The sequence below is a fragment of the Nannobrachium achirus genome (assembly GCF_963921795.1).
Source record: "Nannobrachium achirus genome assembly, chromosome: 14".
In the NCBI taxonomy this organism is placed as follows: Eukaryota; Metazoa; Chordata; class Actinopteri; order Myctophiformes; family Myctophidae; genus Nannobrachium; species Nannobrachium achirus.
This window is the reverse complement of record NC_137821.1, coordinates 1,520,904-1,592,992: the sequence shown is the minus strand read 5'-3', so window position 1 is coordinate 1,592,992 and position 72,089 is coordinate 1,520,904. Positions and strand designations below refer to the sequence as shown.

General features: G+C 43.2%; 3 protein-coding genes across 4 annotated transcripts in view; all 3 read left to right on the top strand.

The window, feature by feature from the left end:
• The window catches only part of LOC308298652 (kinesin-like protein KIF1C), a 79,097-nt gene extending 43,129 nt beyond the window's left edge, over positions 1–35,968 (top strand). The window contains 17 exon segments of the mRNA XM_080742295.1: positions 1–13; positions 1,494–1,522; positions 1,525–1,568; positions 1,914–1,993; positions 2,788–2,882; positions 6,045–6,128; positions 10,002–10,182; positions 11,228–11,300; positions 11,792–11,890; positions 15,081–15,242; positions 18,319–18,514; positions 19,559–19,683; positions 21,513–21,602; positions 24,252–24,510; positions 25,113–25,436; positions 28,246–28,434; positions 30,387–35,968. The exon segment at positions 1–13 is cut by the window's left edge and continues 33 nt beyond it. Of these exon segments, the coding sequence (XP_080598421.1) occupies positions 1–13; positions 1,494–1,522; positions 1,525–1,568; positions 1,914–1,993; positions 2,788–2,882; positions 6,045–6,128; positions 10,002–10,182; positions 11,228–11,300; positions 11,792–11,890; positions 15,081–15,242; positions 18,319–18,514; positions 19,559–19,683; positions 21,513–21,602; positions 24,252–24,510; positions 25,113–25,436; positions 28,246–28,434; positions 30,387–30,703 (2,360 nt within the window). The 3' untranslated portion in view covers positions 30,704–35,968.
• A 4,154-nt stretch (positions 35,969–40,122) lies between these two features.
• LOC308298556 (uncharacterized protein) lies at positions 40,123–54,595 on the top strand. Of its 2 annotated transcripts, XM_080742192.1 has the most exons (6): positions 40,123–40,239; positions 42,587–42,630; positions 42,860–43,067; positions 48,703–48,868; positions 50,285–50,397; positions 51,417–54,595. In XM_080742192.1, the coding sequence occupies exons 2-6, from the start codon at positions 42,616–42,618 to the stop codon at positions 52,019–52,021; spliced, it is 1,107 nt and encodes a 368-aa protein (XP_080598318.1). In that variant the 5' UTR covers positions 40,123–40,239; positions 42,587–42,615; the 3' UTR covers positions 52,022–54,595. The 2 variants fall into 2 exon arrangements, with proteins under 2 accessions (XP_080598318.1, XP_080598319.1); XM_080742193.1 differs by lacking the exons at positions 50,285–50,397; positions 51,417–54,595 and having other exon boundaries at positions 48,703–50,075.
• A 1,601-nt stretch (positions 54,596–56,196) lies between these two features.
• On the top strand, positions 56,197–70,238 carry gltpd2a (glycolipid transfer protein domain containing 2a; the record flags this gene model as incomplete). Its single annotated transcript, XM_080742294.1, has 7 exons — positions 56,197–56,389; positions 60,039–60,100; positions 60,280–60,399; positions 61,020–61,114; positions 68,310–68,457; positions 68,949–69,145; positions 70,010–70,238. Exons 1-7 carry the CDS (start codon positions 56,299–56,301, stop codon positions 70,236–70,238), a joined length of 942 nt encoding a protein of 313 aa, XP_080598420.1. The 5' UTR covers positions 56,197–56,298.
• Between the last annotated feature and the right edge of the window lie 1,851 nt (positions 70,239–72,089).

Here is a 72,089-nt window from a genome sequence, read left to right as displayed (position 1 = left end):
CCATAACGATACCGTGGAGAGGTGAGAGAGAGGGCTGTATTTTGTCTGTCTGTCTGTCTATGAGCACACATGCACATCCCCAGCCCTAGGTGGGCAGCTGCTGAGAGACAACTGGTTTACTGAAAATGTTAACCTCCACCGGCTGTCAGTCACACGTCACACTTTTGCCCTTCTCATATCTGTTCTCATCACCGTTGCCCCGATCCATGCCAAATTTTGCACACACACACTCCTTGGCTGCCAAACCACTACCTCCACCCCCCCATGTCTCACATGGCCCTCTTCTAGCGCCACCATGAGGTCCATTCTTGCAAAACACATTTTTGGACATCTGTGACAGACATACTTCACACAATACCTGTGTTACACATTTGCTCCACCTTCATACCAACACATTCTTACAACTTTTGCCCATTACAGCTAAACCCCACCTTCTCTGCCCCTACCTAAGCATACATTTGCTCTCTCTCTCTCTCTCTTCTCTCTCTCTCTGTCTCTTCTCTCTGTCTCTCTCTCTCTCTCTCTCTCTCTCTCTCTCTCTCTCTCTGTCTCTCTCTCTCTCTCTCTCTCTCTCACTCCTCTCTCTCTGTCTCTCTCTCTCTCTCTCTCTCTCTCTCTCTCTCTCTGTCTATGTCTATGTCTCTCTCTCTCTCTCTCTCTCTCTCTCTCTCTCTCTCTCTGTCTATTGTCTCTCTCTCTCTCTCTCTCTCTCTCTCTCTCTCTCTCTCTCTCTCTCGTCTATGTCTCTCTCTATGTCTCTCTCTATCGTCTATGTCTCTCTCTGTCTAGGTCTCTCTCTCTCTCTCTCTCTCTCTCTCTCTCTCTCTCTCTCTCTCTCTCTGTCTATGTCTCTCTCTATGTCTCTCTCTCTGTCTATGTCCTCTCTCTATGTCCTCCTCTCTATGTCTATGTCTCTCTCTGTCCTATGTCTCTCTCTATGTCTCTCTCTCTCTCTCTCTCTCTCTCTCTCTCTCTCTCTCTGTCTATGTCTTCTCTATGTCTCTCTCTCTGTCTATGTCTCTCTCTCTCTCTCTCTATGTCTATGTCTCTCTCTTCATGTCTCTCTCTATGTCCTCTCTCCTCTCTCTCTCTCTCTCTCTCTCTCTCTCTCTCTCTCGTCTATGTCTCTCTCTATGTCTCTCTCTCTGTCTCTGTCTCTCTCTGTCTATGTCTCTCTCTATGTCTCTCTCTCTGTCTATGTCTCTCTCTATGTCTCTCTCTATGTCTATGTCTCTCTCTGTCTATGTCTCTCTCTATGTCTCTCTCTCTCTCCTCTCTCTCTCTCTCTCTCTCTCTCTCTCTGTCTATGTCTCTCTCTATGTCTCTCTCTCTGTCTATGTCTCTCTCTGTCTATGTCTCTCTCTATGTCTCTCTCTCTGTCTATGTCTCTCTCTGTCTATGTCTCTCTCTATGTCCTCTCTCTCTGTCTATGTCTCTCTCTATGTCTCTCTCTCTCTCTCTCTCTCTCTCTCTCTCTCCTCTCTCTCTCTCAGAGAGAATCTCTTGGCAGAAATGGGCGTGTCCATAAAGAAGACGGAGGAAACTCTGGGAGTTTCTCCCCCAAAGGAGTAAGACCTGTCAATCACTCTGACTGTCTGTGAGCTTGTAGATCTGCTATTTTTTCAATAGTTGAAGCATAGTATAATGTTAAAAGTAATAATGTGTTAATACTGTAGAAGACGTATGTTTCTCTGTCCATAATAACAGGGACTGTCATCAAATTATTGTCTCAGTAAATGAGACAAAAACTAAAAAGTCTCCATGAATTTCATGTAGACTTTTTAGGGTTGTTATTCATAGAAAATAAGACGTTTCTGGGTGAACTACTCCTTTAAGTAATTGATTGATTGATTGATTATTGATTGATTGATTGATTGATTGATTTGATTGACATACTGATTGTTCTCTTCCAGACTCCTCACCTGGTCAACTTGAATGAAGATCCTCTGATGTCAGAATGTCTGCTGTACTACATCAAAGAGGGGGTCACCAGGTGTGTGTGTGTGTGTGTGTGTGTGTGTGTGTGTGTGTGTGTGTGTGTGTGTGTGTGTGTGTGTGTGTGTGTGTGTGTGTGTGTGTGTGTGTGGGGGGGGGTGTGGGTGGGGGGGTGTGGGTGTGTGTCAGGGGTCTTCAACGTTTTCAGGCCAAGGAGATGAAGAAATTGTGTTGCAGATTTTCATCGACTTGTTTGACAGCGCCATGTTTCCATAAACAAAGCGAATTATCAGAAATGCGTATTAAGACAAAGCGATTTTTTCCTGTTTCCATTTGCGGGTGTCATTCAAATTAGCGACGGTTGCATGAGTTGATCGGGCTGATTTTTTTCAGACCGAACTGAGACGTGAGCACTGCACGTCTGACTGCTGTGACTCCATCGCTGCACAGTGCACACTCATCCTGCAAGTTTCAGCGTCCTCTGGAAGGTGGCCGATCTGCAAGCTCACAGCGCGGCGTGGAGACGAGCTGCTGTGAGCTTGTAGATCGGCCACTTTTGGCACGCAACACTGTGTGATGAGGAAGAGTTACTCTCGGATGGCTTGACTCCAGGAGGTGAAAACGGGAGGAATTTACACACAGTCCGTGTCACTCCGGTTTGTTTTGTGGGCTAAAAGTCTTGGACTAAAAGCAGGGGTTGAAGGGGTTGAAGACCCCTGCTTTAAATCTATAGTTGTGTGAAAGTTTGTACTATTTATTATTGTCTCAGTAAAATGGTCCCTAATAGAACTCTCTCTCCCTCCCTCTCTCTCTCTCTCTCTCTCTCCCTCTGTGTCTCTGTCTCTCTCTCAGGGTGGGTCAACAGGACGTTGACATCAAGCTGTCTGGTCAGTTCATCAAGGAGATCCACTGTGTGTTTGTGAGTGAAACCAACGAGCTGGGAGAAGGTAACACACTGTGTGTGTGTGTGTGTGCGTGCGCGTGTGTGTGTCAGAGCATGTGAGTGGAGTGGAGCGGGAACTAAAGCCGCTCCGCTCTCCAGAGGGCTCTTGTCCCGCTCGCTCCTCACTCTGGTCGGCCACCGGGCCGCTCCGCTCCGTCGCTCACCTTGATTTGCTCATTTGTCGCTCTGTGCTCCACTCAGGGTCGTCAGCAGCCAAAATAAAAAAAGTATTTTGCTACCATGTCTGAAACACTTTCTCCTTTGCTTTGCCACGACAAGTGTTCCCAACACAAATGCCTGCTGTAACATCAGCCTTTGATGGAGAGCTGCCTTCAATGTTACAAAAGACACCATCTAATCTAAGGCATTGTATTTTTTAATAAGACAGGAATTATTAAATCCAGTTGGTTGTTGATTAATCACCACATTCGAGAGGGAGGCGACTCGTGGTGTGTGTTTTCCATCAGTCTCACTTGCATTTCAAATCAGATCCTTTGACTGGCTGGTGATAGGCCTATAACTTAACTGGCACAAGGTAGGATATTTATTATAAACATAGCCTACTTGTGTGGATGATGGATACATTTGACTTGAGTGAAATCTTGATAAAGGTTTGCTCTCCTCTCTGCGGTGCTTTCTGTAATCTCCCTCCTGTGACACGGCTGCACTGCCACGGACTGCACTGGGAAACATGCGGCGCGCGGCCCCAACAGGGTCGTCTAGGAGTGGAGGAGGTCGGCGCTCCAAAGCCGCTCAGACCCATTTGAAAAGTCGCTCGTTCAAAAACGGCCCGCTCCGCTCATATGCTCTGATGTGTGTGTGTGTGTGTGTGTGTGTGTGTGTGTGTGTGTGTGTGTGTGTGTGTGTGTGTGTGTGTGTGTGTGTGTGTGTGTGTGTGTGTGTGTGTGTGTGTGTGTGTGTGTGTGTGTGTGTGTGTGTGCGCTCTAACATGTCTCTCTCTCTCGTCTATCAAAGCTTGCCAGGAAAGCAGACAGGTATCATTATGTGTTACCATAGCAATGCTATGCAGGGATACTCAAACTTCTGAACCGGTGGGCCACATTACAAAAATGTCAAGGGGCCGCGGGCCAGTTGATAAAATGACATTATTTGATAACTTCTCTCTTATTTGCTTTATTTCCACATAAGACAAGTGCAATGTGCATTATTTATGGCTTGTAATTCCGTTTATATTCTGTCAATGTCACAATTTGTAATCAAAGTAATTTCAAAGTAATTTCTCTCTTTTATAATAAGTATGTGCAATTAGCATATTCCACACAAACACTAAAACAAACTAACATTTGTCTGGGTTGTTGTCTATCTGTCTGCCTGCTATCAAGTGGGATAACATTAAATATAGCTGAGCACATCTCTCTTTCAATTGCTTCACAATGTTATTTATTGCTATTGCTAAGGAAAATAAAATCAAACAATACTTAAATTAGATTCCCAGACTGTTTAGCTACTAGGGTTGTTCGATATGGCCAAAAAATAAAATCTCGATTATTTTCTCTGAAATCCCGATTTTCGATTTCGATTTCGATTTTTTGTTAAAAGAATAATACATTGTTTCAACTATTTTGTTTTCATTTAAAAAATGCAAGGAAATGATTTTTTTTTTTCATTATTGTTTCATTTTTTGATTTTTTTTATATAGCCAAATAGCAAAATGCAATAAAACAATAAGGGTATTAATAATAATAACTTTAGTTGTGCAACAATCACATACAACTTAGCGTCCTTAGTGTTTCATTATCAATAGTGAGTGACAAAACAGCCAAAACAAGCCAGCTCTTGGAGGCTGGTGAGGCATTTTGGTAGGCATTTCGCCTACCAAAATGTAATTCCTGGCTACGCCCCTGCCCTGCACCACTCATGCACGGAGATGTTGACTGATTGTAAACGGAGGCGAAGCGCTTCGCTTCCCGACGCAAAATTAACACAGTGACATGGACAGTAGGAGTAGACTACAGTCAGTAGGTGGGTAACACAGAATTAATAAGCTTCTTTCAAACTACAACAAGTAAGTAAGTTTACCAGCTCAGCAGCGTTTTGTTCTGTTTGCTGCTTGAACCATCGCGAGTGAGCGCAGTGCAGTGAACTCAGTCTGACGTGCGCTAAACGCGCATCAAAGAAATTACACATCAGATAGAAAGTAGTATTAATTTGGTGTCGGACCTTGTCGTCCTGCTTTAGGAGGACGGGGCTGTGTACTTTTTGCGCGTGCAAGGCTCCAATGAGTAAGAATTTCCCTAATTAAAGTGAAAATCGATTTTACGATTTCCATTTTTTTAAATCTTCCAAAGGAAAAAAACCGGGTTACGATTAAAAATCGATTAATCGAACAACCCTATTAGCTACCAAATGGCTGATGATGCAGTTGTTAAGTAGAGCTACAGTAGGCCTACATCTCTCTTTGATTTAATTTGCAGGCATACAATGTCGTTTTGGGTATGCTAATTTTTCAGGCAGAGCCAATGGTAAAAAAAAGGGAAAAAAATAATCTGCGAAAATCTGCGTTTTCAATGGCTGCTTTCAAGATGTTTTGTCCGTTATCTCTGGAACGGAAGGTCCAATCTGCTCAGTTTAAAGCCACTCAAAATTGCGTTCTGGCCCGCGGGCCGGAGTTTGAGTATCACTGCTATACTGTACCTCACATTCACTTATTGTACACAACTCTTTTTTTTTTATCCCACGATTTTTGTAACCCATTTTGTCACCCAGTGCCAACATCCTAAAGCTGTAATCCTGGGCTCTGCTCTCCCTCTGCCAACCTGGGGAGTGAGCAGGCCGCTTTTTATCACTTGACAGGGGGGAGTTTCCCCAGTTCCTTTCCCCTCCATCAGGCCTCCATCAGGCGCCCCGGCTGGCCAGGGGGAGGCAGTATAGAGACCAGGATTACTATATGTTTTTGTGAGGGTGAGGGGGAGAACATGCAAACTCCATGCATGCAACATTTGCACCAACTGAATGTTTTTTTACAGAGACTACAGTACTTGTTATAGACGTGTGGTTTCTTCTCTTCAACCAACATGTATTTTGTGTGTGTGTGTGTGTGTGTGTGTGTGTGTGTGTGTGTGTGTGTGTGTGTGTGTGTGTGTGTGTGTGTGTGTGTGTGTGTGTGTGTGTGTGTGTGTGTGTGTGTGTGTGTGTGTGTGTGTAGTGGTGGTGACTCTGGAGCCTCTGATTGGTGCAGAGACATACGTGAACGGGAAAGAGATCACTGATCCTGTGATTCTGAAACAAGGTAATTTATGAATTATGATTATTATTATATAATTAACACTTGGACTGAATCATGATTGTTAGAATTATTAATACCAATATAAATACTATAGTACTCCCTACAACTGATCGACACAGAGACCCATGGGGTCCTGAGTAGGCATGTCAGGGGTCTCACAGAGACCCATGGGGTCCTGAGTAGGCATGTCAGGGGTCTCACAGAGACCCATGGGGTCCTGAGTAGGCATGTCAGGGGTCTCACAGCACACGGTTGTTTCTACAGGCTCCAACCTTCACACACGGATAGCTCACATTTTTGCTGCAAGTACATTCATGCATACTTACTTCATACTACTTCATGCAACTGTACTTGCATGAAGTCCAGTTGTACCAAACAACCTTGTTTTGTAAAACCGCTGATCCAACCGATATGCCCATAAAGGGGAACAAGGACTGGCGGATACCTGGATCTCCATATATGGGCACAAATGTGTGATTTAATTCACACCGACACGCAAATACTTAGTCCTACTGATGTCATCGGGGATCACTGAGACCCTCTGGAATCCCTGATCAGAACCTCCAGTTGAAAGTAGGAGCACCAGTTATGATGATTAGAAACCTGCAAGCAGGTCCTGAATGCACTCTCAACAATGGCACCAGAATGGTGGTAATGCAAATGATGAACAGAGTCATTGAGTGTGAGATTGCAGTAGGCACAAACAGGGGTGAAACAATCTTCCTACCAAGAAAACCTCACTATGACAGAGGTGAGCTTCCCTTCACCTTCATTAGACGACAGTTCCCTGTCTGTTTAGCATTCTCTGTTACCATCAATAAGTGTCAGGGCCAAGAGAATGAACCAGTTGGCATCTACTTGCCTCAACCTGTGTTTGCTCATGGTCAAAACTCTACACAGCCTTCTGCAGGGGAAAGAGAGCCAGCACTGTAAAAGTTTTCATTGTGGATAATGATGAGGGCATTACGCATTACTGACATACTTACTTACATTGTTTATAGTGAACTCCTTTAATTTATTCAAAGACAATCATTGAAACAGACTTTTTTTTTTTACATTAAAATGTTACACTGCTGTTGCAACTACAGCTGGAGACACTTCGCAGACTATCATTCTTTTTTTGAATGTTGCTGCTGCCCAATATTTTGCAACAATTTGCATTTGTCCCACTTTCTCCCCCTGAAACAACACACAGACTCTCCTAATCACTGCTTCACTGTTTAAACGACACACTGACATTCTGGATATCAATTCATTTTAGCACCATTTTCCTTTCTTCCGAACTAATTCTGAAACAAGGTATTTTATGAATTATGACTAAATCAATAATGCTAATATAAATACTATACTACCATACTGCTACTAAGACGCCTAAGGGAGAAAAGTGACCTCGCCATGTCTTGGCCATATATGGATTCTGTCGTCTGACATACAATCCCTTTCATGCCCATATATGGAGATCCCTTTTAAGCCCATACATGGAGATCCCTGCTCTGAAGTATCTGACATCACTGTGATGTCACAGTGACGTGTCAGGGGAACCACAGTGTCAGGCGTTATAGACAGATACGGTCGAGCTGTGACGGTTCACAGACTAAACTGCGACCCACGGTCGCAATTAATCCTAATACTTAAACCAGGTGCTTTATGATTTATGATTCTGATGTAACAACACGTGTCTGACCCAGTGATCTGCTGTCACATCAATCACTGCTGAAATGTAAGGAACACATTTATAATGAGATAAACTTTATCCTGGAGGCGTTCATGTGTTCACCTGTCTGTCATTGATCTGAAGGGGGCTCCACTCTGGTGTGTTCTACGTTAAACCATTTAGACCCGGCATGTTAGGCTTTAGCTGTTGAAAAATAGCAGATCTACGGTGCCGCGCTGCAAGCTTGTAGATCTGCTATTTTTGAAAAAAAATAAAAAATGTGAAAAGTCTTTGAATATTTTCACCCAATGCTATATATAAATGTTTTCTAAATCCTTCTAGGGTTTTTGAAAATCATCAGTGGTTCTCAAACCTTTTCATGTCAAGGACCCCCCAAATGACATGAATTTGGCCGTGGACCCCCATCTCAAAACATTTAATTCCAGGGACCACCTAGAAGCAAAATTTGACAAAACATACGAATATGCATTTTTCCAAAACCCTAGAAGGATTTCGAAGACATTTATTCATAGCATCGGGTGAAAATATTCAAAATATTTTTTCACGACGTTTCAAAAATAGCAGATGTACAAGCTCACAGCGCGGCACTCGGTGCCGCGCTTTGAGCTTGTATATCTGCTATTTTTCAATGGCTAATGTATAAAATAATTGTAGGCCCAAATGGGATAAGCCTTAAGGGTGTAAGTGTTCAAACTGAAGTGTTATAATATATTATGGATGAATTCCCCCAATAAGATCAACGTATTCTGCAGTATTATTCACCCCTGGACTGCTGTTGCATCATCTCACCCCTAGGGTGCGCTGAGACACTGAAATAAATCATGAAAAAAACATTAAAACATCTGTAAAAAGAAAAGACTGACGTTAGCCTGTCAGGGTGAGGGCCTCAAGATGGAATGTGGCACACACGCACACACACACACGCACACACGCACGCACGCACGCACACACACACACATGCACACACACACACGCACACACACACCCAGTAGCATCTGGTTCAGTAAATAGTTTTTGCAGAGGAATGCAGGTTCCATTCCTCCCTCTACTGTACCTATCAATCAATCTGCCTGCCTGCCTGCCTGTATGTCTAATGGGCAAATGGGCAATTTGTGCTAATAATCTGCCTGTGTCTGCGTGGCGTGCACTTTTGAGGGCAAAATGTACAGCATAAAGTCAGTGTTGGGAAAGTTCACTTTCTATATGAACTAATTCAGGTACAACACTGCACTGAGTACAGCATAAATAGGAGATAGACTTTGTGATGAAACATTCAGGATCAGGAAACTTTGTAGACAGGCGCAATTTTTTGCACAGAAAAAAAATAAAATCTGTTTCTTCTTTTTTTTGTTGAAGAAAACAATGATTCTCTATGACCTCATGCACACCAGCTCCCAATTTGCCATGCGGCAGGTGGCTGTGCGTTTCTTTCCCGATCGAACCCAGTTGTATTTGTGCGTCTTGTCGCATGTGGTAAAAAAACTCAACGACTCGTTTTATGACTCCTTTTGGGATCCGCAGTGTGGATTCCACACAGTCTTGCACACCAAATCCAATGTGTTTTAATCATGCAGCAAACGGAAAGAAACGCAACGGTCCTGTGTGCAAAGACCTTTACTTTGGGTTAAAACTGTTTCTGGTTTGATCTTCCGGCAGAAATGTAGTCTGATTACTACAAAGTGTGTGTGTGTGTGTGTCTCTGTGTGTGTGTGTGTGTGTGTGTGTGTGTGTGTGTGTGTGTGTGTGTGTGTCTCTGTGTGTGTGTGTCTCTGTGTGTGTGTGTGTGTGTGTGTGTGTGTGTGTGTGTGTCTCTGTGTGTGTGTGTGTGTGTGTGTGTGTGTGTGTGTGTGTGTGTGTGTGTGTGTGTGTGTGTGTGTGTGTGTGTGTGTGTGTGTGTGTGTGTGTGTGTGTGTGTGTGTGTGTGTGTGTGCGCGTGCGTGCGTACATGTGTCTCTGTGTGTGTGTGTGTGTGTGTGTGTGTGTGTGTGTCTGTGTGTGTGTGTGTGTGTGTGTGTGTGTGTGTGTGTGTGTGTGCATGTCTCTCTCTGTGTGTGTGTGTGTGTGTGTGTGTGTGTGTGTGTGTGTGTGTGTGTGTGTGTGTGTGTGTGTGTGTGTGCATGTCTCTCTGTGTGTGTGTGTGTGTGTGTGTGTGTGTGTGTGTGTGTGTGTGTGTGTGTGTGTGTGTGTGTGTGTGTGTGTAGGTAGTCGCATTGTGATGGGTAAGAACCACGTCTTCAGGTTCACCCATCCTGAACAGGCCCGTCTGGACCGGGAGCGCAGTGTCTGCTGTGACCCCCAGGGGGAGCCAGAGGACTGGAACTACGCTCAGAAGGAACTGCTGGAGAAGCAAGGCATCGACATCAAACTGGAGATGGAGAAAAGGTTATTATTATTAAATTAATGTTATTTATTATGATTAATATCTTTATTTAATGATAGAAACAGGGCATAATTATATTATTTATAATTAATATCTTTATTTAATGATAGAAGCAAGGCATCGACATCAAACTGGAGATGGAGAAAAGGTTATTATTATTAAATTAATGTTATTTATTATGATTAATATCTTTATTTAATGATAGAAGCAGGGCATCGACATCAAACTGGAGATGGAGAAAAGGTTGTTATAAATTAATATTAGTTATTAAGTTATGATTAATTCTTTATTTAAAGGAGTAGTTCACCCCCATGGGAACCCAAATGCATTTGGGTTCCCATCCGGAATCAATGGGGATAGATTTATTGAAATCAAGTTTTGTCTTAGGAATCCGACAAAAAACAAAACATATTATTGAACTAAAGTCTCCATGGCATGAGTAATCAATAGAAAATAAGTCATTTTGGGGGTGAACTACTCCTTTAAGGGATGCCACAAGGCAGCCATGTCAACCCCTGTATAAAATGGCTATAATAATGGATTATGTCACGTCGATGAATCCATTCAGAATCGTGCACAGCTGAATCGCGACGCGTCGCTGAATCAAATAATGTTGACACCACTATCGTTACACCATGTGCAAGTATATTGGTATACTGTATTATGTATTGATGATAGATGATTGACACATTGATGAAATTGATTGACACATTGATCATGTTGATTGTCACATTGATGATATTGATTGACACATTGATGATATTGATTGACACATTGATGATATTGATTGACAGGCTACAGAACATGTAGTCTTAGTGTAAATGAATGTATTGATGTATAGAGTGATGTATTGATAGATGATTGACACATTGATCATGTTGATTGTCACATTGATGATATTGATTGACACATTGATGATATTGATTGACACATTGATGATATTGATTGACAGGCTACAGAACATGTAGTCTCAGTGTAGATGAATGTATTGATGTATACTGTGATGTATTGATAGATGATTGACACATTGATCATGTTGATTGACAGGCTACAGGACATGGAGTCTCAGTACCGCAGAGAGAAAGAAGAGGCTGATTTACTGTTGGAACAACATAGACTGGTAAGTACACTGTGTGTGTGTGTGTGTGTGTGTGTGTGTGTGTGTGTGTGTGTGTGTGTGTGCGTGCGTGCGTGCGTGTGCGTGTGCGTGTGTGCGTGCACATGTGTGTGTGTGCGTGCACATGTGTGTGTGCTGATTTGTGTTGTATTACCATGGGCTGACTGTTTGCTAAATGCCTAAATTGTAAATTGCTACATTACTGTAAATATTTGATCTACTTTGTAGCATATATTCACTGTACAACCCCATATAGTAAATGTACTGCTTCCAGTAATTTCAAACATTTAGAATTTCTTTGGATGTTTTTTCCCAACATAAGGTTAGTAGCAGATGTGTTGTGTTGTGCTGTGCTTAGTGCTTGTAGATCTGCTACGTTTGATGCTTTTGATTTTGGACGTACAAATGAGGTTTACATCTCATAGATGATGTCTAGCTAGGTTCATATTAACAACAAGTTAATAGAGTGTGTGTGTGTGTGTGTGTGTTGTCAGTATGCAGACAGTGACAGTGGAGACGACTCAGACAAGAGATCGTGTGAGGAGAGCTGGAGACTGATATCCTCTCTGAGAGAGAAGCTACCTGCTAACAAGGTACACACACACACACACACACACACACACACACATATATCACCATGATATGCGTTTTGTTCAAATAAGGTCCCATTTATGTTAACATTGATGATAAAGTTGCGGGGGGCGTGGCCAACTAAACTGATACCAGCCGGCTGTGTTCTTCTTCGTGTGCTGTATTTCGGGAGGCTCCGACCACATTCTCCCATGTATCCCTGCGGTTCCACGTGACCGTTGGCAGCCAATAGCATTCCTTATGATTCCTGGGGTACCATTCAAACAATGATGGCGACACCCATACAAGGGATAAAAAAGCATAATTTTCGCCGCATAGAAACCAATGGCTTTGCACCGTCCATATTTCTTTTACAGTCTATGACACACACACGTGCATGTGTATGCACACGCACACCCTTTCATCAATTAACATGGTCCAACACTTTTGGATCTGACAACTTTTTGCATTTCTTTCTGTAATTGAACGCCCTACTTGCGACTTTTCCTACACGATGCCTTGTCGGCTGTGGCTTGTGATTGGCTGAACCAGAGGTAGGGAGCGCTCCGCTCAGTGGCGTAGGGGAGACCCCCGCAAGGCGGGGGGGCCCCCAGCAGAGGGGCCCCCCCCCCCAAAAGAAAACAGTTGTTTAGAATGGACATATCAAACACAATGTCCAACAGATTGCTTTGTGTTTACAGCTGTGTTTCTAGTGTCAAGCTCCCTCTGGTAGTGTTGGCACTAATCATGTTCATACTCCACTTGTTGGTGGTGTAAAAGTTGTGGTATTAAAAGCTTAATTGTGTATTTATATGTGCTCCCCTCGACCCGACGAGTCGGTAGAGTATCTGCGCGAGCGCTGGTTGTGGGGGCATTGAACAGATATAACTCCATCATCATTTGCAAAAGGGCCCCCACCCACCTCCTCGCAGGGGGGCCCCACAATTTTCAGAAACGCCACTGGCTCCGCTGTGTCCACTTGGACAGTTCGGAGTCGCCAAAAGTCTGGGGGACGAAGATTTACTATTCTGTCCCCCTAGTTTACAACTTTTAACGGCGCTGAGTCGGCTCATGCAACTTCGCAACGCTCGACACAGCTGCAGCTCGCTCGGCGGTGGCTCATGGTTGTGCTGTCAAACAATAAAACGTTCGGAAATGCAAACTCAACGCACTGGTGTGCCATGTTGTCGTTCGTTTATTCGGTGCACTTGGTGCGTTGTCGTTCATAAATCCAGTGAGTGGCGCACCGGTGTGCTGAGTGCACGATCTGACCGACCCTACTCAGAAGATGGGGTTTGACGGTGTGGTGCGTCAGTACGGTGTTTTGATTGGTTGGTTTTCATGGCCGTGTCTCGAGCGCTTCTCTGCTGTGAACAATGGCGGAAATGATAGCGAAATGCAGCATTTACAGCTTAATTGGTCGTTTGGGCTTGATAGTTTCACACGCATCAACGTGTAAACTAACAGCAGGTTTGCCAATGTTATGAATTACATCTCCTTTCAATATCAACGTTACGTTAGCAGCTGCTGCTTTTCAGAAGGTTTACCTTCAGAGTTCAGAGTGAAAAAGCTCACAGTTGCCTCTTAACTGGTCGTTCGTAAATAAGCCACACTGAACGCACTTTACAACATCACCGCCCCACTGCACTCACTACACTGTGCACACACCCGGTGCACATTTCCGAACGCACCCGGTATGGAATCTATGAACAGGTTGTGGGGGTCCCTGCTTCATCTCTCTCTCAGCTAAGGGGTCCCTGCTTCATCTCTCTCTCAGCTAAGGGGTCCCTGCTTCATCTCTCTCTCAACTAAGGGGTCCCTGCTTCATCTCTCTCTCAGCTAAGGGGTCCCTGCTTCATCTCTCTCTCAACTAAGGGGTCCCTGCTTCATCTCTCTCTCCACTAAGGGGTCCCTGCTTCATCTCTCTCTCCACTAAGGGGTCCCTGCTTCATCTCTCTCTCCACTAAGGGGTCCCTGCTTGTAGGGACCTTTTGTCCTTGTGATAGTTGACCAGGAGTATCTTTTTGCACTGACTGACTTTGTGCAGCAAACCCGTAAAAAAGGAAAAAAGGAAGGTCCAAACCAGAGGGTTTAAAGTTGAACTGAAAAATGTTTTATTCCATTTTGTTCCAGGCTACAAAACATAAATTATAGACTTGGTATAGAGCTTAGAATAGTATAAGAGCCAGCAGCAACAAAAAACCAGACGTAAAAAGCTGTGAACCTCCAATCAACTACACCTGGCCTTCTCTAGGCCAGGTTCTTAAGCTCTCCTCTCCTCCATGTCTGCAGAGGGTGACAAAGAGGCATTAGACATCAGGTAAATGGGACATACATGAAGGCCTATGAGGGCCTATTGTAGATCGGCTCCTACACTGCTTCATCTCTCTCTCAACTAAGGGGTCCCTGCTTCATCTCTCTCTCAACTAAGGGGTCCCTGCTTCATCTCTCTCTCAACTAAGGGGTCCCTGCTTCATCTCTCTCTCAGCTAAGGGGTCCCTGCTTCATCTCTCTCTCAACTAAGGGGTCCCTGCTTCATCTCTCTCTCAGCTAAGGGGTCCCTGCTTCATCTCTCTCTCAACTAAGGGGTCCCTGCTTCATCTCTCTCTCAGCTAAGGGGTCCCTGCTTCATCTCTCTCTCAGCTAAGGGGTCCCTGCTTCATCTCTCTCTCAACTAAGGGGTCCCTGCTTCATCTCTCTCTCAGCTAAGGGGTCCCTGCTTCATCTCTCTCTCAACTAAGGGGTCCCTGCTTCATCTCTCTCTCAGCTAAGGGGTCCCTGCTTCATCTCTCTCTCAGCTAAGGGGTCCCTGCTTCATCTCTCTCTCTGCTAAGGGGTCCCTGCTTCATCTCTCTCTCAACTAAGGGGTCCCTGCTTCATCTCTCTCTCCACTAAGGGGTCCCTGCTTCATCTCTCTCTCCACTAAGGGGTCCCTGCTTCATCTCTCTCTCCACTAAGGGGTCCCTGCTTCATCTCTCTCTCCACTAAGGGGTCCCTGCTTCATCTCTCTCTCCACTAAGGGGTCCCTGCTTCATCTCTCTCTCCACTAAGGGGTCCCTGCTTCATCTCTCTCTCCACTAAGGGGTCCCTGCTTCATCTCTCTCTCCACTAAGGGGTCCTTGGCCTGAAAATGTTGAAGACCCCTGGCCTCCAGTACTAGCAGATCCACAAGCTCCAAACACAACACATGTTTTAATTTAACACATTCTGCAGGTCCAGTCCATAGTGAAGAAGTGCGGTCTGCCCAGCAGTGGTAAACGCAGGGAGCCAATCAGAGTCTACCAGATCCCCCAGAGGCGACGAATCAGCAAAGACCCCAAGAGGGTCACCATCAGTGACCTGCGCATGCAGGCGGTCAAGGAGATCTGTTACGAGGTACAAGCACGCACGCACGCACGCACACACACACACACACCATAGACGGAGATCTCAGACTATTCAAAAGTAGGCTACTGTGTGCCATAGTCGGAGGTCTGTCTATGGCTATTAACTCATAGACAGCCCCCTCTCAACTTTCCCGAGTTGGGGCTGTTTTTGCATATTTCAATTTTTATCTTTTTTAACTTCCGTGTATCTAGACATGATCGCGATCGCGAAATTGCATGTTTAACCCCCATACCAACCCAGTCTTTCAAACATGGCAGCCATGTTTGTTTACATTTGAATCTCCTGAATGCCTGAACGGATTTCCAAGCAGATTTTTTTGTTTGAAAGCTGTGAACAACATGTACACACCTGGTGCATGATCTGCGCTATGAATTACATGGCAGTATATGGAGAATTTGGCAGTTCAAACTGAAAATGTAAAAATGTAAAGTCTAAAGAGTATGAGTTAATTAATGTGATTAATATATTATGTACAATCCGAGGGTTGGTCGCTATGACACTGAAATGAGGCCAGAACAAAACAGACTCCTACATCCGGTTCAATTCTTCTTCTGACGAAAAAACGCACATATCTTCCGTTGTAGCGCTCCCCAGCGCCATGCGCTCCGTTCACACAGTGTGTAGTGGTGCCTGGGTGGAGCTACACGGCAGGGAGCCTCACTCTGAGCCACTACAGCCATAGTGTGCTGCAGAACAGAGCAGCGTGCACACACACCCACGTGCGAGCGCGTGATCACCGTTACGCCGGGGTTCCACTGGCGGCGTCGCGCTGCTCTGCGCCGTGACAACGTCTTGACGCCGTCACGTTGACGTCCAACCGGCTCCACTGAACGTGATTTTTTTGATATTTCAATCAAAGATCAGATGAGGATATTAGCATTATCAACTGTAAAGTTATGCCTAATTTATCATTTATGCTGTGTAAAGTGCCGGAAAAAAGTTGCAGATATAAAGTTAGAGGCAAAACCTATTTTCTGGGTCCTTACATTATGGGGCCATATTGTGGCGGCCGTATTGGATTTCATGGAAACTTGCAATACAAAAAATGTTCATATGTATACCATTGATCAACCTGTGAAGTTTCGTGGAAATATCCCTCAGTTTAAATTTTTGCCCTATTCACCCCCCCATTAAAACTAAAGGCGGCCATATTGAACTTTGCCGTACAAATTGACCGGGTTGTCCATATAGGTTGTGATCCTACTGGGTCATAGATAATATTTCTGGTGGACAACTTTGTATGTCGGGGCAAATGCAGCACACCTTCCTTTGCCCCCTGGGTACTTACTAATAACATGTAAATGATGTTTAAAACAGTTATAAATGTTTAGTTAAACATTTACAAATGTCAATAAACAGTTTGTTCATGTTTATTACTCATCTACAAACTGCTTATAAATGTTTATAAATGATTTATAACAGGTCATTATTGTAAAGTGCTACCTATATTTCTTTAATCCGAGGCACCCCTACATTATAATTTTCACTCCCAGCACCTTATATTTATAGCATATCGTCGTTGTCGGGTGGAAACCGTTCGTTTTGTATTCATCATCTAAAATATGTTCTTAACTAGTGAAAACAGCAGATCTAGATCAGATCTAGATCTGCTGTTTTCACCAGTTTTTTTTTTTTTTGGTGCGACGGTCCTGTAACTTGGAGATACAAGGTTTCTGTCCGACAGTGACGGTATTTTAGTGATTATGTTGCGAGGAAAACGTTGAGATAACAGCCATTTTGGTTAGAACTGACTGAAAATAACTTTGTACTTCAAGTTTAAAATGATACTAAATATTTTTTCAATTGTCAAAATAAATTCCAAATATTATCAAATGATCTCGCGGCACCCCTGGACTGCCGTCACGGCACCCCAGGGTGCCCCGTCACCCACTTTGAAAACCCCTGCTATAGAACGGAGTACATCAGGGATACTCAAACTTCAGAAGTTCAGAACCGGTGGGCCACATTACAAACATGTCAAAGGGCCACGGGCCAATTGATAAAATGACATGACTTGATAACTCTCTTTTATTTTCTTTATTTCCACATAAGACAAGTGCAATGTGCATTATTTTATGGCTTGGAATTCCATTTATATTCTGTCAGTGACGATTTGTAAGTAATTTGCAAAATTTCGCTCTCTTTTTAATACTTCTGTGCAATTAGCATATTCCACACAAACACTAAAACAAACTAAAGTACGTTTGTCTGCTATTTGTCTGGGTTGATATCTGTCTTCCTGCTATCGAGTTGGATAACATTAAAGATAGCTGAGCACATCTCTCTTTCAATTGCTTCACAATGTTATTTATGACTTGGCCCACATTCAACACAAATGGCTTTTTACAGAAAACAAACTTAGAAAATAGATAATTATGGCTCAGGAAAATCAAATCTACTTAAAATAGAATACCCAGACTGTTTAGCTACAAAATGGCTAATGATGCAGTTGTAAAGTAGAGCTACAGTACAGTAGGCTACATCTCTCTTTCATTTGATTTCCTACGATGATGTTTTGGGTAGCCTATGCTAATTAGTCAGACAGAGCCACTGGTAAAAAAAAAGAAAATCGGCGATTTCAATGGCCGCTTTCAATATGTTTTGTCCATTATCTCTTGGACAAAACATATTGATCTCTTGGATCTACAAGCACACAACGCCTCGCATGGCGAGGCGTTGTGTGCTTGTAGATCTGCTGTTTTCACTAGTTTTGTGCGACAGTCTTGTATGATGAAGCAGGGCTTTGCTTTACCAAAAGACGTACACATTTGAAACTTGGAGATACGAGGTTTCTGCCCGACAGTGACGATATTTTAGTGATTATGTTGCGAGGAAAACGTTGAGATAACAGCCATTTTGATTAGAACTGACTGAAAATAACTTTGTACTTCAAGTTTAAAATGATACTAAATATTTCTTCAAGTGTCCAAATAAATTCCAAATATTATCAAATGATCTCGTGGCACCCCTGGACTGCCGTCACGTCACCCCAGGGTGCCCCGTCACCCACTTTGAAAACCCCTGCTCTAGGAGACTGACCTCTCTCTTGTCTCCCCTTTCTCAGGTGGCTTTAGGAGACTTCCGTCACTCTCGCCAGGAGATCGAGGCTCTGTCCATCGTGAAGATGAAGGAGCTGTGTCGTATGTTCTCCCAGAGGGATCCTACAGAGAGGGAGAGCTGGAGGGCCGTAGCCCAGGACGTGTGCCACACTGTGGGCATCGGAGAGGAGCGCAGCCCCCCAGGAGAGGAGAGCACTGGAGGTGGGGGAGACGGATACACTTTAGACACTTAGAACAGTGGTTCTCAGATTATTAACTTAATGTGCAACACTGTTTTCTCAATCAACAGTAAGATAAAAATGTAAGTGTATAGAGGGTATCTGGACATTTCTAAAATGACAATTTAAGGACTTTTAAATACCTCTAAAATGACAAATTAAACATTGTCAAATATTAGAGACAGACATTGTGAAAATAGCAGATCTACATGCTCACAACACCTCGCAACACAAGGCGTTGTGTGCATGTAGATCTGCTATTATTTTCACAATAGAACCGTGTTATACAAAATGTAATGCCTCAACTCTTAAGGTGGCCGCACACTACCCGACAATGATGAGGGGAATTAAAACTCAACGGTAGCGGGTTTGTTTTAGGACGCTATATCAAACACAAACAGCAGAAATAACCGCTACCGGTCACTGCAGTCAGTCACAGACTGTGAACAACACGCATCTCGCTTTGCTCTTGGAAGTCAAAGTACACACCCAGCCTGATCTACAACGTGGCACGGGGTGACACAGTTTGGTCTTGGAGATCTGTTTGTTCTGTGCGCTACACCTGAAAAGGTTTGAGAACCACTGCTTTAGACAGAAAAAAATCAATTCTATTGCATTCTATAATTGTGTAGATCAGGGGTTCCCAAACTTTTTTTGGCTCAGGGCACCCCTATAAAGATTTTTTTTTTCATCCGAGGCACCCCTACATTATATTCATAATTTTCACTCCCAGCACCTTATATTTATAGCATATTTTAGTGATTATGTTGCGAGGAAAACGTTGAGATAATAGCCATTTTGGTTAGAACTGACTGAAAATAACTTTGTACTTCAAGTTTAAAATGTTACTAAATATTTTTTTAAGTGTCCAAATAAATTCCAAATATTATCAAATGATCTTGTGGCACCCCTGGACTGCCGTCGCGGTGCCCTGTCACCCACTTTGAAAACCCCTGCCATAAAGCATTGGTTCTCAAGGTGCGGTGTGGGGGTCGTTGACATGGACATTCATCTCATCCTGTGTCAGGTGGAGAGGGAGGGGGTGACGGAGCAGAGAAGGCAGAAGGTGGAGGAACAGAGGGAGGAGGAGGAGAGAAGGTGGGGGTCTACGACCTGAAGGCTCACATCGACAAACTCACCGACATCCTACAGGTGAATTACACTTTATGAATATTATTATGTCAGTAACTCTTCTATGAATGAGCTTGTTGGTCTGCCAACTTTATAACACTGATAATGAATGATGAATGGATGACATCCTACAGGTGAAATACACTTTATTTATTATCATGTCAGTAACCTTTCTATGAATGAGCTTGTTGGTCTGCCAACTTTATAACACTGATAATGAATGATGAATGGATGACATCCTACAGGTGAATTACACTTTATGAATATTATTATGTCAGTAACTCTTCTATGAATGAGCTTGTTGATCTAGCAACTTTATAACACTGATAATGAATGACCTACAGTATGTTTTCCTCTGCCGTGCAGCAACACGACTCCAACCGACGTTCAGTTGACTTATTTTATTTAGGAAGGGGGCGTGTGCTGATTAAACATGAAATGTATAGAATCAATCACCTAGCATCTACTAAGAGGGTTGCTCTGTGCTGACGGCTGTCTGTCCTCAGCAAGTGGATGGAGGACAGTCCTCCAGATATCTTACTGTACCCTTGAAGAGGCTCTCCTGTGAGCTGCGGGCCACACTGGGCACAGTTTGTGGAAACATGGTGGCCAACGGCACCAAGTATGGGGCTTTTTTGATCTGAGTGTATCAAAAAAGCAACTGGCTTAAGGCAGCGGAAGCTTGTGATTGGCTGCACGGAGGTGACGAAAGTCAGGGGGGACGGAGATACACCTAAACCTAACCTTAACCCTAAACCTAACCTTAACCCTAAACCTAACCTTAACCCTAACCTCAGTAAAACTAACCTGGTGAATGTTAAACTGGTTGGACCAACGGTGCTGAACCCAGTTGCTTTTTTGATAAACTCAGACTGAAAGACCTGCAACAATACTGTCCCGTGGGGCATGAGGGATAGTCGAGAGTTGTGTGTCTTGGAGTGGCAGAGAACAATATTTAATAGACAAGGTATCCATAGACCCTATTCACAGCCCGCCCACGCATGCGCACTCAGCGAATTTCTCATTATCTTCCTGGTGCTGACGTCAGCTTTGGAGGGTAAAATAACATAGAAATAGCTGGACTTAAAGCCAGAACGGTAAAGTAAATTATAACGCTTTGTGCCTTTTACTATCTTGTGTTCTTGATCATGCTAGCCGTATTTTATACATTACTATTCGGAAATTGCATTAAATGTGTGATTTCTGTGTCCCCTTCTACCGTGACTTCAGCGCCAGGAAGTTGCGTAACGTGAATTCGGTCAATTGGGAGGCAGGGGAAGGATATGGATGGCAGAGAGATGAGAGAGATGGGGTTGGTAGCGTTATAGGGGTGATTACTACTGTATTATTATTTTATGATTTTCCTTTCTGGTTTTCTGTCCTTGGTGTATTGTTAAGTCGTGTCTCGTGTATGCTGATGAATCGTCACACCAACTCAGGCTTGTTTCAGCCCACACCGGTTATACAGTAGGTACTGTATAACCTACTGTATAACCTACTGTATAACCTACTGTATAACCTACTGTATAACCTACTGTATAACCGGTGTGGGCTGAAACAAGCCTGAGTTGGTGTGAAAATGACCCTGAAGTAAGAAGCCCTTAGTGCTTACTGGTTCATAGTTTTAGTTCATTGTTAGTGTGATGTCATACTTACTGGTTCATAGTTTTAGTTCATTGTTAGTGTGATGTCATACTTACTTGTTTATAGTTTTAGTTCATTGTTAGTGTGATGTCATACTTACTGGTTTATAGTTTTAGTTCATTGTTAGTGTGATGTCATACTTACCGTTTCAGGAAGTGATGTCATACTTACCGTTTCAGGAAGTGATGTCATACTTACCGTTTCAGGAAGTGAAGCTCCAGAACAACATGAAGGATGAAGAGATCCAAGCTCTGAGGGAGAGGATGATGAAGATGGAGAGAGTTATACCTGTTCAGGTACTACACACTACTACACACTACTACACACTGCTACACACTGCTACACAACCACATAGACACACATAGAGAACACACACTGAGGGAGAGGATGATGAAGATGGAGAGAGTGATCCCTGTTCAGTGTGACGTGTGACAGACAGACTGACAGACTGACGGACGGACGGACGGACTGATGGACAGCTGGTCGAGGGTATATTCTATCTGCAGCGTTCTAACTGTCATGTGAAGCTCAACTAATACTCCAGCTAACACCACTCCCAGATGTTTTTTTTCCGCATCTCAATTGCACCTCATTGGCTAAGGGCCCTGGCTTTGTACTGTCTGCGAGCCCACAACAATGATATATCATTTTTGTTGATATTTGTGATCTGATGTTGCAAAATGGGACACAGTTATGAAAACATACTAGCCATCTTTTATGTGTAGATTTGAAAGTGCCCTTTGAGACTATGGGTTTAAAGGTGTATTCAGTGATAATGAAAGTGGCCGGGGGTCATCTTGTCCCTTACTGGCCTTACAGCGTGGAAATGTTTAGTTTTTTATAGAATTTTTACACCATTATAATGTTCTCGTTTTGGTCATTAGACCCAATCACTGAATCCAGCTTCAGGATATGTATGATACTAATTTACTACGAGACTGTGGCATTTTATGAGTTTATGAGTAGTTTACAATCTAGGCATTTAGCAGACGTTCTTAATTCAGAGCGACTGTGGTTCTCAAAACTTTTATTTTGACCATCATAACTAAACATCATAACGTAACTACGGCCATACTCTACCCTGATTGGTCGAGGACTGGCTGGCCACCTCTGAAAACCGAATCTAGCTACGCTCGCAACACGGGCCATGGTGGAAGTCCTTATATGGTCAGCACACATTCTAGTGAGGAGAATGAACGGAAAATGTACCAATTATATTTTTATTTGAATGAAATAAACCTTTGAGTGTTTTAGGAGGTCCATTCCACATAACGGCTGCTGAGTATAGGAATGTGCTCTTTCCCAGACCGCTGGTAAATGTGTATGGTATGAAGTCAGTAGAGCTTCCTCTGGTGTTATACCGATGGTAAATGTGTATGGTATGAAGTCAGTAGAGCTTCCTCTGGGGTTATACCGATGGTAAATGTGTATGGTATGAAGTCAGTAGAGCTTCCTCTGGGGTTATACCGATGGTAAATGTGTATGGTATGAAGTCAGTAGAGCCTCTGGTGTTATACCGATGGTAAATGTGTATGGTATGAAGTCATTAGAGCCTCTGGTGTTATACCGATGGTAAATGTGTATGGTATGAAGTCAGTAGAGCCTCTGGTGTTATACCTGGTAAATGTGTATGGTATGAACTCAGTAGAGCCTCTGGTGTTATACCGATGGTAAATGTGTATGGTATGAAGTCAGTAGAGCCTCTGGTGTTATACCGATGGTAAATGTGTATGGTATGAAGTCAGTAGAGCCTCTGGTGTTATACCTGGTAAATGTGTATGGTATGAAGTCAGTAGAGCCTCCTCTGGTGTTATACCGATGGTAAATGTGTATGGTATGAAGTCAGTAGAGCTTCCTCTGGGGTTATACCGATGGTAAATGTGTATGGTATGAAGTCAGTAGAGCTTCCTCTGGGGTTATACCGATGGTAAATGTGTATGGTATGAAGTCAGTAGAGCTTCCTCTGGTGTTATACCGATGGTAAATGTGTATGGTATGAAGTCAGTAGAGCCTCCTCTGGTGTTATACCGATGGTAAATGTGTATGGTATGAAGTCAGTAGAGCTTCCTCTGGGGTTATACCGATGGTAAATGTGTATGGTATGAAGTCAGTAGAGCTTCCTCTGGTGTTATACTGATGGCTGTCTCTGACATTTACAACATATTTGACCAGATACCTGGGGTACCTCGCTGTTCTTAATTCTGTGAACCATGCGCATTTTTGTGTGCGATACTCTCTCCTCGACTCACAGCCGCTTTAGGCTATGAAGATGTGCTGGGAGAAGATGAGTTCTGGGATGAAGTCACAGGATTAGTCTACTTCAGTGTTTCTCAACCTTTTTTCTGCATGGGCACACTTTTCATGTCCCAAGAATCCATGGGCACACCAACATAATATGGGGGTGTAAATATCATCACTGTTGGGAAGAAACCTTGCATCTCCAAGTTTCAAATGTGTACGTTTCTTCACAAAGTAAAGCCCTGCTTCATCATACAAGGCTGTCGCACAACAGTAGTGAAAACAGCAGATCTACAAGCACACAACGCCTCGCACACCGCGAGGCGTTGTGTGCTTGTAGATCGGCTGTTTTCACTGGTTTAAATCATTTTTAACATGATAAATACAATACTGGCTTTCAAGCAGTTTCAAGGGGCACACTTGACCCTTCTCAGGGGCACACCAAAGGTCCCCAGGACCAGTGGTTGAGAAACACTGGCCTACTTGCCTCAGAATAGGTTGAGAATATTTGGAATTCATCGCTACATCAATATCACTGACCAGAATTCATCGCTACATCAATATCACTGACCAGAATTCATCGCTACATCAATATCACTGACCAGAGTCAAACTAGTTTGAAACCCCTGGCCTATCGCAACCACATTCATATCCGAGTTGTGATTGGCTGTGTGTTCTAATATCTGAGTTGTTATTGGCTGTTACAGGACGATGACGATGACGAGGACAACGACGGTGACGTGGACGAGGAAGACGGAGGGAGCGGGGCCTCCCAGCAGGAAGAGGGCGGAGCCGGCGTGACGGGCGGCAGCGGCGGCCAACCAGAGGTCAGGGTGACCCGTCTGATGGAGGAAGACCCCGCCTTCCGCAGAGGGCGCCTCCGCTGGCTGAAACAGGAACAGCAGCGCATCCTCAACCTGCAGCAGCAGAACATCACTAAGAAGCTACGCACCTCTATTACACCAGGTATGATAACCTCTCTAGTATATATATGTATATATATATATATACTGTATGTATATATATATATATATACTGTATGTATATATATATAATATACAGTATATATATATATATATATATATATATATATATATATATATATATATATACAGTGTATATATATATATATATATATATATATATATATATACAGTGTATATATATATATATTGTATATATATATATATATATATATATATATATATATATATTGTATATATATATATATATATATATATATATATATATATATATATATATATATATATATATATATATACTGTATATTATACTGTATATACCACAGCAACAGAATATCACCAAGAAGCTACGCACCACTAACACACCAGGTAGGATAACCTCTCTAATATATATATATATATATATATATATATATATATATATATGTATATATATGGACATGTTGTCTGTTGGTTGGTGCACCGCTATGAACAGTGAGCCTGAAACTAGTCCAGTGAGAGAGGTTCCGTGGTGCAAAACTAAAATGTGGATTTTGTTTTTAACGCATACATTTTGTGTGTGTGTGTGTGTGTGTGTGTGTGTAGGTCCAGTGGTTCCGGTCCACCTTCCCGGTACGGGTCGGTTCATCCCCCCCCAGGACTGCAAGCTGAAGTTCCCCTTTAAGAGTAACCCCGCCCACCGCATGTCCTGGGGTCCCGCTAGCGCCGCCCTGCTGGCCGGGATGTTCCCCGGGGGGGTGGGGCCGGGGGAGGGCCAGCCAATAGGAGGAGAGGTGGGCGGAGGAGGAGGAGGAGACAGGAAGTGCAGCCCCTCCCCCCCGCTGCTCCAAGCCCCGCCCCCTCAGCAGCGAGGCCGCACCCCCAGCCCGCAGAGATCTGCCTGGCAACAGCAGCGTAACCTAGGCAACGGTAGGCCCAATCACACGTTGTTATAGGGTTGTTTTTGACAGCAAATTTTGATTTAGTTTCAGTCATAGTCTTTTGAATAAAATCTCATTTAGTTTTAGTCATAATTTAGTCACCTGAGAAGTTTTAGTTTTAGTCTAATTTTAGTCGACTAAATATCATACGCTTTTTGGCGATTAAATCTACAGTTGATTTAGTCAACTAAAATGTATTTTTGGCAGGCCTTGATGGCATCGTAATGACTGATTTTACACTTGGTTGCGTGCTGATAATAGCCGATCTACAAGCTCACAACGCATTGGCGATTCTAGCCTCTTCTATCAGGGGTGCAAGACGGACCGGGTTCCTCATGCACGTGCGCTAGAACATTTTACGGTTTATCTGTTGTTTTAACGGTTTTCTAAGGTTTCTTTTCTTACCTAATTGTAAACACAATACAAACAAAAACAGGTGCTTTTTCTAGACACCATGAGCATATTTCTATATGATTTATTTACTGATTTTGCAACAACTTGTGTGTAAAATACATTGACTTACTTGAGTAGGCCTACTGACTGCACTTGTAGGCATTTGTACTTTACTTGAGTAGGTCCAATTTCCAGTACTTTACTAGGCCTATCAACTCCACTACATCTCGGATCCAAATATTGTATCGTTACTAGGGATGGCCAAATGGAGATTTTTTCTTAACCGATAACCGAAAGGCCTTATCAGTTAATTAACCGTTAACCGTTAAGGAAATGTGTTCAAAAATGCGCTATTTTAGCGATTTAAAAAAGGAAAATACACCCGTTTTTCCCCATAATAAAGTGCCATATTTACACATTACAAACAATAAAACTAGGAGAAACAAGAATACAAATGTTTTCTAAAAGAAATGTGTTTTTGCAAAGAAACAGTGGGATTGAAATGATCAGTCTGTAATGTGATGCGCTTTCGCCAGGCACGTGCGCACATACAGCAAAGGGGGCTGGAGCCCTTAACTTTTATCAACAGAATTGTCCACCAAAAGGCCCTTCAGCCCATGCCTCTCTAACATTCTGTGCACTCCCTGGATATCGCCTAACAAAACAGCCTCAGCGAGATGCTCGCATGTAGAGCAATAACTTTCAATCGTATGACTTTTGGAATGGTTGAATCGGCTAAACGTGATGTCCATTTCATTCATTTTTTTCTCTCTCGCCCGTGTTTTGTGTGTGCTGATGCAGCGATCATTGAATTTGCGACTCTGAGCTCAGCTTTGTTATTTTCGCATATCCTACTGTAACCAAGACGACTTTAGCGTTCCTCACGTCATCAACATGTAACATTAGAAAGTTGTGTTTTAAGCTCTTCTTAAACGGGATTCAATGTGACGACGGGGGTCTGTTTTGTAAAATCCAATCGACGACACCACGACGGAGCATTTGTTGAACAAGTCAGCGTGTACGACTCCAAATCAAGCAGCGTCGCAGACTCGCAGTTGCGTGAATGCAGAAAGGTGTGACCACAGCGTGTATAGTTGCATGGTTGATGACTTGATGTTGCGTAGATATTGGTGTACGGGGCTTTTGGTGTGACACATGGGTTGATTTCCTTTTTCTTTTCTTTTTTATCGGTCAAAATTGACCGTTATTGCTTACCGGTAACCAATTTCTTATCGGTTTAACGGTAACGGTTAACCGTTGGCCATCCCTAATCGTTACTGATTTATTGATCTTAAAACTGTGGTTACTTTGCAGATATAAATTATAATATTACAAAACATACATAAACCATACTTTGCTTAAGTAGAAAATTCGGTAGAGTTGACTTGCTTGAGAGAGAGAGAGAGAGAGAGAGAGAGGGCTTTAGTAGCCTTTCGCCTCCAAATTTGACACCAGAGCTAAATAACAGATAAATAAAATCGCCTATTTCACAACGTGTCACAATGCGACACGTTTGAGCTTGTAGATCTGCTGTTTCAACTATCAATGTCATAAAGTATAAAGTTGTCAAATATGTCAGTCATTTCTTTGTGTATTTAGGTTACTGTATGTGTCATATCTGCCATGTGCAACTTCAAAGCCTAAAAGCCAAACAGAAACGTAATTGTCAACGACAAAAACACATTTAAATTGTTAATCGCAATTATTTGAGGTAAAATTAAAACATTGCACTCGTCAAACTCTTTGATGTCTCCCAGTGCCTAATAAGGTTTTATATTAAACCATAGCTTAATATCTGGGGCAGCTGCGGGCTGAAGAGGAAAAACTCCAATTCCCACAATGCAACGGGAGATGATGTGATCAGGAAATGGGGTTTTCCAATACAGGCCAGGCCAGTGAGATTCACCAAAGTGCATTTGTCTCCTAATCCAACTCCAGATCACGTTCATGTATAAAACCAGCCCGTCTCTACCGGCCGCTACAAAAGCACTGATGCCCGCAATTGACCGAATTCACGTTACGCAATTTCCTGGTGCTGACTCACGGTTGAAGGGGGAAAACTACTAAAAGCCCATAGAGTTAACACAGAAATCGCAAATTTAATGCAATTTCCGAATAGTAAAGTATAAAATACGGCTAGCATGATCAAGAACACAAGATAGTAAAAGGCACAAAGCGGTATAATTTACTTTACCGTTCGAAATAATGATTTGTTGGCTTTAAGTCCAGCAATTATGTTATTTTACCCTTCAAAGCTGACGTCAGCACCAGGGAGTTGCTGAGAAATTCGCTGAGTGCGCATGCGTGGGCGGGCCGTGAAGAGGGTCTATTGTAATTGTTCTGTTCTGTCATAATGGTCACATGTCATAATGGTCACATGTCATAATGGTCACATGATCCCCCAGGCAACGGCCCCGGTAACGGCTACTACCAGCATCCTCACCATCACCACGGCAACAACAACAACAACCAACCTCCCCAGCAGCGGCGCTACAGGAGGAACTCCCTGGACAGCGGCTCCAACGGTCACCACGGCAACCAGCAGCAGCATCACCATCACCCCGGCAACCACCAGGGGGTAGGGGGAGTGGCGGGTGGAGGGGGAGGGGGGCACCAGGGGAGACCGCGCTACCGCAGGGGGGCGTCGCCCGGACCTGGAGGAGGAGGGGGAGGAGGAGGAGGTAATAATATAATATAATAATAACTAGAAAAAATGCAATGCCTATTAACCCTGCAAGACACGAATTAATTTCTACTGGCCAAAAAAAAAAATATATAAAATCAGATGGTGTTGTAGGAGTCCTAATCACAGGAAAATGTAATGTTAAAAAATGTATAATGTTTTTGTAAGATTTTATAGCCATAAATCATAAATCATGCTCTAATTTGCATTTTGGGTATATTTTTCACAATATGCCCATATGCACGTGTTCTAGACAATCTAATGATCACGAAAAACAATATTACAGGCATTTTACTTATGTTTTAGTGAAGAATAGCTTCAGTTAAAAAGTGAGATGTTGTTTGTCCAGACGCTGGAATTTCAACTTCTCTGGGAGGTGTGAATGTCAGCCTCTGTGGGGGGTATTTATATACAAATATCGTGGCCAATGGCATTGTAATACTAAACAATAGGATTTAATGGTGATGTTAATGTGAAAAAAGAACAGGAAAACTAATTATAACATTTTTTTAAAAATGATTTAAAAAATGTTGTCAAAAAGCAACGCTGGGCCTTAACTCAGGGTTAACTCATTTCCTGCTATCCCCGTGGAAACAGGAGGTTTCCCGCTGTACCGCTCTGCCATGCCCGTAGATCCCGGAAATTTAATTAGCTTTAATCATTATGAAACAATTAAAAGATCCTGTTTTGACCGGATCTAGGTTTGTGTATCCGGTCTGAGGCCCAATCATAGCTCAGCTGCATTGTAAACAAGGAAGCTGCTGCACGGCTATAACATGGTCTTTTTTTCACACCGATTTTTTTTTATTTTGAAGCTGTTTGATTATTTTACCCGCCTGGCATATGATCTGCGCACAGATCGTCTGCTATGGCAGCAAAAAAGTTATTGTCTAGATAATATCATGTGAAAATCAACCAATCCTCGCTAGCACCCCATTGAACCACAGGTGGTATCCATCCATCCATCCATCTTCAACCGCTTATCTGGAATCGGGTCGCAGGGGTAACAGTTCCAACTGGGATTTCCAGATTTCCTTATCCTGAGCAACTTCCTCCACTCCCTCTGGGAGTATACCGAGGCGTTCCCAAGCCAGTGTGGAGATATAATCCTTCCATCTGTCTGACTAGGCCTAGGCCCACCCATTTCGTTTTTGTGCCCACCCAAAAATAACTAAAACATTCGCGGCGAGGCGATGCGATGCGTGGTGCAGCGCAGTGTGGCGAAGTGCGGCTATCTAGGAAGCAAAGAAAGGACACCACAGTTTGATTTGATCAAAGTCAATTATGAAGCGATTTCTAAACTTAAACGTCTCCATATTGACTGGGAAGTCCACTTCTGACTGTATTATGTCCCTGTAAATATTTAAATGTTGGCTATTTTAACTCTTATAGTGCCAATCCCGAACTAGTTTGGCTTTATTTTTCTATATCAGGGTGCCGATCCCGAACTAGTTTTTTTTTTTTTTTTCGAGCCGAGCCGCCGGCCAGCGCTTGTCTATGTAGGATTCTATGGCCATTGGGCGCCCTCTAGTGGTGAAAAGGTGGCATTGAAAGAGTTAAAATAGCCGATGTACAAGCTCACATGTACAAGCTCACATTGTCCACATTGGGATCAATTCACCTTTTATTTGCTGAGCTGCATATTTTTCACTCTCTACCAAATGTCTTTGCCAAAAAAATGCCAATCTAAAAGCTCACAGCGTGGTGCGCTGTGAGCTTGTAGATCTGCAATTTTTTTTATCACATGTACTTACGCCCCAGGATAATGGTCATTTTGATTATCGCAATAATATCGTAAAAATCACGATTTATCTTGGTCAACAATAACGTGACGTGACATTTCCATATCGTCCCATCCTCTAGGAGGAGGAGGTTACCAAGGCAACCACCACCACCACCAGTACAACCACCACCCGTACTACAACCCCCACAATGCACCATTCCAGCCGGGAGGGGGGCCGCCGCACCCGCAGCAGCACTACCACAGCCTGCCACGGCAGCCTCCCGCCACCAGGGGGGGCGAGGGCGGGCCGGGCGGGGCCGGTGGGGGGGGGTGGGGCTTCACCACGCCTCCCAGGATGAGACGGCAGTTCAGCGCGCCCGACCTCAACGCTAACGCTAATGCTAACGCTAACGCCAGCAACGGCGGTAACCACGACGACAAGGAGACTCCCGTCTGACCTCTTGAACTTTGAACTTTTTTTTTTTTTTGTAACTTCTGATTGAACCCTGTGGTGACGCACCGAGGTTTCTGATTGGCTCCTGGGCCTCCACCCGCCGGAGACCGGCCAATCACAGGAAAGCTGTAAATATGTGACGTAAAAAAGGTGGAATGGCGTTTGCTGTAGTTGAGGTGTGTGTGTGTGTGTGTGTGTGTGTGTGTGTGTGTGTGTGTGTGTGTGTGTGTGTGTGTGTGTGTGTGTGTGTGTGTGTGTGTGTGTGTGTGTGTGTGTGTGTGTAAATGTGTGTGTGTTTGTATGTGCGTGTGTGTGTGTGCGCACGTGTGTGTCAGCACTTTTGCTTAACGCACAACCGTATGAGTGCACGTTAATTCACACTATGCCAAATAACACGACACACACGTGTGTGTGTGTTTGTTCAATCCTGCTGTGTGTGTGTGTGTGTGTGTGTGTACGTGGGGTTGCTAGTTTGACTCCCATGCATCATATTTAGAGTTGTTGGTAAAAGCTAGAAACTTGTTTTCTGTTTAGTTGTTTTTTTTGTGTGATTTTGGCCGCATGTGGTCGGGATTTATAATTTGTATCAAGATTTAGTTTGATTGATTCTTTTTTTTCTTTTATATTTGATGGTTTTCATTGGACGATGACAACGAGGTGCTTTAAAAAAAACTGACTGCCAGCCTATAGCTGCTAGCCGCTAGCTGTTAGCCGCTAGCTGTTACCCGTTAGCTGCTAGGTGTTAGCTGCTAGGTGTTAGCTGCTAGCCGCTAGCTGCTAGCTGTGTCGACTCTAAAGTTGCTTTCCCCCAGATAAAAGATAAGATATCTCTTATCTTATCGCGTGATTGGATCCACCTTGTCGGTGCCGGTCAGCGTGCAGGGGGTGGGCGTGGCTTAAACGTAGGCAACGAGCGGCGGCTTTGTGCACGTAAAACGTGTTCGCTCGAAACGAATCCTTGGCCTCTCGGTCGGGAAGGGAGCGCACCTTAAAGGTTGGTCTGCGTTCGACCAACGCACCTTCACGACTTTTGAAAAGTTACAGACGAACCCATTTTGGTTCCTTTTATTAACTATCGATCATTTTGCCGGGGGACCCCTTGGGACACCCTGAAGGACCCCTGGGGGTCCACGGACCCTCTCTGAAGTGTCAGGCCGGCTTCTTTTTAAAAGAACCCACGTCTTCACAAAGACCGATAACACAATGGCATTCTGTGTCCGCTAGCCGCCTTAGCCTGTACTTATAGCTAGCTAGCCTGTTTAGCCTCTGCGCTGGCTGTGGTTTGGTTGCATATGCCTGTTTAGCCTCTGTGCGAGCGGTGTTGAGCGTAGGCTAGCCAGCTAGAGCGTTTAGCCCCCGCGTCACCGGCTATGGTAGTGCGCGCCAGCCAGCTAGCCTCAGTTGTCTACGACATCTCGTCACAGTTTGCCTGTGACGCTAGCCTGTGACGCTAGCCTGTGACGCTAGCCTGCGATGCTAGCCTAGCCTGCTAACTGCAGCAAGAAACCAAAGAGAGGACAGACAGACAGACAGACAGACAGGTAAACGACTCCTGAAATGAATACCGACTGACTTCCCATCAGTGGAAGGATAAACTCTACCTCCGTGGAAAGAGCGATAAAAGCTCAGTTTGCACGCTATCGTACAATGCCGTCGACAGGCTCCAATGCACGGCAGCCATTTTGGAGTGAAATCGGGCCTCTTCTCGCTTCCTTCACAGGTCTTACCGATGATTCTGATGATTCTTAAACATGATTGGTGGTCCTTAAACATTTAGATTTTGAAGGACCGCCACAACTCTGAGTGTACAAATAGAACATTTGGTTCCATGAAAATGCGCATTTGATTCAGATTTGACCACAGGCAATCAATAGCACAAAATGAATGGCAGCACAAAAAAGAAATTTCGCAGTGCCCAAACCAGAACTTGCTTCTCTGTTCTGACCTCGCCATGCTGGTTAGGAATAACTATAAGTTTATGTTTTAGGCATAATTTTACTGTGGTAAATATCATGTTGTAGGGGAGGGTACATTTTTTATGCTTCGGGAGGGTCATTGATTTTTCCCCCAATTGAGAGGGAGGGTCATCATGGTATTTTATACCAGGGCTTATACATTTTCTCCAGTAGTTCCCCTTAATAAAAAACGACCCCTCCCTAACACCCGAGAAGGAAGAGAAGAATTTGTTTCCAGTATGGCTGCTTGCACAAGGAGCCAATTGGCGAAAAGTCCGATGTATCGTTTAGCTTGAAGATCTGATCGTGTAAAATCGGGCAATCGGGGAGATGATGATGAAGGAGTAGTTTTTCGTACAACGGAGCGGTTCCGTCGCTCCGATCCGTTTGGGCGACGCTGTGGAGGACGATCGAGTCGAACCTTGAACCCGGGAACTCCTGAGAGGAAACACGAGGAAACACACTGGGACTCCGTCTGGTTTTGTGTGTATATATTCATATATACACACTGGGACTGGTTTTGTGTGTATATATTCATATATACACACTGGGACTGGTTTTGTGTGTATATATTCATATATACACACTGGGACTGGTTTTGTGTGTATATATTCGGAGATGTTACTATTTTGAGACGTTTTGTCGCGGCGGTGACAATTTTATGAAGACGATGACAAAAAATTAATAAAATTAAACGTAACTCCACCCCTCGTCACCTGATGACCTGGGGGGGGCGGGGTTGTTTTTATTGTTACCGACGCTGTTTATGAAACCATGGGATAAATGTAGGAAAGCGGGAGGAATTATGGGAAATGTAGGAAAGAGTGAGGGAGATGTGGTCTCAAAACAAGGCGCAATAAGCGGGATCTATGGACAGAAATAAACATGGGAAATGTAGGCACAAGGAAGGTGGAATCCTGGGAGATGTAGGCACAAGGAAGGTTGGATTTTGGGAGACGTAAGGGGTGTGGTGGTGACCCAAGGAACTATGGGAAATGTAGTTGACTACTGTAGTTGAGAAAGGGAAGGACGGGAGGGGAATGAGAGATGGAAAGAACAGATAAAAGTGTGAGAAGAAAGAAGGGAGAGAATGTTTGTCTTAAACACTACACCACAAAGTGTACAACACTAGCATCCATATTGTGGCAAAAGCTTTCGTGGGAAAAGCAGAAATGACACTGTTTAGTGTAGACTAGAGAACCTGAGGTGTTGAGTAGGACTGAACACTAGAGGCCAGTACATGCTCCTTGTCCCATGTCTGAACTTCAGTTTGATAAAGAACGGTGATACGACCAGTGTTGGGGAAGTTACTTTGAAAGTGTAACTTGTACAGTTACAAGTAACTCACCATGGCAGTAACTTGATCAAGTTAAAGTTATACCCCTGGAGAAATGTAACTTATAAAGTTTCAAGTTACATAGAAAAGGTTACTTGAGTAACTTGAGTTACTTTTTTTTTCTAGCATTAAATTGAGAATATACATTTGGTGTACGTGAAACAAAATATATTATCCTACAAAAAAGGTCACATGCCAGCAGAAATATGCCTCTCAACTTTATTTAAAAAAACGTTGACATTTTCTTTAGTAAACATCTGTTTTCCTTAAATGAAGTTCAAAAAGAAGAAAATGATGATCTGTTGAGGACATTTGATCGTCAATCTTAACAAAACTTAAATGTAAAATCATAACCTCGCTTGTAACTAATTGTAACTTGTAACTTGAGCCAAAAATGACCCAAAAAGTATCTCAGTTACTTGACGAGTTACAGAAATATGAATGTAACTCAGTTACCAGCAAGTTACAGCAAAATGTAACTTAGTTACGTAACTCAGTTACATGTAACGTTTAACTTCCCCAACACTGGATACGACTAAAATCGACGTCATTCAGAACCTTCCAACGGGAAGGCCTCGGAGAACTTTCTTCTGGGAAACTCGCGCTACGCCTTCAGATGTCTCGATTCTCCCGAACCGTGGCATAGTTCTGAAAGCCTGTCTGAAACAGGAGTTTTTATCGTATTTCTTCTCCGACATGTGGAAGGAGCAGGTATTGGAGCTTTTAACGTTGTTCTGAGACTCTTTGAGCAAGGACAAGAACGACAGACGGACGGACGGACAGACGCGCCGTCAAAGTTAAACAGGAACAGGAAGTAAGCTGCTAGCGTGCCGGGACAAACTTCCTGTTAACCAAAATGATGTAATAATCATAAAACATAAGACTTGATGCGTCGAAGACTTCATTAAAGGCATAGTATGGTATACCTTCGCCCCTTTGTTTTTTCACCGTTTGTTTTTGGTATGGACGCCTAAAAAACTTCCCCAGAAATATACATGTGTATTCATGTTTTGTGATGGGTGAAGTGACATAATATGCCTTTAAGATAATGCCGGTTTAAAGGTGAATTATTTAAACGAGTTTAGGACGTTTGCGCGTTGCTAAAGCAACAATATTGAACGTTCGATAAGGAATCTGTTTGATGTTTGTGATGATGACGATGAAGACGAAGATGTTTGACTGCTCGCGTGGAGCAAGGGATTGTGGGAGTTTGTCACAACGATCCTTGACCTTCACGTTTCTTTTTTGTTTAGTTTTTTTAAACGAGAAAACCATCCAATGGCTGCGCTCCCTTCTGTGGGGCGTCGCCAGCGGCGATGATGACGAAGATAACGATAGTGACGAATAAAACAAACAGGAAGTGATTTGTGATTGGCTGGTGGAGGAGCACGTTGTCGAGTCTTTCTCGCTCTCTTCACTTGTATCCACCAATCACGGGACAATCTACCTACCGCCGGGTGTTATGGGAAATGTAGTTTTATTTTTTTGTTTCAGTTTTATTTTTTTCGTCTGGTTTTGACTTTTCCACTTTATTTCTCCTTTTATGGTTTTTAATTTCTTTCTTTTTTTTTTGGTTTTGTATCTCCAGCTTGTGGCCTCTTCTGATTGGCTGGTTTCTGAGTGTATCCATTCTCTGCTTCCTGTCTGAGTATTGTAACCCCCGCTGGGTTCCCAACATGAGGCTCGGGGTCCCCCAACAGGGTCCAAATGGAACCTCTTTAACGGGGGTCCTGTACCTCCGTTAAAGAGTAGGAATGGAACCAAACGGACCCTTACGGAGGGTCCCGTAATAAAGGGTCCATTTTGGACCCTCTGGGGGTCCCCGAACCAACCTCTGAGAACCGGTATTTGATTTCTTTTTTAACCCTTTGCTTTTTGTGATGTTGTTAAATCAATCATCGCCACGAATAATTATATCGTTATTATCATGAATTAATAATTATTATCACTGCTACTTGTGCTGTGTTTGTGCTTGACCGTGTGTGTGTGTGTGTGTGTGTGTGTGTGTGTGTGTGTGTGTGTGTGCGTGCGTGCGTGTGCATGTGTGTATGTGCGTGCGCGTGTGCATGTGTGTGTATGTGCGTACGCGTGTGCATGTGTGTGAGTGTGTATGTTACATGTTCATGGATTGATTTTTAGGGTTTTTATTGTTTTATTTTATTTTATTTTATTTTATTTTATTCTGAAGTTTTGATAACAAACCTCTAAGCCTGTCGGGTTGGTGGAGTGGAAGGGGGAGGAGCTAAGCGCTGCCATGACAACAACGGCGGTGTCATCGGTCAGCCCTTCTCCTATTGGTTAAAAGCTTCCGGGCCACGCCCCCCTCACTGATGTCTATCTTTTTTTTTTCCTTTCTTTTTTTTTCTCTTTAATTCTGTTATTTTTTCATTGCATTGATGTCATCACGATGTGTGTGTGTGTGTGTGTGTGTGTGTGTGTGTGTGTGTGTGTGTGTGTGTGTGTGTGTGTGTGTGTGCGCGTGCGCGTGTGTGTGTTTGTTATCAGGACCCAATCTCAGGCTGTCTAAGGAGACATGTTGGCAATAAACAGAAATAACAGCGCCACCGTGTGGTCGTCTCTTGTTTTGTGTGTGTTTTGATTTCATGTCTGACACTGTACACTGTTCTAGGGTTGTTGTTTTATCCAATCAGATGTTGTTGTTTTATCCCATACAGTTCTAGCAGGTAAAATGAAAGACGAGATAGTAGGGATGCTGAGATTAATCGATACGGCTCATGATCGCGATACAAACGTGTGCGATACGAGTGAATCGTTTCATTCGGTGTGTATCGGCACAATTGTCGTCTGAAATCGTAATGTATGGTATTGTGATGTAGAGGTATCGTGACGTATTGTTCGCTGCATGTCTGAATGGGTTTTTCATGTAGTAGGCCTATTTCATTCTATCCTGTGTTTCCAAGGTGTCTTGAACCGTTTACTGCAGCTGTGACTGCCGCCCGCCCACCCGCCTGCACACACACCCGCCTGCCTGCACACACACACACACACACACACACACACACAGCTGGTTAAACATGTTGCCTCATGCTAGATGCAGAATAGATATGCCTCATGCTAGATGCAGAATAGATAGTAGATACACCATAAAAATGCTAATATACAGCATACGATTTGTGAAAGTGAGAAACGGGCTTCACAGTTATGTCAGGTGTGTTCATATGCTTATGGTGATGCGATTTCAGATCAATTGCTCCAGCCACTGAGGAGAAACGCTGTGACAGACACTCACTCAGACATTCCGAAAATTATATGTTTGATTGTTATTGTACGTGAAGTCCAAATCGCAATAAAATCTGGAAAAGGGGTGGAACGGGTAAATCGTACTGTATCACATCGTATAGGGAACGGGTGAATCGTATCGCATCGTATCGGGGTCAGGTATATCATAATGCATCGTATCGGCAGGATTTCAATATATCGCAAATATATCGTATCGCTGGCAGTGAATGGAGATACGTATCGAATCGCCTCCGTGATGGAGACCAGCACCCCTACCAGATAGCCTACAATTTTAAAATGTTCAGTGTAGGCATTTAGCAGACGCTCTTAATCTAGAGGAACAGGAAGTTAGAACAGACCCATGTCTCACAGCTCTTAATCTAGAGGAACAGGAAGTTAGAACAGACCCATGTCTCACAGCTGCTGTGCACAGCTTCACACAGCGTCCACATTGCAGCTACACGGCTCGGGAAAAACATCAATACGCAAGCACAGCACAAGGACTGGTAATGCATCAAATGCATGGAAATAATCTAAGATCATAGCCAGTTATTCTGACATTAGAATGACCCCTGCATCTGTAGATAGGGGGAAAATCAGTTGATCAGTTGCCCAGAAGCAGCACAAATCAAAGCCCCAAATCAAAGTGGCCTTAACAGTCAATGCTAGTTAGTGCAACAAGTATCTCACCCTCATGTCAAACACATTTTAGAATTTAGCTTGATATATTAGACATATCTTTAAAAAAAAAAAGAAGACAAATGATCCTATTTAAACTGGGGACCCTCCACCCCACACACCCTGACAACCACTTGGAATTTGAGGCATCCTAATAGTCAGGGAATTTGAATAAAACCCTGGGAATAAATTCCTTACCAAACAATTTCTTCACCAATGAGTTTGTAAAGGTGTCTAGTAACATATGTAACAAAGATTGAAATTCAACATCCCTAGCAAAATATTTTACAGCTAGGGTAATTCTGGGTCTCATTCACTTACATACACTGTACTATAAGGGAAAAAAATCACTCCCAAAAATATGCTTTAAGTAGCATGTTAGGGGTCTAACTAGGTTTTTAATTATTCTGAATCCATTGCAAGCATTTGTTTTGCACGAAAAACATTCATTGGGCCAAAATCAGACGCAAAAAAACAATGGTTTAGTGATGAGTCATCACTTTTCACAAGGTGTATGGGGTCCATTTTTGGCCCAAGGAATGTTTTTCGTGCAAAACAAATGCTTGCAATGGATTCAGACTAATTAAAAACACCAAGTTAGACCCCTCACATCCCACTTAAATCATATTTTTGGGAGTGATGTTTTTCCCTTATAGTACAGTGTATATAGTAAGTGAATGAGACCCAGAATTACCCTAGCTGTCAAACATTTTGCTAGGGATGTTGAATTTCAATCTTTGTTAGATATGTTACTAGACACCTTTACCAACACATTGGTGAAGAAATTGTTTGGTAAGGAATTTATTCCCAGATTTGACAGATATGCTGCTAGTTTTCCCTGACTATAAGCTTATAAATCGGCTGTTTAATCTTTATTTGCCTCTTTCCTATATAGTATAGTTTGTTGATTACTTTTGATGTCAGAACTTTCCTCAAACGGTCACTTCACCGTCAACTGGAAAGATTATGCATCATAGTTTTAGTTAGTTTTAGTTGACAAAATGAACATGAAATACAAATTATTAAGAATCTACTTTTTTACTCGATATAATTTGGAAATAAATGATGTACATATTGTCTGTTAATACAAGGTGAAAGTCTAAAACCTTCAGAATTAAACACAGTGTGTGTGCGTGTGTGTGTGCACGTGTCTGTGCGCGTGTGTGTGTATATGTGCGCGCATGCGTGTTCGTCAGATTATATCAAACACGTCATGAATATCTTGTTTTATTAATGAATGTATCTCTGTAACCCGGGGAAACCAACACTAGCAGGCTGTCATAAAATGATGTCAATAATTAATGTGTGTGTGTGCGTGCGTGCGTGCGTGCGTGCGTGCGTGCGTGCGTGCGTGCGTGCGTGCGTGTGTGCGTGTGTGTGTGTGTGTGTGTGTGTGTGTGTGTGTGTGTGAGAGAGAGAGAGAAAGTACCATGTGAACACACACACACACACACACACACACACACACACACACACACAGCAGTGGCGTCAGTTCAGCAAAAGCTAGGGTATGGCAAAGATGGGAGTCCTCATGGAAAAGAGGCATTACATGTTGGATAGCCTTTTCTATAGCAGATCTACATGCTCACAACACCTCGCGCTGCGAGGTGTTGTGAGCATGTAGATCTGCTATTTTCTGCTATATTTCTGAAAAAAATAGTTTTTGTCCGTTTTTACACAGGTTTCTAGGGTTTCTTGGTCTGGATATGGCAGCCTGGAACGGTTGTTCAAGTGCAGCTAAACTTGGCATGTTAGTAAACGTGCCACAATTAACTATAATGCATTGCACCTGTGCAGCTGACCTGCAGAACCTGGGAATATACCATTCTGTCAAGATGGGGAGAATATAATTATAATACCTTGTTAAAGTTTTGTAAAATCTTTCATTTTTAGTTATTTTACTGTAATTTAACAACATAATAACCAGCACAGATAGACAAAGAGACATTCATGGATTTATATTTAAAAGTAACTTTTATTTCCCCCCCTGGACCCAGGGTATGGCAGCTGCATACCCCTGCCATACCCTGGACCCAGGGTATGGCAGCTCAGCTGCATACCCCTGCCATACCCAAATGACGCCACTGCAACCCAGAAAAGCAATAGTTGCCGGATCACCTGTTCAGAGAGAGAGAGAGAGAGAGAGAGAGAGAGAGAGAGGGAGGTAAAGCGAGGTTGACAGACAGTTGGACTTTGCCCAGTGTTTGTGTAACAGGAAGAAGGCCTGGTCATTCATCTCTGCGTCTCTGGGACGGACGGACGGACGGACGGACGGACGGACGGACGGACAGACGGACGGACAGACTGAAGGACCGCTCCAACACCAGCCGGTAAGTACCTGATGTCAGCACTGTGACCGCTGGTGACCCGCTGAAATGTGTGACCACCCCTATAGCTGGACGTGTCGCTGCGTCGTTTTCTATAGGGAACAGACTGTGGTGTGTAACCTGGGCCGGTCACCCCTCTATTAAAGGAAAAACGACACGACTGCTGGTGACCCGTTGAAATGTGTGGCCACCCCAATAGCTGGACATGTCGATGCGTTGTTTTCTATAGGGAACAGACTGTGGTGTGTAACCTGGGCCGGTCACCCCTCTGCTAAAGGAAAAACTACAGTACATGACTGCTGGTGGTGACCCGTTGAAATGTGTGACCACCCCTATAAGCTGGACGTGTCGCTACGTTGTTTTCTATAGGGAACAGACTGTGGTGTGTAACCTGGTCACCCCTCTACTAAAGGAAAAGCGACATGACTGCCGGTGACCCGTTGAAATGTGTGGCCACCCCAATAGCTGGACATGTCGATGCGTTGTTTTCTATAGGGAACATACTGTGTGCACCCCTCTGTTTAAAAAGAAGACATTACCGAATCTGACCTGCTCTTATGGGTCACCACCCCTAAAGAGGGTATGTGCATGCATACAGTGAGTGGCAAAGTGAGTTTAACGTGTCTGTTTGGATGGACTTTATGGGCTGTCAAGACCAGAAAGTAGTTTTCTGTGTGGATGTATGGGCTGTCAAGACCAGAAAGTAGTTTTCTGTGTGGATGTATGGGCTGTCAAGACCAGAAAGTAGTTTTCTGTGTGGATGTATGGGCTGTCAAGACCAGAAAGTAGTTTTCTGTGTGGATGTATGGGCTGTCAAGACCAGAAAGTAGTTTTCTGTGTGGATGTATGGGCCGTCAAGACCAGAAAGTAGTTTTCTGTGTGGGTGTATGGGCCGTCAAGACCAGAAAGTAGTTTTCTGTGTGGATGTATGGGCCGTCAAGACCAGAAAGTAGTTTTCTGTGTGGATGTATGGGCTGTCAAGACCAGAAAGTAGTTTTCTGTGTGGGTGTATGGGCTGTCAAGACCAGAAAGTAGTTTTCTGTGTGGGTGTATGGGCTGTCAAGACCAGAAAGTAGTTTTCTGTGTGGATGTATGGGCTGTCAAGACCAGAAAGTAGTTTTCTGTGTGGGTGTACGGGCTGTCAAGACCAGAAAGTAGTTTTCTGTGTGGATGTATGGGCCGTCAAGACCAGAAAGTAGTTTTCTGTGTGGGTGTATGGGCCGTCAAGACCAGAAAGTAGTTTTCTGTGTGGATGTATGGGCCGTCAAGACCAGAAAGTAGTTTTCTGTGTGGATGTATGGGCTGTCAAGACCAGAAAGTAGTTTTATGTGTGGATGTATGGGCTGTCAAGACCAGAAAGTAGTTTTCTGTTTGGATGTATGGGCCGTCAAGACCAGAAAGTAGTTTTCTGTGTGGATGTATGGGCTGTCAAGACCAGAAAGTAGTTTTCTGTGTGGATGTATGGGCTGTCAAGGCCAGAAAGTAGTTTTATGTGTGGATGTATGGGCTGTCAAGACCAGAAAGTAGTTTTCTGTGTGGATGTATGGGCTGTCAAGATCAGAAAGTAGTTTTCTGTGTGGATGTATGGGCTGTCAAGACCAGAAAGTAGTTTTCTGTGTGGATGTATGGGCTGTCAAGACCAGAAAGTAGTTTTCTGTTTGGATGTATGGGCTGTCAAGACCAGAAAGTAGTTTTCTGTTTGGATGTATGGGCTGTCAAGACCAGAAAGTAGTACTCCTGCATTATGTGACATTTAGAACCAGGTGGTCACAGGACTGTTGAGCGATTTTCCACGAGCGCTTCCAAACTCCAGGACTTAGGAAAAATAATCACCTGAACCAAATTTCTTGATAGAAACTGGCTCATAACATGTCTACGGTGGATTCATCTGAAACAAACACTTTGCAGATAGAAAGAGTAAATTCTAAGCTTTCCATAGAGCCGCAATATTGGTGAGTTTGACGTTGTTTAATACAATCAGATAGCAAAATAACTGTTTTGATGCATTGGCTGCCTATGGGAGGTATTTGCAACCCTAGATTCATCCGATTATAAAATAATCTAGTGTTGCAATTTGCGGCTAGGCCGGTACAGTGAGCTGCCTCTGTTGTTCCCAGAAACCAAACAGAGTGCTGCCAGTCCCTCTCTGAAAGGAATTGATTGATTACTTTAACCTTACAAACAGTACAGTTGTACAGTACAGTTGTACAGTACATGAACACAAGCAATGCCTGAAGATAAAAGAGGGCTAAAATGAAAAGAGGTCCTACGTATTCAATGTATAAAATACAATACAAGCATCATCATTATGAAATTAATTTGAACTAATCTCTCTCTGTCTCTCCCACAGTGTGTGGACCAGCCCATTCAACAGACACCATGGACCACTCAGAGGTGTGTGTGTGTGTGTGTGTGTGTGTGTGTGTGTGTGTGTGTGTGTGTGTGTGTGTGTGTGTGTGTGTGTGTGTGTGTGTGTAGAAAAGCCCATAAGCTGTTTCCGTGTTGAAAGTGGAATATCCCTTTAAATCCCTTTCATGGTGAGAGGTTGGTTTGGGGTGGGAGGACACATTCAGCCGTAACGCGTGAATGTGCTTCTAATTATGTCTGTCTCTCTCTCTCTCAGTCTTCTCCAGAGGTTCTCATCATTCCAATGAATTCGTCTTCATCACCAAAACCAGAAGCTCTCCTCCTCCTCCCCTCTTCATCTCCCTCTCCTCCTCTCTCCTCTCCTCCCTCTCTCTCCTCTCCTCCCTCTCTCTCCTCTCCTCCCCTCTCCTCTCATCCTCCTCTCTCTCTCAGCAGTCCAGAGATTCAAGCAGAGCTGCTGAGAGGTAAAAGAACCAAAGACACTTCATTAAAACTCATTTACTGCCATTTTGAATGCTCTACTTTCAGGGCTCCCCGCCAAGAGGTCTCCATAGACTTCCATGTAATTTATAGTGCACAGATCATGCACGCCCATGCACAGATGATGCACCATGTTTGTGCAGTTTGTTCACAGCTTTCAAACAAAAAAGTCCGTGGAAATCCGTTCAGGCATTCATGAGATAGATGCCATTATGTTTTACATGTTATGTAAACAAAAATGGCTGCCCTGTTTGAAAGATGGGGTTGTATGGGGGTGAAACATGCAAAATCGCGATTGAAATCGTTTTAACTAGATTTAATGGGGTCCAAAAATATATAAAAAAAAAAAAGTATGACAAGTTTTTCTAAGTAAAACTTGTCATACTCGTCATTGGCAGAGTGGACACACTTATATAACTCGTCAAACTCGTCATAAGCAGGGGATGAGTTAAGAGGCCTGTGTTAATAGAGAAACGAAGCCATGTCGTCATTTGTGCGTAATGTCGCCCTCTAGGGGGTTCATGCTGGTATTGTTTTGTATTGAAATCGCCATTGGGGAATCTGCGATCGCCGCATATAAGGACTGTGTTAAAAAAATAAACACACCATGCACGCGTTTCTGTCAGCGGGGGGGTTCTGCATAGTTTATGATATTAATTCATATTTGATATAGCCTGTTTCTGTAGAAAATGTAATACATTCTGCCTTAAATGTCGGAAACTACACTTCCGTTCTGAATCACGGTCGCTACTATAATACGTCATGCTCCACCCAAACTTTCCTGAGATTTCATGCTGTGTTGTCAGTGATGCTTATAACTCTATGCAGTGATTATCGAAATATCAAATGTTAATTTAAACATGGAAGCAGTGGTTTGAATTAACTAAGCACATTTACTTAATTAATTACTGTAAGTCGTTTTGAGGTATTTTATTTTTATTATTTATTTTTCCAGTTTTCAGTAATCTTACTTCTCCAGTAGACTACAGAGGCAAATATTGTACTTTTACTCCACTACAGTTATTACAAAACTAAGTTACTCTTTAGATATACAATTATATTATATAAAACATAATATTAATCCACTTTAGCCCCATTTTATACCTAGGCTTTTTGAAAATAGCCGATCTAAGCAGTAACATTTTGTACTTTGATACTGTAACTTGTAACAGTAGGCCTATCTATATTGCAGTATTGTGTATTGATACTTTTACTAAAGTAAAACATCCGAGTAATTTTCCACCACTGCCTGGACGTTTTCATTTTGCAAAGAAAAAAGCGTTTTATAACGCTGTCAAACTAGTTTTTTTGACACGATATACAAAGAAAGCCAACCGTTGCTTTGTGCACACATATACTGGACAGTGGACACTGTATACAATGTGTTATTTACACTACGGAAACCAGCTTTTCTTTAGCGCAACTACTAGGGTGACACAGGTTGAGACTCACCTTGTTCTGGGATGACTTACCACTCGGCGCCGGGGCTTCATGCGGCCTAGAGCCCTAGACGTCTGTTTTCATTGATTATATTATACTTTAAAGTTACTTTTTTAATCAACATGCCTGCCCATATAAGTTGTGTGTAGTTAGCGTCATACTATCGAGAGGTAGCATACACATAAAACAACTTTAATACACTTATCTGTGCATAAAAATAATACATTTATAACAGCCCAGACATTCAACATTTTTATTATCAGAGAGAATCATACAAACATTTAAATAAATAAACGTAGAAAGTACAGTAGGCCTACTGTAATGAATGCAACTTAGCTGTAGGTATTATTTTATAAATAAAACGACCGGCCAGATATAACAGTTATTTCATAGCATAGCATTATCAGTTATATCACCCTTATATCGTGACAAGTCGATATCTTGACAAATGGCTTGCATGGACTTCTACTTCAAACAGTATTTCTACATTGCAGTAACTGCTGACATTTCAAGTAAACACGTATTATGCATTGTCTCAGTCTGTCTCTAATACATAATAAACATGTTCTGCTTGTAGCTGAAATATACGTTTATACAGTATACAAATTGGCTTAGTTGTTTAAACTGTGCTGTATGCTGATAGTTATAATTTGCATTGTTAGACAAGAACACAAAAGAACCAGGACGGTGTATGATAAGTATGTTCCACCAGAGGACCGGGCTGGGCATCTCGCAGCAGGACGACTTGTCCTGGAAGAAGCTTCACTGACTGGATAACGTTAGAGACAACAGTGTGTTGAACTGTCCTGGTTGAGTGCAGACTAGAGTAGACGTAGCGTCGTAGCCTCCGTGCTAAATGTAGCCTCCTCTCCTCTGGAACAAAGCACCGTCCGTACCTGCATCGTTTGTACCGTTCATGTCTAAGTTTTACGAAGCAACGTTAAAACGCAGCCCCAACACTAAGTAACACACGGTCCCCTGCTCCTCTAATACTATTACTTATTATTATAACTCTATGCTCCTCTGAGTCCGCTCCCAAGCCTCCCATTACAAAACAAAGCAAAGAAAGCATGAGCGTGACGTATGTTATGCGCGCCGAGCTCATAGGCAGGGCATCAGTCGCGCTGATGGGAAATGTAGTTGTTGCATTCCGTTTGACTCGTTTCTAGCGTTTATTGTGCTACTCTTTGGGTGAATCTGTACATTTCCAACTTAGTCGATGCTTCATATCCATTTGAGTCAATTCGAGAGCATGGTGTGTTTATTTTTTGAACACATTCCTTATATGCGGTGATCGCAAATTCCCCAATGGGGATTTCAATACAAAACAATACCAGCATGAACCCCCTAGAGGGCGACATTTCACGCCATTTCACGGAAGTGACATCACACTTCGCTAGTCAATGGAACAGTCTTTTGGAGGGACTTGAACTACAGTTCAAGTCCCTACTCATTCTGGTCTATTCCACAATCTCTGAATGCTATAGAGCATGGGTATTCAACTGGCGGCCCGCGGGCCAAATGCGGCCCGCGGGGACCTTCCTTGTGGCCCCTTGAGCAAGTTTGAAAAAAAATAAAAAAATAAAAAAATCCAAACTCGTTTTTTTTTTAGACTAATGAACGTTATAGGTATGGTTTGCGCGATATGAAACGGGAGCTTCATCTTACCATAATCACAGTAATCCCTTATCATATTCCATCATATTCAAGTGAAGAGACTCCAGTCAGAGCACTGCAGCAGAGTGGAGTGTGTGTGTCTGCGACCCACCTGATCCTCGTTGAGCATCGTTAAAGCATCAAAGAAGGCAATTGTGTGTGCACTGTCAATAAGGTCGACATCTACATCTACTAGATAGCATCAAAGCCAGGTTGGCCATCACTAGTGTGATGTAGCACTAGGTTTTAAACAAGAAAGCATGTTTACAGTTGTCAACTTTGTTGAACAGAAATTAAGCACACTAACATGAAAAGTATTCTACTTGAAAAGTATTCTGCTTTGCAATGTAGTTAGAGGAAAATGTGGTTGTTTGTGAAAATGTAGTAGTGAAAATGTGGTCGTGCCCGCGTTGTTTCAAGTGTTCATTAGATCAATAGCTGGGGGGGGGGGGGGGGGGGGGGGGGGGGGGAGTTACGTTAGTGCGGCCCCCGGCCCCTTGGGTTTCTGTCAATGTGGCCCCCTGGACAATTTAGTTGAATACCCCTGCTATAGAGTCTGGAACTACACCTCCTGAAACCAGAGGAATTTCCATTCAATATATTTTTTTTACTAGAAATACTGTTCCTACGAAACAGTGTGGGCTCACATGGAACACCATGTATGGGCACAAAGATCCACCCAGCGGGCAGTCCAACATATATGGGCACAAAGATCTACCCAACATTACTTCTCCTACATTCAATCCCTCAGATCTCCTATATAAAGATTTGGGAAGAACATACTACAAAAGATTTCATGTGGGTGTTGCGTTCCAATATATATCTAGAGATACTGTTCCTACGAAACATATTATTCACCTGTTGGTGGTGACGTCACCAAGGACGCTGCTCCTCGTTGTACTGTCTGTCATTGTTTTGAGGAGAATAAACTTTAAAGTTTTGGTAGAACAAACTATTCTCGCCTTTCAGCAAGCCCACAATAAGCAGTAGGGCATTAACGACTTGTGAAGAAGTGTATAGATGAGTGTGATTGTATAGGGCATTAACGACTTGTAATTTTTGCAAGTCGACTCGACTGAGTTGAAGTCGACTTTATCGTTTGATGACGTCATCACATCACACACGACCCCCCAATTATTCTGGGGGGTCCCCAGATGATTAACTTAATGTGAAACATTGTTTTCTCACTCAACAGTAAACAAACCAACAGAAAGTTTAAGTGTATAGAGGGTGTCTGCACATTTCTAAAGTGATGATTTGAGGACTTTTTAATACCTCTAAAATGACAAATTAAACATTGTCTAGATTGTCAAATATATAGAGGCAGAAATTGTGAAAATAGCAGATCTACATGCTCACAACGCCTCGCAACGCAAGGCGTTGTGAGCATGTAGATCTGCTATTTTCACAATAAAAAGTTTGTTTTGTTTTTTTTACTTCGACTTTCTCTGGTGGGAGTTGACTTGTGTAATGAAGTCGACTGACCTTTCGTTAATGCCCACAATAAGCAGCATATTATATGTGCTTAGATATTTTTTTATTTATATTAGATAAATGTGCGCAACTGTAAAAACTAAACGGAAGTGTGGAGGAGGCTTCACTTCCGCTTTGTAGCTTCTCAAGCCAGTTCCTCATGATGAGAACTTCCATCTCCCAGACTGTAAGACGGGAGATGGCACGTTGTTGGAGTCGACACGCCAGACTGTTCTGGATTCAACTCTAACCCAAGTTTTAACAGCACTGTTTATTGTCTCCACCAGCCGAAGGCTGAGGGAGAGTATGTTTTCCCCTCCGTCCGTCCGTCCGTCCGTCCGTGCGTCCGTGCGTGTGTCCGTGCGTCCTCGCAGTTTGTGAGCAGCTAATCTCAGTCACCGTTGGCCCGATCGCTGCCAAACTGAGCACACACACTCCCTGGATGCCAATCTAGAACCTCTGCCCCACATTTTTCAAATCAGCCTCATGGTGGCGCTATAACAGGCCGATTTGTGTGGCCTGGTTGTTACCAGCTAATCTCCGGTGCCGTTGGCCCGATCGCTGCCAAACTGAGCACACACACTCCCTGGATGCTAATTCAGAACCTCTGCCCCACATTTTTTTAAATCAGCCTCATGGTGGCGCTATAACAGGCCGATTTGTGTGGCCTGGTGGAGACCTGTGCTCGGAAGAGCACTGCTTCTAGTTTTATTTGTATTTACTTTTTTTTACTATATCTACTGCATAGTACTGTGTTCTATCCATCTGTCATTCAATGTTATATGAGATACTTCAATGGTTTCCTGTAAATAAGTCTTTTCTAGGATCTCCTTTTAGTAGACCTTGTACCAGTGAACTGTACCGTCATGAAACTGTACCTTTTCATATGCAAACTTCTAATAAAGTCTTCAATCAATCAAACCCTAACCTCACTAAAACTAATGCTGTGAGGTGTGGAACATAGAGAGGACCCCCCACGTCCTGTTGACAGCACTTCACCCAATGTTAAAAGACACCGTATAACCTTCTCTCTCGTCTCTCTCCTCTCAGCGCTCCAGAAGAAGTCTCTGTGTCGAGACTCCTCCCCTGATTCCCCTGGCTCCTCCTCCCCCTCCCCCCTCCCCCGTCTCTCCCTCCCCCTCCCCCTCATCTGTCTCCCCCGTCTCCCCCTCCCCCTCCCCCTCCCCCTCCTGTGTGCAGTACAACACGTCACCAGGTGAGACGTCTAAAGAACCTCGGCCTGCTGTTCCTGTTATTGGACAGCAGATGTCGCTGTTTCACCTTCTCCGGTAGCAATCCATAGTAATGGCGTGTATCAAAACAACATCCCGCTTCCAGCAGTGGAAGCTTGTGATTGGCTGAACCGGAGGTAGGTAGCGCTCCGTTGTGTTCGCCTGGACTGCGCGGAGTTGCCGAGAGCTCACTGGTGTATACAGTAGGTTATAGGTAATATAATAGGCCTACATGTGATGTTTCATAACATATAACACAAGAAATAATCATAACACATTATAAACATTCTATATTTATAAGGTCAAGTATTCTACTTAATAATTGGGACTTACAAGAACCATTATCATAGTTATAATAGACCTACATTTACAAGTAGTTTAGGCATTTTGGTTTGATAAGGTTGTGGGCAGAACAATTTGCCCTTGTTATTTTGATATTTTTACTTTAATTATAATAAAAGACACGCCATAGTGAATTACGGTAGTCATTATAATAAATACTCCCAGAGGGAGTGGAGGAAGTTGCGCAGGATAAGGACATCTAGAAGTCTCAGTTGGAACTGTTACCCCTGCGACCTGATTCCGGATAAGCGGTTGAAGATGGATGGATTGATGGATGTCATGATTGTTGTTATAACTAGATCAGATTGTGTTTATAATATAACGCCTGCGCACCTCCGTCATCTCCACCGAAAACAAGCGCACCCCCCTTGTTCCACTGCTGGAAGCGGGATGTTTGTTTTGATACACGCATAGTAATGTCACTGAGGTTTTGGGTGAACTTTACTGTTGATTTCATTAAAGGACAACTTTGTTTTTTTACAACAAGGGTTCATATTTTAGATTGTAATTAGAGAAAAGAAAAAGTGAGTGTTAAAATGTTTTCATTTGCTTCGTTCTATTGTTTTATCGCGTTTACCGTGCTAAAATGTGGGGCATGCGTACGCATGGGGGCATGAGTACAAGTGGCTAAATATGTCTTTTTAGACACAATAAGCCAGCAGTTTCTTTATTGCTATTTACAGTAACACTTCTAGCCCCCATAAGTCACATCCAACCATGAAAGGTTGCGTTGTATCTTGGGAATGGGCTTATTCTGTGTAAAATGACATATTTAGCCACTTGTACGCATGCCCCCAACCACTGAAATAAGAATCTCTAAAACAATAGAAAGAAGTAAATGAAATAATTTTAACACTCATCTTTTATATTCTTTAATTACAATCTAAAATATGAACCCTTGTTGTAAAAAACTAAAGTTGTCCTTTAACTGTGCATGCGTGCGTGCGTGCGTGCGTGCGCGTGCGTGCGTGCGTGCGTGCGTGCGTGTGTGCGTGCGTGCGCGCGTGTGCGTGTGCGCGTGTGTGTGCGTGCGTGCGTGTGTGCGTGCGTGCGTGCAGGTCTCTCCAGTCCAGAGTTGCTTTCAGAACTGAAGCAGACGAAGAGGCGGAGTCTGAAACATGTCCCCGCCCACTCAGGAATGACCACCGTGTTTTCTGGGAGAGGAAGAGCGGTCAGTATTGACTATTAACTAACTGTTAACTAACTTTTAACTAACTATTCCACAATCTCTGAATGTTATATCCACACCTTTCCATTTCTAACATCCCATCATGCATTGCGCAGAATGTGCAGGCTGCTTCCGGCGTCGCAGCCGAGTGTGATCTACAAGCTCACAACGGTTGCATCTGCGACACGACGTGAGCTTGTATGTCTGCTGTTAACCGGAAGTGTCCCGCAGATAATGCTACAGTAAATTCTCACGTAAACAGGTGGATAGAGTCTGGAACTACAGCTCCTGAACAGCAAGTAATGGAAGCTGGCATTTCCGTTCATGAAAATATATTTTTAAATGTCATTTCTGCTAAGCAGCAAGCTAAACATACTTAGATGATTTTATTTATATTAGGATAAATGTATGCGATGAAAAATGACTACCTTTTATCACTGAAGAAGACAAAATAAGATCTAAACGGAAGGAAGATGCACTTCTGGTACAGTTTACAGTTTAGGCATTTAGCAGACGGTTTTAATCCAAAACGACTTACAATAAGCAAATAAACATCACAATAATAAACTAGATTAAGTGTCAGTACATCAACAGCAATATAACAAATGTAAATGAATATCTATCTAGAAAAAAAACAACAACTATATAATCCGTAAAAAAAAGGTTTCTAAAAACCTAAAAACAAATGCTAACTAGCTTCATGTATGGTCATTGATTTTTATGGTAAATTGCAAGTGTGGTTGAGTGCGAGTCTCACTTGCAAATGAATTCTGCATGTCTTACCCTTTGAATTCTCCCCATTCAAGTCAATGGGGAAAATGTGTAATAAATGAATGGCCATATATGGAGATCTCTGTCCTTGTCCTTTTTATGACCATATATGGAGATCTCTGTCCTTGTCCCACATATGGACATGCTGTGTCAGTATCATGTGGTCTATGAGGTCAGACATCTATGATGTCAGTCATCTCCATATTTGGGAAAAGTTACATTTTTGTATTTTCCCATCTCTCCTTATATAGACCACAAGCCACGCCTCTTCCCCGGGACCAGCCAATCAGAAGCTGCAGCTCTGACAGACCATCATCCATCGACCAACCAGGGACCCCCTATCCAGGGACCCCCATCTCAAATCATGTTGTTCCAGGAACCCCCAGGGACCCCCCATCCAGGGACCCCCATCTCAAAACATGTTGTTCCAGGAACCCCCAGGGACCCCCCATCCAGGGACCCCCATCTCAAAACATGTTGTTCCAGGAACCCCCAGGGACCCCCAGGGACCCCCCATCTCAAAACATGTTGTTCCAGGGACCCCCAGGGACCCCCATCTCAAAACATGTTGTTCCAGGGACCCCCAGGGACCCCCCATCTCAAAACATGTTGTTCCAGGGACCCCCAGGGACCCCCCATCTCAAAACATGTTGTTCCAGGGACCCCCCATCCAGGGACCCCCCATCTCAAAATGTTGTTCCAGGAATCCCCAGGGACCCCCCCATCTCAAAACATGTTGTTCCAGGGACCCCCAGGGACCCCCCATCTCAAAACATGTTGTTCCAGGGACCCCCCATCCAGGGACCCCCATCTCAAAACATGTTGTTTCAGGGACCCCCCAGAAGCAGAGATTTGAGTTACACAAGTTTGCTTTGAAAAATATACATCCAAAGATTTGCGAAAATGTTTACGATTTTTCAAGAATAGCGGATCTACAAACTGCACACATCAAATAGACATCTTTTATCAGTCTGTAAAAAGTGCCCTCTCCAGACCATGAATGCAGTTTTTACTATGGTGAAAGAAATGTAAATGCCCCCTCTTTCCATGCCACACCTGAAGGCAGCATTCAAGAGAATTGTCTTGTCCAAACTCTCCTGAACTTGAATGCAGCATCGTATGTTGAAAGAATTGTCCTCTCTGTGTAGAAATCCATGCTGTTACGCCACATCTCCAGTATTCACTTGATTATGCTTAGTTCACTGTGGTATCACACACACACAAAAAAAATATATATATATTTCCACCAAAAGGCCCTTTTAGAAATGTTGTGCTCAGTGCAATATATAAGGCTAAATTTCCAAGCCTGGAAATCTAGCCTTATATATTGCGCTGATCAGATCAGGGAGGAGCTATAGGCTATGTCTGTGATTGGTGCGGTGACATCACGTTTTACATTGTCTCATATCACAACAATACAAATCATATACATCGATTCGTTTATGTGGCGCAGCAATATTTTCCAAGGAAAGGGGGCGGGCATGGTATAAGATTTATCTCTCAGCCACAGCTTGTAGATAGGCGCTTTTCCACTAGTTGTAACCCAGATTGACAGTCTGTTCTCTGCCTCATTCAGATGGTTAATCTCTTCAAATAGAGCAGGATTCTAGCAACTATAAGTTCTACCTGAAAAGGATGATCAGCACTGCCTGTAATTCTTAAACATTCTGTTTACATATTTTTTTTATTCTGTGAGTCTCCTGCTGCGAGTTTGCACATCATTTGAGCAGTGACATTGATAATATGCGCCGTTGGCTCAAAAAAATCCTCTACGTCCCGTCTGCGTCCCAGGGGAGATTCATTTGCGTCCCAAATATATATTTTTCCGTCCCCGGGAAGTCGGGAGTCCCTTAGTCTCGAGCCCTGTTTAAAGGGCCAGTTCACCTCTGGGACAACCCTATCTTATTTTATTGTTGTTTGGGACACGATCAACACAATCCTGATTTTGCATCATCAGTGATGCGTTTTGCATCATATGATGCAAAATGCATCACTAGGTACATGCTGAAATACTAAAATATCTCAAAAAACACAGATTGAACAGAAAAAATAACTCAGGATTGTGTTGATCGTGTCCCAAACAACAATAAAATAAGATCTGGTTGTCCCAGAGGTGAACTGGCCCTTTAATGTTCAACCACAGAAACACAATGAACTATTTTACTGCCATTTATATGATTTTATAACTAATGATCCAAGGATGTCTTATAACGCTTACCTTTGAGATTTTATAGAGAAAAATATCCAAACATTATTTCCAACCGCATTCTTTTGTAAAAGACAGGCGTCTCTCTCACCGAGTTGTGAAAAAAAAAAGTGGAGCGGGCGCTGCCGTTCCAATGAACGAGGCTGAAGTTTGTCCCTCGGTGGCACCAGTTGTTGACAAAGAAATACAGAAACTCAATAATGGTCAATAATGGTCTCTATACTGCCTCCCCCTGGCCAGCCGGGGCGCCTGATGGAGGGGAAAGGAACTGGTTGGAGTAACGTGTTCCTTCCACGTGCTACATCCATCCCAGGGAAATCTCCACTGTCAGGTGAAAAGAAGCAACTTGGACTCCTCATGCATAGAAGGAAGCATGAGGTCAGTCCGTTGTCTCCCCAGGCGTGGCAGAGGGAGAGCAGAGCCCAGGATTACATAGGCAATTGGCACTGGGTGAAAAATGCGTTACAAAATCGTGGGATAAAAATTATAAAGAAAAATAAATACAAAAACTAGATCCAGGCATAGAAAACCACCAGAAAAGCCGCCACTATTGTTTATGTGAGCTCCAGATTCTAGACTAGCGTTACAGGAGCTGCTGCTACTGTACACACCCACCCCACCCCTCCTCCGCTCAGACAGGCTCTGCCGCGGAGAGAACCAACGCTCGCTGTGGCACGGCGGAAAAAAGAACGAGTGTTCGTTCGGCAGTAAAAGAGTTAAGAATCCTTAAGCCATTCATAACGGGTACACATTATAGTGTATCATTATTTTATGCTTTAACTATTGAAAAATAGCAGATATACAAGCTCACAGCGCGGCACCGAGTGCCGCACTGTGAGCTTGTAGATCTGCTATTTTTGACAAATTTGAATTTTGACCCCAACTCTATAAGTGTCTTTTGAATCCTTCTAAGGTGTTTTGAAAAACCCTATGTTTCTATGTCAGCAATCTGGCCAGCCATCGTCAAAGAAAAGGTCCTTTTCACTTAACTGGAGCTCAGTTAGTCTGTTCTTGAGAGACTACTATGTCAGTGGTTCTCAAACCTTTTCATGTGAAGGACCCCCAAAATTATATGTATTTGGCCATGGACCCCCATCTCAAAATATCTAGTTCAAGGGACCCCCCAGAAGCAATATTTGAGTTACAAACGTTCGCTTTGAAAACACATATATTCAAAGATTTGCACACATTTTCACGACTTTTTCAAAAATAGCAGATCTACAAGCTCACAGCGCGGCACCGAGTGCCGCGCTGTGAGCTTGTAGATCTGCTATTTTTCACTGGTTAAAGCATTCAATAATTCTAGGCCTAAATGGGTTTTAATTGCAGTATTTTGTCATAATGGCGACAGCCATGAAAATGAGCACTTTTATAAACTTCTGGTACTTTTGGTATTTTTCTCATGCCAATACTTTAGTACTTTTACTCAACACACATTGTGAATGCAGGACGATATGTACTCGTTAACAGAGTATTTCTACGTTGTGACATTGATACTTTTACTTAAAGTAAAAATACTTTTTTCCGTCAGCGTATGAAACTAACTGTCCTGTGTGCCAACCTGAATAAAACACATCAACATTAACACACTGTGTGTGTGTGTGTGTGTGTGTGTGTGTGTGTGTGTGTGTGTGTGTGTGTGTGTGTGTTTGTGTGTGTGTGTGTGTGTGTGTGTGTGTGTGTGTGTGTGTGTGTGTGTGTGTGTGTGTGTGTGTGTGTGTGTGTGTGTGTGTGTGTGTGTGTGTGTGTGTGTGTGTGTGTGTTTGTGTGTGTGTGTGCGTGTGCGTGCGTGTGTGCGTGCCTGTGGGTGATAACACAGGTTGAGATAAGCGGGTCCCAGGTCAAAGTTGAAGTACACATGTTGTCTGAACCTGAACCAGGTATGGCAACATGACTGGTGTCTTGCACGCGTGCCTTAGTGCGCGCGTGCAAGACACCAGTCATGTTGCCATACCTTAGCAACAGGCATGATACATTTATTTTAAGAAGTACATTTAATTTTTTTTCCCGTACAGTTTCTTGGGCTGGATATGGCAGCCTGAACAGTTGTTCAAGTGCAGCTAAACTTGGCATGTTAGTAAACGTGCCACAATTAACAATAATGCATTGCACCTGTGGAACCTGGGAATATACCATTCTGTCAAGATGGGGAGAATATAAATATTTTACTGTAATTTAACAACATAATAACCAGCACAGATAGACAAAGAGACATTCATGGATTTATATTTAATAGTAACTTTTATTTTCCCCCCTGGACCCAGGGTATGGCAGCTGCATACCCCTGCCATACCCAATTGATGCCCCTGCGCGCTCTCTCTCTCTCTCTCTCTCTCTCTCTCTCGCTCTCTCTCTCGCTCTCTCTCTCTCTCTCTCTCTCTCTCTGTGTGTGTGGCTTGCTTTTGCCTTGAGCGAGAGATTTCCATAATAAGTTGAAAGCAGCAACAGATTACACATACCATAACAGATACCATAACCCACCTCCCCACATACAGATAGGTGTGGATGAGGTAAAACAAACTGATAAAGACTGAACTATGTCTTCACAGATAGCATGAGAGAGAGAGAGAGAGTTTGCGGCCAGGCTCGTCCATAGATGTGAGAGAGTAGAATATAATTTTAGATCATTTACCAGCAGAATATGGATTTATTTATAATTCTAATTCTAATCTAATATCCTAGCAGTAAGTGTGATGTTGTGTGTGTATGTGTGAGTGTGTAAGAGTGTTTTGTGTGTGTGTGTGTGTGCGTGTGTGAGTGTGTAAGAGTGTTTTGTGTGTGTGTGTGTGTGTGTGTGTGTGTGTGTGTGTGTGTGTGTGTGTGTGTGTGTGTGTGTGTGAGTGTGTAAGAGTGTTTTGTGTGTGTGTGTGTGTGAGTGTGTAAGAGTGTGCATGTAAGGGTATGTGTGTGTGCTTATAATCCTGAAGATGTCGTTCCGTGGAGGGCGGTCTCTTCTTCGGTATCTGCTGCTGGCGGCCATTTTGGCTCTGCTGGTGTTCCTGTCGTCCTGGTGGCTCCGTGAGTAGTTTCCGCTTTCATTATGGTGTTGAACAGAAACCAGGCGGCCATGTTGGCTCTGTATCTGCTATGCTAGTTTACTGTGTCCTGTTTTACTATGGTGTTGAACAGAAACCAGGCAGCCATGTTGGCTCTGTATCTGCTATGCTAGTTTACTGTGTCCTGTTTTACTATGGTGTTGAACAGAAACCAGGCAGCCATGTTGGCTCTGTATCTGCTATGCTAGTTTACTGTGTCCTGTTTTACTATGGTGTTGAACAGAAACCAGGCAGCCATGTTGGCTCTGTATCTGCTATGCTAGTTTACTGTGTCCTGTTTTACTATGGTGTTGAACAGAAACCAGGCAGCCATGTTGGCTCTGTATCTGCTATGCTAGTTTACTGTGTCCTGTTTTACTATGGTGTTGAACAGAAACCAGGCAGCCATGTTGGCTCTGTATCTGCTATGCTAGTTTACTGTGTCCTGTTTTACTATGGTGTTGAACAGAAACCAGGCAGCCATGTTGGCTCTGTATCTGCTATGCTAGTTTACTGTGTCCTGTTTTACTATGGTGTTGAACAGAAACCAGGCAGCCATGTTGGCTCTGTATCTGCTATGCTAGTTTACTGTGTCCTGTTTTACTATGGTGTTGAACAGAAACCAGGCGGCCATGTTGGCTCTGTATCTGCTATGCTAGTTCACAGTGTCCTGTTTTACTATGGTGTTTAACAGAAACCAGGCAGCCAAATTCACGCTCCCACAATTGAGGCACCAGCACTTTGGGCGAGGGAGAGCTGTACTGCAGCTGTCAATGCAATCGTGAAATAGGCTGTGTTCTAATAAAGTGTCCCATAATGTGTCCCCATTGCAATATAAAACCCACAATACGCTATAATTAAGTGTGCCTGCCATGCAATGGCAAAACACTTATTGTAATCCGCCATACTTAAGTAAGTCAGTAAGTAAGTAAGTAAGTAATGTTCTTGCAAATTTCGGCACGTAATAACTGCCGCACAATTTACGCTACCCCCGCAATATATACATCAAATTCGTGCGGCTCGGCCGGGAATGGGGTGCTATTACTTTTCTAAGAGAAAAGTTGTATCGTTTAATTGATATTAATTTATTAGTGAATTAATTTTACCCATTGACTTATAATGGGAATCGCAAAAACTCACATTCAATATTTTTTTTTCTCGCAAACCATAGGGGCTACAGTTTCAAAACTTGGAGAGGAGATTTATAATGATATCAAGGATTAAATAAAAAAATATTTCGTCAGTTGGCCTCATGGTGGCGCTATAACAGTCCACTTTACCTTTCGGCCTGTAACTCTTGAACCGTGGGTCGGAAAATTAAAATTCCTTTTTCCCTGGATTCCTTGGGTCATGACGCATCTCCTCATATAGGCCACGCCCATTTGCGTCAGGATAGATTTTCCGCCATTTTGAATTTTCTTCAAAACACACTTTTTGCTCCTTTTCCTACATATTTTCTCCAAATGTCACAAAAATCGATACACACGATCTATGGACTCCTGCGATAAACATATTTAAACGATATTTTGATAGTCCATACCGTTCTTCCGTAACAGGGTTCCAAAGTTAGCGGGAGGAGCCCGTTTTGTAAGAAGTAGCCATAAATCACAAACGAAACATCCAGTCAACACCAAATTTTAACCACAAGTGGGGGGCGCTATACTGAACATATACCCAAAAGCATTTCCACTTCGACCCATAGGGGGCACCACAAACGCGCAAAACGTAACCGTTTCATGCCAAAATGTGTTTTTCAGGGGGAACGACCCTCTCAAAACGAAACACTAACACCAACCGCTACACGAGGTTGCACAGACTTAGCGAGCTGCAGGCACACTCAAAATTTCTTAGAAATTTTCTTTTCTAGTATTGTATGTGTGTTAAAAGTGCCTGCATTGAAAATCTTAATTTTAAATGGCCGCATGGTATATAAAGTTGCGATCAAACATTGTTTGTAAAGACCATGTATTTTTTTGTATTATTCTTTTTTCTTTGACAGAGACAGTACTCATTAATCGACATGTCAGTTTTCACTTCAATGTAAATGAGTCAGAGATAGCCATAGGCTAGCTTTCATCTGTAGTCCCTGGGCAGGCTGTACAAAAGTAGTAAAAGGCTATCCATACAAAACATACAATACATACAATACAGTACAGTACAAAACAATACAGTTAAACATTTAGGGGACATAACCATAGCAAGTTGAATGACTCCAGTGACAGATGGAGCAGATAATAACAGAATATGGCAGGTTTGACTTTCCAATTATTTCTAAAATTCTCATTTTTCTGAGATGGGTTGATTGGAGCAAATACTTCTCACGAAGCACAAAGTTTATTTTATTTCCCTGAATTTATTATGTTTTTTTCTGAAAATGTCACCAACTCTGCTGGGTAAAAAAATAATATGTACAGCGATGCTAATATGGAATGTGACCAAATCAGCTGGGTCAAATCTCAGACATCCCAAGTCCACCGGATGTTGCGGGAGTCTCCCGGAAATCAGCGTCTCCTCCCGGACACCCGTGAGTGGCACTGAACCTCCCGGAAATCCCGGATGCCCCCGCAAATGCCTGCCATATCCGGCTGGATCCGGTCTAGAACCCGATCTGCGACCCGCGATGCAAATAAATCTGTTCTCATTCGTCATCGAACTGTCAATCTGGCAAATTAATGATTGCCGTTCGCTGTGGGAGATGTGGGCGTCTAAAAGTGACCAACCACTGGTCTCAGATGCAGAGACTGGGTTCTCATTAAGCGTGAAGGATATATTCAGCTCATAACAGTAAACAGACAGGTTGACAGCTGCTTAACTCAGTTACTGCCAATTTAAATATGCCCTCGAGTGGCTTTATTGCCATTAAATCTCCATAGACTTCCATGTAATTTATAGTGCACAGATCATGCACGCCCATGCACAGATCATGCACCATGTTTGTGCAGGCTGTTCACAGCTTTCAAACAACAAAAAAAAGATTGGAAATCCGTTCAGGCATTCTTGAGATAATAGCCATTATGTTTTACATGTTATGTAAACAAAGATGGCTGCCCTGTTTGAAAGATGGGGTTGTATGGGGGTGGAACATGCAAAATCGCGATTGAAATCATGTTTACTAGATTTAATGGGGTCCAAAAAAAAGAAAAAAGTAAAAGTCGATTTAAGTCGTCTGGCAGGGAAGTCCATAGTAAGATAGTTGATCTGAAAGTCGTTTGGCACTGTATGAGTTAATATGAATAAAATAACTACTTTACAACTGTCGTTTATTTTTCGCTGGACATACAACTGGACATATAGCTGCAGTGTGTCAGCCTGTGCGATGCACGGCAACCTGCAGGCAGGCTGCTGTGTGTGTCTCACTGTGAGAGTGACAGAACGTTGTCCCAAATAGGTAAGAAAGACATCATGCAATAATTTAACCCGATTATATTAAGCCTAAAATGGTTCCGCCGCCATGCAGAACCGTTTTTAACAGTTTTTTAACCATTTTTAACCGTAGAAAAATGAGTAAAATCCGAGAAGCGAGGACGGGTGCGCGCGCAGCGCGCACGTGCACATGGGACCTCCCAGACATTCTGATCTCTCAAAGTTGGGATGCCTGAAATCTGTCTGCCTGTCTGTCTGTGTGTCTGCAGCTCAGCTGGGCAGAGACTGTGAGAGATCCTGGCATCCTTGTTTGACCTTTCACCTTCTGACCGTGAGACACGCCCACACGCACACGCACACACACACGCACACGCACACACAGAGAGAGAGAAGCATTAAATAGCTCAATTAACCCAGAAGGTGTGTGTGCGTGTGTATGCGTGCATGTCCATGTGTGCGTGCGTGTGTGTGTGTGTGTGTGTGTGTGTGTGTGTGTGCGTGCATGTCCAGCCCACGGTTGCCGTGGGATACCAACAGAGTGACAGCCAACCAGAGGCAGAGAAGGAGCAGAGGGCGGAGTCAACATCAGCTCTGCCCCTCCCACCAGAATGCCCCGGACGATCCTTCCAGGTAAAACATTATGGACGTCTTTGGTTTCTATTCTGACAAAATGACACTTTGACTTTGACAAAAGACATTGGTTTAACCCATTTAGGGCCTAGAATTATTGAATGCTTTAACCAGTGAAAAATAGCAGATATACAAGCTCACAGCGCGGCACCGAGTGCAGCGCTCCGAGCTTGTAGATCTTGCTATTTTTTTTTTAAGTCGTGAAAATGTGTGCAAATCTTTGAATATATGTATTTTCAAAGCGAACGTTTGTAACTCAAATTTTGCTTCTGGGTGGTCCCTGGAACTAAATATTTTGAGATGGGGGTCCGTGGCCAAATAGATATCATTGAAAAGGTTTGAGAACCACTGACATAGCAGTCTCTCAAGAACAGACTAACTGAGCTCCAGTTGAAGTGAAAAGGACCTTTTCTTTGACAATGGCTAAGCCAGATTGCTGACATAGATAACATAGGGTTTTTCAAAAAACCTTAGAAGGATTCAAAAGACACTTATAGAATCAGGTCAAAATTCAAATTTTTCAAATTTTTCAAAAATAGCAGATCTACAAGCTCTGTAGATCTGCTATTTTTCAATAGTTAAAGCAGACAATAATTCTAGGCCTAAATGTTGTCTTTCAGGCTCATCGGCTGCTGCTCCATCTCAGCTCTGCTCTGGGCTCTGATGATGATGTCTTGATGGAACCTTACCTTCACAGCTGGGACGAACTCATCAAGTATGCACGCACGCACGCACGCACGCACGTACGCACGCACGCACGCACGCACGCACGCACGCACGCACGCACGCACACACACACACACACACACACACACACACACAATGTATCATCTTTATTTGCATTAACATTTAACAAGAAATTCTTGAACCCAAACAATGGTAGATGCACAAACTTGGGAGATTCAAGTCAGTATGTGTCTCTGATGTCTTGGTATTCTAGACTAGAGCATCGCAGTTTAAGCCCCGCCCCGTCCTCACTCTGGAACCGGAAGCGTTTTCCCCATGCATTTCATCCGTAGACATTTCATAGAGTATTTATTTAAACCTACACCACGTTGTAGGGCTTGTAGATCAGGCTTGGGTGTGTACTTTGACTTCCAAGAGCAAAGCCAGATGTTTGCTGTTCGCAGTCTGTGACTGACTGCAGTGACTGGTGGTGGTTATTTCTGCTGTTTGTGTTTGATATAGGCCTAAACAAACCCGCTACCGTTGAGTTTTAATTCCCATCCCAATCATGATACAACCTAATGGACGGACGGACGGTATGAAAAGTGTGTCTGTGTTTGTTTGTGTGTGTGTGTGTGTCAGTGTGTGTGTGTGTGCGTGTGTGTGTGTGTGAGAGGGAGGGAGAGATGGAGAGAGAAAAAGAGAGAGATCTGTCACTCAGATACTATGCTCAGACTTGCGTCCATCAGCAGCTGTATTTTCTCTCGTCCCCCGCTGCTGTTCCAGACCAGTAGTGATCTAGAAAAATATCAAACATTTTTGAAAAGAGTCGTGCCGAGCCCGATCGCCCTGCGAGCCACTTGGCTGGGCTCAGATTGGATCTGTGAGACCTCACACTAGACGAAAATTATGCCCGATAGTCGGGCCCGATTCAGTCGCAGGCAGCCCGATTGTCGGAGGGTAATTAAAGGACAACTCCGCCCTAAATCACTTCTAGGCTCATTTTCCTACTTATATTGATCCAAAATTACTGTCCATGGGGTCTATTAGGCACAAATGCCCCTGTTGTCCAGTTTCCCCAGCAGAACCCAGCAGCTCTCATAGCATAGAGTGGAGCCTATAAGCCTATCACTTTGACACTATTTGTTGTGGTCAAAAGTGATTTTATTTTTCATGAATGTGCTACTAGTTGTCGTTACAAACACATCCATGTCATCGTTGTCCCACAAAAGCCATCACACTCTGCTAAACAGATGTTATGCTTTTATGTGTTTTACCAAGTCCCGGAAAAGATGCCCTGTGATTGGCCAGTACAGTCACTTTGATTGGCAGTTGTGCCGAATGCTCACCCCAAAACATGATTTATGAGATTGTGATGGCTTGTGTGGGACAACCAAGGCATGGATGTGTTTGTAATGACAACTAGTAATGCATTCATGAAAAAAGAAATCACTTTTGACCACACCAAATAGTGTCAAAGTGATAGGCTTATAAGCTCCACTCTATGCTATGAGAGCTGCTGGGTTCTGCTGGGGAAACTGGACAACAGGAGCATTTGTGCCTAATAGACCCCATGGACAGTAATTTTGGATCAATATAAGTAGGAAAATTAGCCTAGAAGTGATTTAGGGCAGAGTTGTCCTTTAAATGCCCCGATTGTCGGCTAGTGTGTTCCACCTTAAGCCTCTGACAAAGCCACCCCGGCTTGAGAGGAATCATGACAATAAACACAATTCTTTGAATGCAACGATGAATTAGGAAGCTGGAAAAAAGGGCAGGGTACAACACTGTGTACATAATCTTTGTCAAAAGTGCAGAAACTACACTCCCACAATGCATTGCGAACAGCGAATGTCATTTATTTCCTGGAATATATGCCATAAACAGCTCTTTAGTTATCCAGGCCAGCATATGGCCTGACATGTAGTGATTTTCATCTCTGTGGACGCTCTTATCTTCATCTTCAAAATAGCACATCATATTTGTAAAAGAAAGCCTTCCGACACCTCACTGCGATGTGCTAGTGTGCAGGTGGTTAGAAAGTGTAGCTCATGTTGTGTGCAGTGGGTGCATAGTCTGTCTTCCCTTGGGAGCGGGGTCCGTCTGTGGAGGACTTTCTCTAGTCCAGGGGTTCCCAAACTATTTTGTCTCAGGGCACCCCATAAATATTTTTTTAATCTGAGGCACATTATATTATATATACATCCCTACATTATAATTTTCACTCCCAGCAGCTTATATTTATAGCATATCGTCGTTGTCGGGTGGAAACCTTCTATGTCAAAAACCATTTGTTTTGTATTTATTATTTATCATTTATAAAATGTACTAATGGCCAATTAAACAAAGGCCAAATTGTCAAATTGTCTAGAGACAGACATTGTGAAAATAGCCGATCTACAAGCACACTGTGTGCTGTAGATCTGCTGTTTTCTCTAGTTTTGTGCAACGGTCTTGTATGATGAAGCAGGGCAAAAGACATACACATTTGAAACTTGGAGATACGAGGATTCTGCCCAACAGTGACGATATTTTAGTGATTATGTTGCGAGGAAAATGTGGAGATAACAGCCATTTTGGTTCGAACTGACTGAAAATAACTTTGTACTTCAAGTTTAAAATGATACTAAATAATATTTTGTCAATTGTCCATCTCGCAGCACCCCTGGACTGCCGTCACGGCACCCCAGGGTGCCCCGTCACCCACTTTGAAAACCCCTGCTCTATTGCAAGGCTGTGTTGGCTGAGTCTGTACCAAGTCAAGGTTTTCCTTGGGTCTGCATCACTCAAACAGTGCTCAGGTATTCTGCCACAGTGTATTCCCTGTTTAGAACTATAAAGCATTCTATTTTGCTTTGGTTTCGTGTAGTCTCTCTCAGGGGCGTCAAATGGGTATGGCAGGGGTATGCAGCTGCCATACCCTGGGTCCAGGGGGGGAGAATAAAAGTTACTTTTAAATATAAATCCATGAATGTCTCTTTGTCTATCTGTGCTGGTTATTATGTTGTTAAATTACAGTAAAATAACTACAAATGCAAAATGTTACAAAATGGTCACTTCAACAAAAGGTATTATAATTATATTCCCCAGACTTGTATTCTTCCCATCTTGACAAATGGTATATTCCCAGGTTCCGCAGGTCAGCTGCACAGGTGAAATGCATTATTGTTCATTGTGGCACGTTTACTAACATGCTAAGTTCAGCTGCACTTGAACAACCGTTCCAGGCTGCCATATCCAGCCCAAGAAACTGCAGAAACCTGGGTAAAAAACTGAAAATACTCGTTTATTTTTCAGACATTGTGAAAATGGCAGATCTACATGTGAAAATAGCAGAGCTACATGCTCATGAGCATGTAGATCTGCTATTTTCACAATAGAACCGTGTTATACAAAATGTAATGCCTCTTTTCCATGAGGAGTCCCATCTTTGCCATACCCTAGCTTTTGCTGAACTGACGCCACTGGTCTCTCTCCACTGTGTCAGGTTTTTGGAGCTGTGTGAAGCACAGGCTCCCTATACGTGGCTGTGTGGGTCTGTGTGTCTGTCTGTCTGTCTGTGTGTCTGTGTGTCTGTGTGTATGTAGCCTGAACTTTCGGCACGCTACTAGTCCCACAGTTATGCCACCACACACTCGCGCCATATGTCAAATCGACCGGCTTACTCGGGAATCGTGGGCTAGTAACTTGCTAAGAGAAAGGTTCAATAGTTTAATTGATATTAATTTATTAGTGAATTAATTTTCCCCATTGACTTATAATGGGAATCGCAAAAACTCACATTCAATTATTTGTCTCTCGCAAACCATAGGGGCTAGAGTTTCAAGACTTGGAGAGGAGGTTCATAATGATTTCAAGGATTAAATAAAAAATAATTGTGTCATTTGGCCGCATGGTGGCGCCATAACACCCCACTTTACGTTTTGGCCTGTAACTCTTGAACCGTAGGTCGGAAAATTAAAAATATTTTTTCCCTGGATTCCTTGGGTCATGACGCATCTCCCCATATAGGCCACGCCCATTTGCGCCATGATAGATTTTCCGCCATCTTGAATTTTCTCCAAAACACACTTTTTGCTCCTTTTCCTACATATTTTCTTCAAATGTCACAAAAAACACATGATCCACACACACACACACACACACACACACACACACACACACACACACACACACACACACACACAGCTCCACTTCACACGGGTGTGATTTTTTTCCTTTATGTGGTTTAGTCCAGTGGGTTTTCTGTCAGTCAGCTGTGCTTGTGTCTGAGTAGGTAGATCAGCTGACTGAGGGGGAAATCCCTGCTTCTCTCTGTGGTGTTGTGGAGCGTGTGCTGCTCACTGTCTTTCTGGTGGTTGTATGATGTCAATGCTCTCGTTTTAAGTTGATAAAGTGATAATCAGTGGGTGATGAGTATCCCAACTACTAATTGAAGCAGAGGCCGATGGCCCCCGAGTCGCATGGACAGGGTCTCACAGTCACAGCACACTGTTGGTTCTACTGACTCCAACTCTCACACATGGATAGCTCAGATCTTTGGTAACGTTCTTGGCGGCAGTACTTTCACAATGGAAACCTCCTATTGTTGTAGGATTGTACCTGTGGGGGAGTTGTTAACGTACACCTGCAGTACTTTCACTATGGAAACCTCCTATTGTTGTAGGATTGTACCTGTGGGGGAGTTGTTAACGTACACCTGCAGTACTTTCACTATGGAAACCTCCTATTGTTGTAGGATTGTACCTGTGGGGGAGTTGTTAACGTACACCTGCAGTACTTTCACAATGTTAAGGTTCAATACTACACACTGACATACTGTCATTCTGAATATCATTTCATTTTACAACTATTTCCTTTCTTATAGTATGTATATACGGTACATGTTGTTTCTTATAGTATGTATATACGGTACATGTTGTAACAACACTGTCCTATATTACAACATGACAATATAAACCATGACATCTATTCTAACAACACTGCTATGTCATTATTTCTTATAGTATGTATATACGGTACATGTTGTAACAACACTGTCCTATATTACAACATGACAATATAAACCATGACATCTATTCTAACAACAATGCTATGTCATTTCCATCAACAACTGCCCATATGCTTTTATACTCTATGTGTCCACATGCATCATTCATACTCTATGTGTCCACATGCATCATTCATACTATACTCTATGTGTCCACATGCATCCTTCATATCTCTATGACTCTATGTGTCCACATGCATCATTCATATCTCTATGACTCTATGTGTCCACATGCATCATTCATATCTCTATGACTCTATGTGTCCACATGCATCATTCATATCTCTATGACTCTATGTGTCCACATGCATCATTCATATCTCTATGACTCTATGTGTCCACATGCATCATTCATATCTCTATGACTCTATGTGTCCACATGCATCATTCATATCTCTATGACTCTATGTGTCCACATGCATCATTCATACTCACTGCTCAAACCAACACCTTCCTTATTGCCTCATTCACAAACAGAAAAGCCAAGCTAATGGTTTGCTTGGTAATTCAATGTATTCTCTATGCAAACCAGCTTTAAAAATGTCCAAGCTGGAAAAAAAGCTTGGAAATGTTTAAAGCTGGTTTGCATAGAGAATACATTGAATTACCAAGCAAACCATTAGCTTGGCTTCTCTCAGTGTGAATGAAGCAATACTCTCTACATGTACACAACTACGCATGTACACAACTCTACATGTACACAACTACGCATGTACACAACTCTACATGTACACAACTCTACATGTACACAACTCTACATGTACACAACTACGCATGTACACAACTCTACATGTACACAACTACGCATGTACACAACTCTACATGTACACAACTACGCATGTACACAACTCTACATGTACACAACTACGCATGTACACAACTCTACATGTACACAACTACGCATGTACACAACTCTACATGTACACAACTACGCAGTACAACGTAACTGAGAGGGCCGCATAGTAGCACGACCTCTAGACATGAGGGCGGCGAAACGGCCCGAACTTCTACTCTGCCCTGCATGCATTGATAGTGCGGAGAATGTATTTGTAGAATGTATTTGTAGAATGTATTTGTAGAATTTGGGGCAACAAGTCTCAGTTTGGGTGATAGTAGGCTGTTTAAGCTTAGTACGGCGACGGCAGAGGACAACCGGAAATGATCAGCGCTCCATAGATCAACCTGCCGCCGTAGCAGCCGTCTGTACGACGCCAGAAGGTCCCTTTACACGTTGTGCCTACAACGCCTGCTCCATAGACGTCTGTACGACGCCAGAAGGTCCCTTTACACGTTGTGCCTACAACGCCTGCTCCATAGACGTCTGTACGACGCCAGAAGGTCCCTTTACACGTTGTGCCTACAACGCCTGCTCCATAGACGTCTGTACGACGCCAGAAGGTCCCTTTACACGTTGTGCCTACAACGCCTGCTCCATAGACGTCTGTACGACGCCAGAAGGTCCCTTTACACGTTGTGCCTACAACGCCTGCTCCATAGACGTCTGTACGACGCCAGAAGGTCCCTTTACACGTTGTGCCTACAACGCCTGCTCCATAGACGTCTGTACGACGCCAGAAGGTCCCTTTACACGTTGTGCCTACAACGCCTGCTCCATAGACGCGTCGCCATGGCAACCAAATCGTTCAGTAAAAGGGGTGGGACCCCGTCGCCGACGGCTCTTTGCTTAAAGGGGCACTCCACCACTTTTCAACCTATGTTCATATAATTGGTCCTCACTCAAAAATAGCTTTTCTTTTTTTTTTTTTTTTTTAGAGGAGGGCTGTGGGCAGGTCAGAAACCCATCGTCTTGTGACATCATCGATTGCCAATCCAGCTTATAGAAACTGCAGGCTTTCTATTCCTGAAAAGTTGCAATTTTAAATTGGAAGCCATTGTTCTCGCGATAATAAAAATCTAGATATTTTTTTCAAAAATATTGATTATTTTTTTTTTTTGGGAAAATGATGATGTCACAAGACGATGGATTCTGAACTTCCCACAGCTCTCCTAGGAGACTTGGACTGAGTAGAAAAAAATTGTGATATTTTATCATGAACATTAGTGAGGACCTATTATATGAAGACAGGTTGAAAAGTGGTGAACTACTCCTTTAACAATTTGGACCGCAACGGCGATTGCGTCATAGCTCTCTCTCTCTCTCTCTCTCATTCATTCCTAATGTCTCTCTCCCCAGGTTCATGGAGTCTCTAGGAACCATCGTCAGCTTCTTCTCTCAGAAGGTCAGAGACAAGGTGGTCGTCATACGAGAGCTGTCACTCAAACATGGCACACTGAAACTACAAACCCCAGCACCCCATGGGCCGTCTGGACTACAACCTGGGGTCAGAGAAAGAACTGATTTATGTTCACGTTGTTAGAGGAAAGATATGTGAAAATCTGTCAATCAGCACCACTGACAGTGTTTTAGTTAATAGGCCTACTTTTAGGGCTTATATTTTTACCCCTTATTTATCCCTTTAGCCTTTTTTTTTTACTATTATGAAAAATATTTTTGAGCGGTGGTAAACCGCTCCATAGAGTGGCTGTGCGTGTGTCTGTAGCCACTTTTCCTCAGCGTTTTGCCATAGCAATATGTGTGTGTGTGTGTGTGTGTGTGTGTGTGTGTGTGTGTGTGTGTGTGTGTGTGTGTGTGTGTGTGTGTGTGTGTGTGTGTCGCCAATTACATCCTAGACTTATATCCTAGTCTTTTTCCTCACCGTTTTGCCATAGCAATGTGCTCTCTCTCTCTCATTCATTCCTAATGTCTCTCTCTCTCTCTCTCTCTCTCTCTCTCATTCATTCCTAATGTCTCTCTCTCTCTCTCTCTCTCTAGGCCTATCACTCGGTTCGTTCCATGGTGGAGGCGGAGCTCGAAGCGGGAGTGGTGGACTTCTCCCGTCGCAGCCAATCAGGTTGCAGGACCCTGCTGAGGCTGCACCGCTCCCTCCAATGGCTGCGTCTGTTACTGCAGGGTCTGATGGAGGGAGAGGACCAACTGGGCATGCTCAGAACCCCCGGGGACCTCTGCAGGTAAATTTGACGTCTTGCAACTCGACTCGGACGTAAGGGCAAAAACTTGAGACTCGACTCGACTTGAGACACGCTGACTCAGACGACTTGTAGCATGTTGTTGTTTTTTCATTTTAGGCCTACCTGGTAGCGCTAGCCCCCTACCACTATAGTCTGGTAGGAAGGTAGGCCTCCCACGCACCCGAAAGATATATTTTTCTAACCTACCTTTTTAGAATCCTTAAGGTGTCTAGTTAATGAATTTTGATGTTCACAGATCCAATTATTGTCCCATATATGTTTTTTTTAACCATGTTGTGTCCGTCCAGGATTTTTGGCTGTGAAAACGAATAACTTTAAATCAACATAGCTCCTGAACTATACATCCGACAGAAACCATCCACCCCATTTTATATTCGTCTTTGCAAGATGAATTGATTGATATGAAGGCTTGCCATGGTTCCATCTTGTTTAGTGCATTAAAACCCAAATAAACACAAAAAAGTTAAAATTCACCTAAACTGGACCACAGCAACTCCTCCCCCATGCACCCTATTGATGTATTTTTTCTAACATTTGCTTTTTTACAATCTTCAAGATGTGTAGTAAACAAATGTTGATGATCCCCACTTGAAATATTGACACATGTATGTTTATTCTGGCATAGTGTTTGCTATAGAGAATCTTTGCAAATGCAAAAAAGAGAATGATCAGTGTGTGTGTGTGTATATCTTCACAGAGAGGCCTACCTCATAGCGCTAGCCCCCCACCACCCCTGGCTGATCAGTGTGTGTGTGTGTTTACAGAGAGGCCTACCTCATAGCTCTGGCCCCCCACCACCCCTGGCTGATCAGTGTGTGTGTGTGTGTGTGTTTATCTTCACAGAGAGGCCTACCTCATAGCGCTAGCCCCCCACCACCCCTGGCTGATCAGACAGATGGCGGAGGTGGTCTTCCTGTCTCTCCCAGAGAGGAGGGTCTTTCTGGACATTGTGTGCGCTGAGGACCAGCGGCAGTTCGTCCCCGTGCTGCACGCGCTCACGCGTGCCCTGAGGCGCGTGCACGCACGCACACACCGCATCCTGGAGGCGCACGGCATGCTGCAGCTGCCCTGAGCACGCATGCACACGCACGCGCACGCACACACGCACGCACACACACACGCACACGCACGCACGCTAGGGCATTAACGACTTGTGATTTTTGCAAGTGGACTCGACTCAGTAAAAAGTTGAGTTGAAGTCGACTTTATCGTTTGATGACGTCATAACATCACACACGACCCCCCAATTATTTTGGGGGGTCCCCAGATGATTAACTTAATGTGAAACATTGTTTTCTCACTCGACTGTAAACAAACCAACATAAAGCTTAAGTGTATAGAGGGTATCTGCACATTTCTAAAGTGACAATTTAAGGACTTTTTAATATTAGAGGCAGAGATTGTGAGAATAGCAGATCTACATGCGCACAGCATGTAGATCTGCTATTTTCACAATAGAAAGTATTATTATTATTTTTTTTCAACTTCGACTTTCTCTGGTGGGAGTCAACTTGTTTAATGAAGTCGACTGAGTCGACTTGTCGACTTTTTTGGTAATGCCCTAATGCACGCACGCACACACGTTGGACTTGACCTGAATACACACCTTCCAGCAATGGGACCAGGAGTCAGGACTATAATGTACATATCCCATAGCCTGTGGTTTGTAAAATGTGAATCTGATCCCTTATCGTTATTATTACTGTTGTTGTGAAATGACATCATTTCAATAGAGGGTATGCGCATGCATAAAGTGAATGGCAAATCGAGTGGCACATCGAGTGGCAAATTGAGTGGCAAAGTGAGTTCAACGTTGTTTAACGTTGCTTAATGCAATCAGATATGACTTTTCTGTTTGGTGTATGGTCTGTCAAGTCCAGAAAGTAGTTTTTTTTGCCACAGTAGGCGTTCCCACATAACTTCCTGGTATGATGATGATGTCACACGCATACCCTCTATTCATTGTTTTTTTTTTGTGTTTTTTTTTTCATGTGTCATGTCATGAAGATTATTAAAATAACAAACATGACCAGAATAGTGCTGGTGTTTTCTTTATCATTATTTCTACTACATTTAGACTAGGTGAAAGCTCCCCTTACCCTGAACCATCTGCACTAGATTCACTAGACTAGCAGTTTACACTGGGAGTTCACAAGCGTAGGAGCTAAATCTGGCTTAACATTTTTAATTTCTATCAAATATCTAGTTACAATCTGTGGCGTCAGTTCAGCCAAAGCTAGGGTATGGCAAAGATGGGAGCCTCATGGAAAAGAGGCATTACATTTTGTATATGGTTCTATAGTGAAAATACCAGATCTACATGAAAAAAAAGTTTTGACAGTTTTATACACAGGTTTCTATGGTTTATTGGGCTGGATATGGCAGCCTGGAACGGTTGTTCAAGTGCAGCTAAACTTGGCATGTTAGTAAACGTGCCACAATTAACAACAATGCATTGCACCTGTGCAGCTGACCTGCGGAACCTGGGAATATACCATTCTGTCAAGATGGGGAGAATATAATTATAATACCTTGTTAAAGTGACCATTTTGTTACATTTTGCATTTGTAGTTATTTTACTGTAATTTAACAACATAATAACCAGCACAGATAGACAAAGAGACATTCAAGGATTTATATTTAAAAGTAACTTTTATTTTCCCCCCTGAACCCAGGGTATGGCAGCTGCATACCCCTGCCATACCCTGGACCCAGGGTATGGCAGCTGCATACCCCTGCCATACCCTGGACCCAGGGTATGGCAGCTGCATACCCCTGCCATACCCTGGACCCAGGGTATGGCAGCTGCATACCCCTGCCATACCCTGGACCCAGGGTATGGCAGCTGCATACCCCTGCCATACCCTGGACCCAGGGTATGGCAGCTGCATACCCCTGCCATACCCAACTGACGCCCCTGGTT

Coding starts and splice junctions, on each gene's coding strand:
- LOC308298556 (XM_080742192.1), top strand. Junction 48,869..50,284: donor GCAGTACAACACGTCACCAG/GTGAGACGTCTA, acceptor GCGTGCGTGCAG/GTCTCTCCAGTCCAGAGTTG. Junction 50,398..51,416: donor TTTCTGGGAGAGGAAGAGCG/GTCAGTATTGAC, acceptor CTCCTTATATAG/ACCACAAGCCACGCCTCTTC.